Source organism: Emys orbicularis, chromosome 6 (genome assembly GCF_028017835.1).
Source record: "Emys orbicularis isolate rEmyOrb1 chromosome 6, rEmyOrb1.hap1, whole genome shotgun sequence".
Classification (NCBI taxonomy): domain Eukaryota; kingdom Metazoa; phylum Chordata; order Testudines; family Emydidae; genus Emys; species Emys orbicularis.
The window spans coordinates 134,517,609-134,588,998 of record NC_088688.1 but is presented as its reverse complement, the minus strand read 5'-3'; the positions used below and the strand labels follow the sequence as shown (position 1 = coordinate 134,588,998).

The 71,390-nt window shown below is 49.5% G+C and overlaps 1 protein-coding gene across 1 annotated transcript; it reads left to right on the top strand.

The window, feature by feature from the left end:
* Positions 1 to 13,191: 13,191 nt before the first annotated feature.
* CORO2A (coronin 2A) lies at positions 13,192 to 65,411 on the top strand. Its single transcript, XM_065406187.1, has 11 exons — positions 13,192 to 13,392; positions 16,863 to 16,979; positions 40,306 to 40,455; positions 43,725 to 43,904; positions 53,554 to 53,670; positions 54,228 to 54,332; positions 56,139 to 56,235; positions 59,342 to 59,454; positions 62,784 to 62,874; positions 63,168 to 63,421; positions 65,280 to 65,411. The coding sequence occupies exons 1-11, from the start codon at positions 13,192 to 13,194 to the stop codon at positions 65,409 to 65,411; spliced, it is 1,557 nt and encodes a 518-aa protein (XP_065262259.1).
* Positions 65,412 to 71,390: the final 5,979 nt, after the last annotated feature.

The following is a 71,390-nucleotide window of genomic DNA, read 5'->3' as shown; positions in this document are numbered from 1 at the left end:
AGGCATTTATCTAGCTTCCATTGAAATATAGGCACTCCTATTCGCTAGCTGATGCTTTGGCCAAGTCCTGGTTGAATAACCAGATGTTGAATAACCAGGTGCTAAGATGGTGGGCCGCAAAGGTGCCTGAAGCCCTTGAGATAGGCAGGGCCGGCTCTAGGATTTTTGCCGCCCCAAGCAAAAATATTTTTGGCCGCCCCCCCTTTTTTTCGTGCACCCCTTCCGAACCCCTTCCCCAAATCCCCAGCCCCACCTCCTCTCCTGGGCGTGCCGCCTCCCCCCCCCCCCATTGCTTCCTGTGGGCCCCCTGCAACCTCCCACCCTAGCTCACCTCCGCTCCGCCTGCTCCCCCGGGCGCGCCGCCGCTCTGCTTCTTCCCCCTCCCTCTCAGGCGAGGGAGGGGGGAGAAGCAGAGCAGCAGTGCATTCAGGGGAGCAGGCGGAGCGGAGATGAGCTAGGGTGGGGGGCGCAGGAAGTAACGGGGGGTAGAGGAACCGCTCCCCGCTGCAGCTCATCTCCTCTCCACCACCGCCGCCTCCCCCAAGTGCCCGCCTCTCGGCTTCTCCTCCCTCCCTCCTTCCCAGCCTTGCTGTGTGAAACAGCTGTTTCCCGCACGGCAAGCCTGGGAGGGAGGGGGGGAGAAGTGGAGCGGCAGCGGCGCGCTCAGGGGAGCAGGCGGAGGCAAGCTGGGGCAGTGAGCTGGGGCGGCGGGGGCACTTTTTCTCCATGCCCCGGAGCCGGCACCGATGATGGCCGGCACCAGAATGCCGCCCCTAGAAATGTGCCGCCCCAAGCACCTGCTTGTTTTGCTGGTGCCTGCAGCCGGCCCTGGAGACAGGACAGCAGGGTGCAGCTTGTGCAGCAGCAACACTTCACAGGCTTGTGTATGATGACTCCTTTCACCATAATCTGCCATGTGTTCCCCCTCCAACAGAGAGATGGGGGGAAACTTTTCCATGCCCGCATGCAAATGAAAGGAGTGTGGGGGGGAAATATCCTCTCTTGAAGCTTCCGTTGCATTACTCGTGTGCCATGCACTGCAAAGGAAACAGGCTTATTCTGCTCTAGGGAACCACCAGTGTAAATCTTTAGCAGCAGTCTGTGGGAGTAGCAACCCCTGACACTATACGTGATCAACTGCTGTGAGGCTGGTTAGCCGATCCCTGAGGCCAGAGGGAAACAGGCCAGGGCTGACAGCACAGCCTGGTTACCTGACTGGCAGGGAGGGAAGGCGCTAGGCCACGCCCTCCCAGCCAGCATGTCAGGTTCCCCTTTCGCTCTTGGCTTGCACACAGACACACACACACATGCAGGCTGGTACACACCACAGACACACAAGCAGTGCGCTGTCAGGATGGCTCACTAAGCTCCTTGCTTTTAGATTGTGTTTTTTTATTTTAGCCCATTATATTATTGCCTTCCAGAGGTGGACAGAAGGTAAAAGCCAGTAAGATCCATAAACACTTCCTCCTTGTCCTTCCAGCCGGTCACACCTCAAAGGAGATGGTAAGTGGTTGCATGCTAAACAGGCTGTGTTGTAACATGTGCAGTACAGCCCTTGGTTGATGGGTTTTTGCCAGAAGCGTGTGAGAGCAGCCTGTAGGGAATGGTTTCCATTCCCAAGCAGAAACGAACCGGTAGGGAAAGACTGCTCCACGCACCCACCCGGGGAGACGTGTGCCTGGGCTGTGTGCGACAAGCCCTGGCAGCCCACTCTGGAAGGCAGTAGTGTGTTTGAAGTGTCTGGGACTGCACTGGACTGAGGTACTGGTCCGGATTGTGCCTGGCCTGGAGCAATTGACTCTCTTATCTCAGTGCTTATTGCAGGAAGGGGAGCAGGTGTGTAGCTCTTAAATTGGCAGAACTGGAGGCATTTCTGGTGTGGTTTCATTCTCTCTCTTTCTGGGACGCTGAGTTTCAGTTGGCATCACAACTAAGAGGGATTGTTTTCTTGGTTGCCTCACTATCTTGGAAAGGACTTGCTGCCAGAATCTGATTACACCCATTTCAGAAATCCCCTCCACAGCGGATCCTCACTGATTCACACCCTAGTTTATCTACAGGTGTGTTTTTACACAGATTTTGTTAAGCTGGTGTGAACCCCCATATGGATTCTCTCAAATGGGTTTAACCCTGGCTAATTACAGGGTCACTGTTACAGATTCATTCCCAGTCACATTGGTGTAAGATACGAAATACATGAAGCTAAACCCAGTAAGCAGACTGTAATGTATTTGCATGTCCGCACAGCAGTCTGCACCATTTTAATGAATTGCTTTAAAACCTGGTTTAAGTTATACCAGTGCCACTTCTGCATGGAGCCTAGCGCTAGGCATGGTCATTGCTGCTGGTTTCATCTCCTTGCTCTGCCTGACAGCCGCTCTCAATGAACTCCGCCCACTTGCAGAGCTCACTCTCCCATGGCTTGCTGTGTGCATGTAACAAACAGGAGACCAAAATAGGGTTGTCAACTTTCTAATTGCACAAAACCAACACTCTAGCCCTGCCCCTTCCCCGAGGCCCCGCCCCCGCTCACTATCTTCCCCCTGCCTCCATGGCTCGCTCTTCCCCACCCTCACTCACTTTCCCTGGGCTGGGGCAGGGAGTTGGGATGCAGGAGGGGGTGAGGGCTCTGGGGTGGGGCTGGGGATGAGGGGTTTGGAGTGCAGGAGGGAGCTCCAGGCTGGGGAGTGGGGCTGAGGGATTTGGAAGGTAGGAGGGGGCTGCAGGTTGAGGCAGGAGGTTGGGGTGTGGGAGGGGGTATAGGCTCTGGGCTGGGGGTGCAGGCTCTGGGGTGGGGCCGGGGATGAGGGCTTTGGGGTACAAGAGGGGCCTACAGGTTGGGGGGGGCTCAGGGCTGGGGCAGGGGGTTGGGGCTCAGGGTTGGGGTGCAGGCTTACCTCGGGTGGCTCCCGGTCAGCAGCGCAGCGGGGCTAAGGCAGGCTCCCTGCCTGTCCTGACACTGCGTTGCATGCGCCCTGGAAGCAGCCAGCAGGTCCAGTGCTAGTAGGCAGGGGGTGGGGGCAGGAGTGCAGTGCGGAGCCAGTGCTTTGGGCGGGGGCAGCGCACGGAGACCTGTAGCCCCCTCCCCTCCCCTCCCCTCCACCCCCCTGCTGGCTGCTTCCGGGGCTCAGTGCAGTGCCAGGACAGGTAGGGAATAGCCTGCCTTAGCGCCGCCGCACCGCCGACCGGACCTTTAATGGCCCAGTTGGCGGTGCTGACCGGAACCGCCAGGGCATAGGCGTCGACTTCCCCTCTGCCCGGTGGGTGCTCGACCCCCCCCCCCCCGGCCCTGCCCCTGCACTGCCCCCATTCCATCCCTTCCCCCAAGTCCTCACCCCTGCCCCACCTCTTCTCCTCCTCCTCCCTCCCGGAAAGTCCTAAGCACTGCCAAACAGCTGTTAAGGGGTGGCGCGGGGGAGGGAGGGGGAGGAGCAGGGACACGGCACGCTCGACTGGGGAGAAGGAGGTGAGGAGGGGGGAGCTTGGCTTCCGGTGGGTGTGGAGCACCCGTTAATTTTTCCTCGTAGGTGCTCCAGCCCCGGAGCACACACGGAGTCGGCGCCTATGTGCCAGGGTCCCTTTTCGACCGGGTGTTCTGGTCGAAAACCAGACACCTGGTCATTCTAGACTAAAACCAGGTAATCTCTGGCCGGAGGGCAGTTGCATTGCCAGGGGAGCAGAAGGGCAGCCAGTCTCATGCACTGACCCTTTGGGAGCTGGATTCGGCTTTATTGAGCTGAAGACCCCCCAGTGTATTATTGGCGACGCTCTGGCAGTATATGTAGCACTGAACAAGGTGCAGGAAAAGTCAGGCCTGACTATGTTTTTAATCCGCAAAACTCCCAGTGAGCTAGCGTTTGCCTGAATAAGGACTCGGCAAAAAACTGACCAGTATTCTCAGGATGTAGCCCATAGTCCCTCTTCTGAGAGATTTGAAATGCAAGGGGCAGATGCTCAGCTGATGTAAATTGTCATAACTCCATGGAAGTCAACATTGTATAATTACATTAATATCACATTACACCCAACATTGCTTGTCCAGCTTTTCCTTGTTTGCTTATGCCTTCCAATAACGTAACAAGCTCAGTTTGTTGTCAGGAAAACCTTGACAAGCATCGAAAAGAGAATGTTCCAAGAAACGTGAAAACAAGCCAAGACTTCTGGGAAAGCAGAGGAAGTAAAAGCATTGCACAAAGCAGTGAAGAAATCCCAAAGATGGGGCAAGCCAAAGCTCTGAAAAGAAGAGGCTCAACAACTCCAGGAGGTGTCAAGAAAACAAGATCTGAAAACAATATACAAAAACATTAAGTTGTATGGAAACACAATCAGGCCACCGATGCAAGCAGCAAGAAAGGTACCAGTGAACTGACTACAAATGTCGAGGAGGTGCTGGAAGTATGGAAGGAGCATTTTGACAAAGTGCTGACTCCTGTAGTTCATCCAGATGCAAGCATTCGAGACATGCTAGATGAACAGGGCAGCTTGCAAGACAGAATGGATATCAGCACTGAAGCATCCTCAGAAGAAGAAATAGAAAGAGCAGTGAAACAGATAAAAATGGGAAAGCTGCAGGAACAGACAATATAACAGCTGAGCTGCTAAAAGCTGGTGGGACCAGTGCTCTCAAAGCATTAGGAAAAATAAATAAGATGGTATGGGTGCAAGCGAAGGTACTGGATGACTGGCTAAAGACAATAGTTGTATCAAGTCTGAAGAAAGGAGTTCCTGTCGATCTGAATAACTGTAGAGGTATAGGCTGCTGCTGCTTCTTCACATGCTTGCACACGTCCATTCCAATGCAGGTGTGTGCACGCCCCAACCACAGTTACTGGAATTTTTTCCCTTAGTGGTATCCATAGGGTTGGCTCCAGCGCCCTCTAGTGCCACATGCCCATAGCACCAGTATAAGGGGCCCTGCTGACCCCACACCCCTTTAGTTCCTTCGTACCGCCCATGATGGTTGCTGGAACTCCTCTCATTGCTCAGGCAGTTCTTCCCAGTGGTTTCCTTCTCTTCCCTAGTTAACATAGTTATTGTAGTGTCATTAGCTTGATAGTTAGTAGTTAGTGTGTTTGGACACCTTCGCACTTGGTTGGAGAGGCTTGTCTGCTCCCCAGTGCTGGGGCATGCCTCGGTCACTGGGCTTCAAGCCCTGCGCTTCCTGCAGCAGGTCGATGCATCCGACGAAGTGGGCATTCACCCACGAAAGCTTATGCTCCAATACATCTATTAGTCTTAAAGGTGCCACAGGACTCTCTGTTGCTTTTTACAGATCCAGACTAACACAGCTACCCCTTTGATACTTAACTGACAATGGACTTTCAGAGACACCAATTTTGGTAAGCTCAGAGAGCTGATAGGTAAGGTCCCATGGAAATCAAGACTGAGGGGAAAAACAACTGAGGAGAGTTGGCAGTTTTTCAAAGGGACACTATTAAGGGCCCAAAAGCAAGCTATTCCACTGGTTAGGAAAGATAGAAAATGTGGCAAAAGACCACCTTGGCTTAACCACGAGATCTTGCATGATCTAAAAAATAAAAAGGAGTCATATAAAAAATGGAAACTAGGACAGATTACAAAGGATGAATATAGGCAAACAACACAGGAATGCAGGGGCAAGATTAGAAAGGCAAAGGCACAAAATAAGCTCAAACTAGCTACAGGAATAAAGGGAAACAAGAAGACTTTTTATCAATACATTAGAAGCAAGAGGAAGACCAAAGACAGGGTAGGCCCACTGCTCAGTGAAGAGGGAGAAACAGTAACAGGAAACTTGGAAATGGCAGAGATGCTTAATAACTTCTTTGTTTCGGTCTTCACCGAGAAGTCTGAAGGAATGCCTAACATAGTGAATGCTAATGGGAAGGGGGTAGGTTTAGCAGATAAAATAAAAAAAGAACAAGTTAAAAATCACTTAGAAAAGTTAGATGCCTGCAAGTCAGCAGGGCCTGATGAAATGCATCCTAGAATACTCAAGGAGCTAATAAAGGAGGTATCTGAGCCTCTAGCTATTATCTCTGGAAAATCATGGGAGACGGGAGAGATTCCAGAAGACTGGAAAAGGGCAAATATAGTGCCCATCTATAAAAAGGGAAATAAAAACAACCCAGGAAACTACAAACCAGTTAGTTTAACTTCTGTGCCAGGGAAGATAATGGAGCAAGTAATTAAGGAAATCATCTGCAAACACTTGGAAGGTGGTAAGGTGATAAGGAATAGCCAGCATGGATTTGTAAAGAACAAATCGTGTCAAACCAATGTGATAGCTTTCTTTGATAGGATAACGCGTCTTGTGGATAAGGGAGAAGCGGTGGATGTGGTATACCTAGACTTTAGTAAGGCATTTGATACAGTCTCGCATGATATTCTTATCGATAAACTAGGCAAATACAATTTAGATGGGGATACTATAAGGTGGGTGCATAACTGGCTGGATAACCGTACTCAGAGTTGTTATTAATGGTTCCCAGTCCTGCTGGAAAGGCATAACAAGTGGGGTTCCACAGGGGTCTGTTTTGGGACTGGCTCTGTTCAATATCTTCATTAACGACTTAGATATTGGCATAGAAAGTACGCTTATTAAGTTTGCAGATGATACCAAACTGGGAGGGATTGCAACTGCTTTGGAGGATAGAGTCATAATTCAAAATGATCTGGACAAATTGGAGAAATGGTCTGAGGTAAACAGGATGAAGTTTAACAAAGACAAATGCAAAGTGCTCCACTTAGGAAGGAAAAATCAGTTTCACACTACAGAATGGGAAGAGACTGTCTAGGAAGGAGTACGGCAGAAAGGAATCTAGGGGTTATTAGTGGACCACAAGCTAAATATGAGTCAACAGTGTGATGCTGTTGCAAAAAAAGCAAACATGATTCTGGGATGTATTAACAGGTGTGTTGTGAGCAAGACACGAGAAGTCATTTTTCCGCTCTACTCTGCGCTGGTTAGACCTCAACTGGAGTATTGTGTTCACTTCTGGGCACCACATTTCAAGAAAGATGTGGAGAAATTGGAGAGGGTCCAGAGAAGAGCAACAAGAATGATTAAAGGTCTTGAGAACATGACCTATGAAGGAAGGCTGAAAGAATTGGGTTTGTTTAGTTTGAAAAAGAGAAGACTGAGAGGGGACATGATAGTAGTTTTCAGGTATCTAAAAGGGTGTCATAAGGAGGAGGGAGAAAACTTGTTCACCTTAGCCTCTAAGGATAGAACAAGAAGCAATGGGCTTAAACTGCAGCAAGGGAGGTTTAGGTTGGACATTAGGAAAAAGTTCCTAACTATCAGGGTGGTTAAACACTGGAATAAATTGCCTAGAGAGGTTGTGGAATCTCCATCTCTGGAGATATTTAAGAGTAGGTTAGATAAATGTCTATCAGGGATGGTCTAGACAGTATTTGGTCCTGCCATGAGGGCAGGGGACTGGACTTGATGACCTCTCGAGGTCCCTTCCAGTCCTAGAATCTATGAATCTATGAATCAATCCACATCTGAGCTTTCCTGGGAACGTGATTTTGCACAGAACCACCAAAGGGGTTTCTGCCCACGAGAGAGAGTATAAAAGGCCCCGGAAGCCTCTCCATTTTGTCTTCAGCTGGCTCAAGAGATGGCCTCTCCACCCTGAAGAGATGCCTAAAAGAAACTGGAACAAAGAACTGTAACTATGGGGGTGTGAGTGATTGCTGGACCCAGGCCATAAACCACAACGTTGGTCTGAAAAGGATTGGGCCCAGACTAGGAAGGAGTCTAGTCTGTGAAAGAAGCTAATTGGAACATCTCTGAGGCTGAGGTTTCATCTGTAATCAGTTTCTTACTGTATTAGGCTTAGACTTGCATGTTTTTGTTTTATTTTGCTTGGTAACTTACTTTGTTCTGTCTGTTATTCCTTTGGGATTTAGGCTTCCGGAAAGACTGAATACTGGGTGCTGGGAAAGTCTCTGTTAACTCAGAAGCTCCTGGGCTGAGTGAATCTTAGTTTCTGTGAACTGCAGGGGGCATGGCCCAACCTCTTGGTCTGTGCTGTAGCCAACTGGTGTGTCTAGCTCAGCAAGAGGGGAGTGGAGGGAAGCCTTCTCTGGCAGGGGGGTTTGTTCTCAGTGGTATCCCAGCACATCTAGTGACAGTCTTGAGGGAGTTTCTGTGACCCAACCCGTCACAGATGTCTCTCTTATTATTGTCCATCACATCTGCTGTGGGCACATGAGCATGTGTGATTGTTGGAGTGCTTGGCCTGCTGTTTGACATGTCAGTAGTGAGCGTCACGAAGCTTAGAGGCTGAGGAGGGCTCCCCAGGTGGCACTGGGCGCACACATGAGGTTTCAGAAGATTTGTAGACACCTCCCTTCAAACATTGGCTGCGAACTTCTGTGCTGTTACACCTTCCTCTCTCAACATTCATCTCCCACTATCATGTGGCACTGCAGGTGAAAGGGGTCGACAGCTCTGGAGACACTGGAGAGCCTGGCCATTGGGTACCTTCCTGAAAGGCCTGTTGTAGTCGACTGTAGCTTTAGAAGCACTTTCCTGCTGTTTGCTGTGTGGCAGGAGTAAAAGCGCTAGTGCTGATGCAGCAGGTTTCCTGTGATGGGGGCTTCTGAGAAGGGCTACTAGGAATGTCTGTGAAGGAGCCAGGGCTGGGATGGTCAATTCCAAGACCAGAAGAACCACTGTGATCATCTAGTCTGACCTCCTGTAGCACACAGGCCAAAGACCTGCCCCCAAATAATTCCTAGAGCAGAGCTCTTAGAAAAATAGCCAGACTTGATTTAAAAATTGCCAGTGATAGAGAATCTCCCATGACCCTTGGTAGATTGTTCCAGTGGTTCATTACCTTCACTGTCAGAAATTTATTCCTTATTTCCAGTCTGAATTGGTCTAGCTTCAATTTCCAACCATTGGTTCATGATATATGGTGGGAGAGAGGCCGAGGGACTCACTGCCTAGCCTGGCACACGGGTTTGCTTAGCCAGGTATTTATGTGGAATATTGTCTAGTGAGGGATTATTCCTGGTGAAAGTCCTGGGGGCTGGTGTCAAACTGGAGCAAGGAGATAGTGGCTTGAGTCCTGGGTTACTAATAACATTCTGGCGGTTTAAAACTGAATGCACCTTAAAAACCAGCCCTATTGAAGCCAATGGCAGAACTCCACTGGACTTCCGGGGGCCAGGCTTCACCCTGAATTTACTTGTACACTTATGCTGATTGCATTCCACTCACCTTGTGCAGGAAAGCTAGAGTGCCACTTTCACTTGGTGTTTGTTTTGTGCCACTTTCACCCTCTGGCCCTCGTGCATGAGAAAACGCTTTTGTGCAGCAGGAGAATCTTTACACTGGATGTAGTTTGTACTATTATCCCACTTCCATGGGAAGAATAGCTTTGATGGGGGTGTCTAGTGCCTTTGAGCAGGGTTGGGTGTTACCATTCTTGGGTTGTATTCGCTACCTGAGATTACTTGACTGCCTATTTTCAATTGAACAGGCCAGTCCCATGGTGTCTCACTATCCATGCACAGAACTGGGCCAATATCAATGAGCTATGGACTCTTATGCATCTTACTTGGTCACTGTTTGAAGTACTGTGCAATCCTCTAACAAACCGGTGCAGAATAGCTGCTGGCCTTACAAAGGAATGAATGTCTCTGTTCCTATTGGGTTTATTAATCTCTCTTTTCCCTTTTAGTGGTAAAACCCAACTTTCAGGCCTCCGTGAATGGAGGGTTCCCCAGCCTCTGATCTAGGTGCTTGGGATCAGAGGGAGGAACATTCCCTTTGGCAATATAGTGAAATCTAATGAGAGAGGGAGACATTGCTGTGACGTTGCACTCCATATGATTTTATGAAAATATGCCAATGAGTGTGAATATAATGTAACTGGAATATGCTTCATGCAAAAGGTCTCTTGTAAGGTATCATTACAAAGCTTATAATCTACTGAGTGTATTCATCCTATTTGTATAAATGTACCACTCTTGTATCTGAAACTAGAAATATTAAATATAACTCTGAGGTTCTATTGTAATTATGCAAAGTGTGGGCCATTAATGGTGGTTTGGAATCTTGATGGCTCCCATTAGGCAGGACAATTGACTGTAGATGGCTGTGTTTACTTGCAAGCCTTCCTGTGAGTCAGGCCAGGAAGAGTGAAGGCTTGGGGTCTCACAGGACATGTGACCATGTCACCTGGTACTGGAATCCATCTTAAACCTGGTGTTTTTCCATTTAGAAGGAGGGATGGGGACCCAGAGAGACAAAAGATTCCCGCCTTGTGCCAAAGCTATAAAAGGGGGTGGAACAGAACAAAGGGGGCAGCAGTCATGAGAAATCCCCTAGTTACCACCTGAGCTGGAACAAGGACTGTATCAGGGGAAAGTATTGGTCCCAGACTAGAAAGGAGTCTAGTCTGTGAAAGAAGCTTACTGGAACATCTCTGAGGGTGAGATTTACCTGCATTTAGTTTTCTACTGTATTAGGCTTAGACTTGCATGTGTTGTTTTATTTTGCTTGGTAACTTACTTTGTTCTGTCTGTTATTACTTGGAACCACTTAAATCCTACCTTTTATATTTAATAAAATCACTTTTTGCTTATTACAGAACCCAGAGTTAGTGACTAATACCTGGGGGATCAAACAGCTGTGCATATCTGTCTATCCGTGTTATAGAGGGCAGACAATTTATGAGTTTACCCTGCATAAGCTTTATATAGAGTAAAACGGGTTTATTTGGGGTTTGAACCCATTGGGAACTGGGTATCTGGATGCTAGAGACAGGAGCACTTTCTAAGCTGTTTTCTGTTAAGTCTGCAGCTTTTGGGGGATGTGGTTCAGACCTGGGTCTGGCTCAACAAGACAGGGTACTGAAGTCCTAAGCTGGCAGGGAAAACGGGCTCAGAGGTAATCTCAGCACATCAGGTGGCAGTCCCAAGGGGGGGTCTCTGTGACCCACCCCGTCACAATTGCTTTCCCAGCATTACAGCAGGGAGATGTGCTGTGTAGTTCCAGGTGGTGCTGAGGTCAACCTGAGAACATCCTGTGGCCTGGATGGGTGCCATTTGGATCCACCCATTGCAGGCCTCATGTATGGCTGGCAGCAGGGAGAGAGGCGGTAGGCAAGTCACTCCTAATCATAGAATCTCAGGGTTGGAAGGGACCTCAGGAGGTATCTAGTCCAACCACCTGCTCAAAGCAGGACCAATTCCCAACTAAATCATCCCAGCCAGGGCTTTGTCAAGCCTGACCTTAAAAACCTCTAAGGAAGGAGATTCCACCACCTCCCTAGGTAACCCATTCCAGTGCTTCACCACCCTCCTAGTGAAAAAGTTTTTCCTAATATCCAACCTAAACCTCCCGCACTGCAACTTGAGACCATTGCTTCTTGTTCTGTCATCTGGTACCACTGAGAACAGTCTAGATCCATCCTCTTTGGAACCCCCTTTCAGGTAGTTGAAAGCAACTATCAAATCCCCCTCATTCTTCTCTTCTGGAGACTAAACAATCCCAGTTCCCTCAGCCTCTCCTCATAAGTCATGTGCTCCAGACCCCTAATCATTTTTGTTGCCCTCCGCTGGACTCTTTCCAATTTTTCCACATCCTTCTTGTAGTGTGGAGCCCAAAACTGGACACAGTACTCCAGATGAGGCCTCACCAATGTCGAATAAAGGGGAACGATCATGTTCCTCGATCTGCTGGCAATCCCCCTACTTATACAGCCCAAAATGCCGTTAGCCTTCTTGGCAACAAGAGCACACTGTTGACTCATATCCAGCTTCTCGTCCACTGTGACCCCTAGGTCCTTTTCTGCAGAACTGCATTTGGTCCCTAGTCTGTAGCAGTGCCTGGGATTCTTCCATCCTAAGTGCAGGACTTTGCACTTGTCCTTGTTGAACCTCATCAGATTTCTTTTGGCCCAATCCTCTAATTTGTCTAGGTCCCTCTGTATCCGATCCCTACCCTCCAGCGTATCTACCAGTCCTCCCAGTTTAGTGTCATCTGCAAACTTGCTGAGGGTGCAGTCCACGCCATCCTCCAGATCATTAATGAAGATATTGAATAAAACCGGCCCCAGGACCGACCCTTGGGGCACTCCGCTTGATACCGGCTGCCAACTAGACATGGAGCCATTGATCACTACCCGTTGAGCCCGACGATCTAGCCAGCTTTCTATCCACCTTACAGTCCATTCATCCAGCCCATACTTCTTTAACTTGCTGGTAAGAATACTGTGGGAGATCGTATCAAAAGCTTTGCTAAAGTCAAGGAATAACACGTCCACTGCTTTTCCCTCATCCACAGAGCCAATTATCTCATCATAACTAAGAAAGGAGTTGGCAGCACGTGGGTCCAGGATGGCCAGTTCATGCACTTTCTCAAGCCTGGGCTATACTTACAACTTAAACTGGCATTGCTCTGTCAGTCAGGAGTGTGAAAACCCCACACTTCCTGGTGATAGCCATGCCGACAGCCCCCGCAGTGTAGAGAAAGCTATTCCAACAGAAGAGGGCTTCTGTTGACAGAGCTACTGTTGTTTGGGGAAGTGGTGTTCCTACACTGGCAGAACTCCTTCTGCAGGTGTACGCTACCTGGCTAACCCGGCAGAGGCAGTTTAGAGAGAGTGTGTGTGTGTGTGTGTGTGTGTGTTAGGAGGAACACAACACCTGGCATCTCTTGCCACTGCAAGGGCTCTCAGGTGGCCAGTCCCATCACAGGTGAGTATTGGAGTGATCTGGCTTCTTTCCAGAAGGAGAGCACAATGCTGTGTCTGCTGAGCTGCTGGCTGTTTGATTTAGGGTGTGGCTGCACGGCTGGGCTTGGCTGACTGCGCTGGTGGCCTTGGGAAGGGCTTGGGGGTGGGGCGAGATAAGATAAAGGGAGAAGGGCCCATGAGTGGTCTGAAAGGGGAAGTGTGTGTGTGTGTGTGTGTGTGTGTGTGTGTGTGTGTGTGTATGTATGTGGAGGGGGGGGGTGAAGTCACAAAATAGAGGAGAGGGAAATAGCTCCAGGGGCGTGTGTGCATTGCCCCCAGGGCAGGACCCGGCGTTCTGGAGACAGATGTGTACTGGGGCTGATTGCGCTGCAGGTGTAAGCAGGCATGAGTCAATGGGAGGCGCAGGGCTGAATTTCAAACCCACGCCAATGTCTGATAGCAAGGGGATGGTCCCTGCCTCACCCTCTGTCTTGTGTTTTGACTGCTGCAGATGTCATGGCACCCTCAGTACCGGAGTTCCAAGTTCCGCCATGTGTACGGCAAGCCTGCTAGCAAGGAGAAGTGCTACGACTGCGTCCCCATCACTTGCAGTGTGCACGACAACCACTTCTGCGCTGTCAACCCCCACTTCATTGCTGTCGTGACAGAGTGTGCAGGTGGCGGGGCTTTCCTCGTGATACCCATCCATCAGGTGAGCATGGCCAGCAGGTCCAGGGGGCATGGGCTGCCCCTTTTCCGGATCGCCCCTGCTGGAGTGCGAAGGTGGAGCAGCAGGGATCCCAGATGGTCGTGATGGCAATGGGAAGTCTTGGTTATTGCAGCTGCCTGTTTTTCAAAATGCATGGTAGGGCCAGAGGCTCTTTGGGACAAGGACCATCTATTACATGTTTGTACAGCACCTAGCACAGTAAGGGTCTGCATTTTTATCCTGATGCTCATCACCATGGTGTCTGGGTGCCTTCCATGCCTCTGGGAGCAACTGCAAAACAATAATAAATAATAACCATCATTCGTAGAATGGGAGAGAGCAAATAACTCTGTAATTACATGGTTCTAGCTTTTGTTCACAGACAAGGAGCCTTTTCGGCCTCTGAACTAATCCCTGATTAAAGAATAGAGGAGATTCCATGGTCATGCAGAGCACTATAGGCCCCTGATCCTCCAAAGCACTGAAGCACATGCTTAGCTTTAAGCACATGATTTTAGTGGGACTATTCATGTTCTTAAAGCTAAACTCCTGCTTCCGAGTTTGCTGAATCAGGGTCTAGAGCATGAAAACAGAAAGGAGAGGATTATTTGACATTTATTTATTTAGATCCCACTTCAGGAGAGTTAAGCACATGCTTAAGAGCTGTCCTGCATTCCTGTATTCAACTTGCTTTAGACTTTAGCATGAGAAGAGAGGGCTCTTGGTGCCTGGACAGCACATCACAGCGCCTGTGCAGGGGTGCCGGAACAGAGGGAGCCAAGGGGCCACGGCCCTCCCACTTTTGAAAGTGGATGGGCCTAGACTGTCCACTTTTCGCCACAGGCACAGCCCCCTGCTCCTCCTCTTCCCCTCAAGGCCCCACCCACCAGCCAGGCTGGAAGCTGGAGCCCAGTCCAGGTAAGAGCAGCCCAAGAAGCCAGGGCAGCTCTGGGGAGCCGTTCACCCTCCCCATGGCTGCCTGCTGATCTTTTACCCTGACCTAGCTCCGGCTTCCAGCCTGGCCAGGGGGTGGGGTCTTGGGGGCCGAAGAGCCGCAGCCGGGCCATGGTAAGAGCTGGTCGGGCAGCTGTGGGAAGCTGTAGACCCTCCACCTGCCCAGGGTGGGGAGCCTAAGGGGCGGGGACACGGGCCGGGGGCTGCTCTCGGGGGCCTCCCCCATCCTGGACAGCAGTTTTAAAATAAATATAAGGAAGCACTTCGTCACACAGTCAAGCTGTGGAACTCATTGCCAGGGGATGTTGTGAAGGCCAAAAGTATAACTTGGTTCAAACAAGAACTAGATCAGTTCCTGGAGGATAGGTCCATCAATGGCTATTAGCCAAGATGGTCTGGGATGCAAAACCATGCTCTGGGTGTCCCTAAACTTCTGACTGCCAGAAGCTGGAACTGGACAACTGGGGATGAATGACTTGATAAGTGCCCTGTTCTGTTCATTCCCTCTGCCATATTCCAGGGTGCAATCCAGACCAGCGAGGGGTTGTCACCACTTGCCCTGCAACCTTGGATGCCTCACAGTGCTTTGCTGCTGTAGTTCCCAACCTGGGAAATGCACAAACTGCCAAACAGCATGCAGGTCACCCCCTGAGTCTCAGTGTATAGCTGCAGAACCTGGTCCAGCAATTCTGACCTGAGCAGCTGGTCAGCAACACCCCAGCCATACTCTGGCTTCCAGCAGCCTTGGTTACCCACTTGCAGGGTGACTCCACCACACTCCTAGTCCCAGATTTTCCCCAAAACGTGTGTTCTGCAGTGTCCAGCCCTTTGCTGGACAGTTCAGATATTAGAGGGCCATAGCTCCTGTAAGGGGTCAATATCCAACAGTTTGCGACTTTAACTGGAGTTACCCAAACAGCTCTGTTTAAACACAGCACTGGATTAGTTTAGATTTAAAAAAATAAAACAAGTTTATTTAACTACAAAGAACTAGATCTTAATTGAATACAAGTATAAGGCATTGAAGTCAGGTTACAAGAGAAATAAAGATAAAATGCTTCCTAGTTACTAAAACTTAACAAACTAGACTTGGTTCAAGGTAAAATCCTTACCACAGGTTCCCAGTAGCATTGCTGACCAAATTTTCAGGTCAGGCTCACTCCCGAAGTCCAAGGGCTGGTTCCTTTGTCGTGTTAGGTGAAAAAGAGAGAGGGGTAGAGAGGGATAAGTTGGGGTGTTCTTGCCCCTCACTTTTACAGTCCAGTCCTCCTTTGAAGTGGATTCTCCTGAGGATTACCCTCAAAGCAAAGTTTATTCAAGAAGTAAGGAAGGCAATGTGGAGTCTGGGAGTGAAGGTGGCTCCCTGTGTATGGTGAAAAGCAGATTTGCCTTGGATCCTGCCACTTTCCCCTCTTGCTGTCTCAAGGACTCTGCTTACTACTTATATGTAAATTGAGGTAAATACACACTCCTTTGTTTAGGAGAGACCTGTGCTTTTACCTAGTCAGGGCTGTGTGGGTTTGAACATGTGCTAACATCATCATACAGAGGGAATTCATAACTTTACATATAATGTTGCTACATAAATGTACCATCCAATAATTGACGCACATTGTTTTCAAATGATACCTCATGAGGCATATTTTATACAAAGATTTTTACAGTGGTGTGTATGGTGTGCGTACAGGAGTGCATTCGGTCATGCTCTCTGAAGATTCTGGCACTGGCCACTGTTGGAAGACAAGCCACTGGGCTAGATGGACCAGTGGTGTGACCCAGTATGGCCGTTCTTCTGTTCACTACTGACTCACTTTCCTGTTTTCCATTAGCAAGGGTTGGCACTGAGCTGTAGAGTCTTCCTGATGCCCTTTGTCTGCAGTCAAATCCATTCCAGTCAATTACAGCCCCCTTGTGATGAGAGCTAGGAATCGGGCTGCTCCTTACTCATTATTACCATCTGGGGCGTGGTCAGTGGCTTCAGGATGCTGCCCTATTCCTTGGCAGGACTCAGTCATCACAAGGCTTTTCTCCTGTAGGCGCTCAGGGGGAGTGTGGCAAGGCAAAGACGAACAGCAGGTCTGTACTGATGCAGCTGTGCCGCTGTAGTACTTCTGGTGAAGCTGCTCTAAGTTCTCCCATCGGCTTAATAACTCCACCTCCGTGAGAGGCAGTAGCTATGTCAGCAGGAAAAGCTCTCCCGTCAACAGAGCGCTGCCTACATGGGGGGGTTAAGGTTGGTATAACTACGTCACTCAGGAGTGTGGATTTTTCACATCCCTGAGCGAAGTAGTTATACTGCAGTAAGTATGTCGTGTAGGCCTGGCCTGAGCTAAGGAGGACATGGCTTTAAGGGCGAGCATGGACCCATTTCCAGTAAACTGAGCACTGTGGATCTTGCTATGTGGGGTGCCAAAGAGCTTAGCTCAGGTCTTGTGGGGCCAGCCTGCATGGAGACCTCCTGCTGTTCTGTGGCCAAATGTAGCCTTTCTGCGCTAACAGAGGCTTGCTGTTCTTTTCAGACAGGCAAGCTTGATCCTCACTACCCCAGGGTGTGCGGGCACAGAGGAAATGTCCTGGACATCAAGTGGAGCCCTTTTGATGACTTTGTAATCGCTTCCTGTTCTGAAGATGCCACTGTAAGTTTCCCGGCTCGCTCTGTCACTAATTCGCTAATGCTCTTAGTTGGGAAAGAAATACGAAGTACCGTGCAAGAGCCTCCGTGAGAGGGTCTCCTCTAACTGAACAGGGCTAACAAGTGTTGTTCTTCCACAAAGTCGCTCCTCATTACACTCCAGCCCCTCGGTTTCAGTGGGGTTCCGCCTGAGCAAGCGCTAATGATCCAATTGTGAGACATTGAACATATTTACATCTGAAAACAAGCGAGGGGGGGAATCAGCTCCATGTCTGGGCAGAGCTCAGAACCTTGTGTTCCCACACAGATGTGGCCACACACATTCTGTGGCAGGAGGATGCTCTGCTGTAGATGCATTTGTGGTGTGGTCAACTCTTGAGGATTATTCCTTCTCTCAGCTACTCTGTGGAATCACTCTGGATTAATACAAGTAGAAGGGAGGTCAGAATCTGGCCCAAGCAAACACACAGGACTAGAGTCTGCCCCCCGCTTATTCCCGTTGATTTGCACAGTATTCCACAAGGAGCCCTTTTTCTTTTTCACACAACACGCAATTAGCCTGTGGAACTCACTGTCCCAGGAAGATGTTGAGGCCAAGAATTTAGCAAGATTCAAAAGGGACTGGATGCTTATATGGAGAACAAGAATAGTCAAAGTTACAAGAGTTAATGCTAACCCATATTTTGGAAGAGATATTAAACCTGCAGCTTCGGGGTTTAAACCATACTCTAACCATTAGGGATTAGGACTCCTCCTTCATGGTGGGGGTGCAGGTGGTGATGTGGGGCGGTGGCACTTGTCTCTGAAATATCTGGGACTGACCACTGTCTGAGACAGGATACTAGGTGAGGTGGGCCTTGGGCTGGATTTACCCAGGCAATTCCTGTGCTTCTTAAACTAAACCCCTTTCAGAAATTGTATTTGGTCCAATTTGAAAACATGATGTGTTGAGTTTTCTTTGAGCAATTAACATAACACACTCATTAAGGTTTTCCATATCCAGTGAACAATCCTGCACTTTCAATACAAATGACTTTTATTTTAGGAGGAAAACAAAACAAGAAGGAACAAAAGTAAAGCTTCCACAAGATGGCGCATGTGGGTGTAACAGGCAGCAGATGCCTTGACACACTACTGCCCCGGCCTCTGCACATGGGCAGAGTTCTCAGATATGTAGAAGTAATTGTCCTGCTCTAGTCAGCACTGGTGCGTCCCCAGCAAGAGGAGAGCAACAAAAATGATAAAATGTTTAAAAAAACCTGGCATACGAGGAAAGGTTGAAAAATGTATATGTAGTCTTGAGAAAAGACGACTGAGGGGGGACCTGATAATATTCTTCCAATACGTTAAGGGCTGTTATAAAGAAGACTGATCAATTGTTCTCCATGTCCACTGAAGATAGGACAAGAAGTAACAGGCTTAATTTGCAGCAAATGGAGATTTAGGTTAGCTATTAGGAAAAACTTTGTAATTCTAAGGGTAGTTAAGCTTTGGAACAGACTTCCAATGGAGGTTATGGAGTCCCCATCATTGGAAGAGTTTAAAAACAATTTGGACAGGGATGGTCTAGCTTTACTAGGTCCTGCCACAGCACAGGGGGTGGGACTAGATGATGTCTCGAGGTCCCATCAGCCCTACATTTCTATGATTGTGTGTGTTTTACACACACAACCAAGACATAACAGCTGTATTGCTGCATGCACTACAGGTCTGTGGAAACTAAAATAATTTCTCAGTCTGGCTGAAATTGACTGAAGGACGGGGGAGAAGAGAGGCGTGAGAGAGAGAGACCTATGAACCTCATTTGTCCTGCCAAATACCACCCCCAAGACACAGAGCCAATGTTGCAGGTTGTGACGTTCCCCTCTGGTGTTATCTGGACTGGTGATCTGCTAGGTCACTCCAATCCTTGACTCTGGAAGCCAGCCTTACCCTGCTCTGCTGTGAGAACCCCACTCCTGGGCTGGTCACGCACAGCCTCTGGCATGTAACTGCTCCTTGGATTGGGCAACCGAATGACATCAGCCAATATCTCCAGTCCCAGACACAACCCTAGGAACCTCTGTCTTGCAGTGTCCAGTTATCCCTGCTGGACACTGCAAGCTTATATGAATTCGTCAATTTAACAAAGAAATTGATATGTACCAGGCTTGTTATCCCAAGGGGAGTCTTGGGACTCTGACACGCTTCAAACCAAACGCACTGCTTCAGGTAGAATAAACAAACAGATTTATTAACTATAAAGAGATTTTAAGTGATTATAACTCAAAGCCTAACACGTTGGATTTGGTCAAATGAAATAAAAGCAAAACACTTTCTAAGCTGTTCTTAACACTTTCAATGCCCTTACAAACTTAGATGCTTCTCACCACAGGCTGCCTGGCTGCTCTTCAGCCAGGCTCTCCCCTTTGATCAGCTCTTCAGTCGCTTGGTGGTGACGTCTGTAGATGGAGGTGGAAGAGCATGGCAAACGTCTCTCCCTTTTATCATGTTCTTTCTTCCCTCTTGGCTTTGCCCCCCCCCCACCCCCCCTTCAGAGTCAGGTGAGCATTACCTCATTGCAGTCCCAAACTGACCAAAGGAAAGAGGGTGACTCTCTCAAGAGTCCAACAGATCCTTTTGTTGCTGCCTAGGCCAGCATCCTTTGTTCCTATGAGGCTCAGCTAGATTTGTCCCATACCTGCCCTGATGAGGTGTGAACTGCCTCTCTGCTCTTGGAGAGTTTTTGCTTGAGCTTATTTTAAGCCATGAGGATACATTTTCAGCCTCATAACTATATACATGAAATTATAACCTATAACCTTACTCAGGGCATCATGAGCCTTCCGAAGACACCCAACATGACCAACTTTGCATTGGATACCACACCATCATTTTATAAAGATGAACATGAGTGTAGGGTGTTCCCCGAGGTACAGAATGTCACACTTCCCCCCCTTAGTTTACTGCAAGAGGGTTAGTCACTGACTAGCTCGAAGGCAGTGCGCCTGGGGTCCTCTTTCCTGGACAGGGCGTCTGCTACCAGATTTTCCCTTCTCTTTATGTGTATAATTTCCATGTCAAGGTCCTGCAGGATCAGGCTCCAGCACAGAAGTTTGGAGTTTGTGCCTTTGGTTCTGTTTAGCCATACCAAGGGCGAATGGTCTGTCAGGATCCTAAATTTTCTATTGAAGAGTTAGGGCCTCAATTGGTTAACTGCCCACACCATAGCATAACATTCCTTTTCAATGACAGTATTTTTGTTCCATTGGTGACAGCTTTTTACTCAAGAAGGCAATTGGGTGTGTTGTTACCTTCCCCTGTCTGCATCAGCACAGCACCCACCCCGCTGTCAGAGACATCTGTACGTAGCTCAAACATTTCTTCAACGTCAGGACTGGCTAGTATGGGTTTTCCAGACAAGATTGTCTTTATCTCATCAAAACCCTTTTGGCATGCTTCTGACCAAACCACCTTATTGGGTTGGTGCTTTTTACACAAGTTTGTGATTGGGGATACAATGTCGTTGAACCCCCACACAAACCTTCTGTACTAGTTTGCCAGACCGATGAATGATTGGACCTGTCTTTTAGTTTGGGGCACAGGCCAATTTACAATGGCTTCCACTTTAAGGGGATCATGGGATATCTGTCCCTCTCCAACCCAATGTCCCAAATAAGCGACTCTGGCTGCTCCTATTTTGCACTTAGGGGGTTTTACGGTTAGACCAGCCTCCCTGAGTTTCGACAGCACAATTCCCAGGTGTTCTTTATGATCGTCCCATGAGTCACTGAACACCGCTAGGTCATCTATATATGTCCTTGCAAAATTTTATAAACCATTTAACACTTTGCTGACCAGCCTCTGGAAGGTCACAGCAGCACTGACTAAACCAAAAGGTAACATTGTGAATTCATAGAGGCCTATGTCAGTGATAAAAGCAGATTTTTCCTGTGCATCCTCATCCAGAGGGATTTGCCAGTAACCCCGAGTTAGATCAAAGGTGGTGAGGTATTTGGCTTTGCTCAGTATATTCAGCATGCCATCAGTCCTAGGCATAGGGTATGCATCTGGTACTGTAACAGCATTAAGCTTTCTGTAGTCAACACAAAATCTTACAGTGTTGTCCTTTTTAGAGACCAAGATCACAGGGGATGCCCAAGAGCTGTCAGACTCCTTAATCACTCCCAGGTCCAACATATAGTGTATCTCTGTATGAATTTGTTCTTGTACCTTGCCAGTGGCCCTGTAAGGCCTGGAAGGGGGTGGTTGTGTCCCTACTGTAAGGATTTTGTGGGTTAGCATGTGTGTTTTTCCTGGCTTGTTGGAAAAACACACATGTATCCTTGCAGCACTGATAACACCTCCCTCCTTTCAGCTGGTGTCAACTCATTGCAGATCTCAACGCTTTCCATAGTTAAACCATCTTGGTGTTCAGTCATCAAATCAATGAGTGGATGTGCCTCAGTTTCCCCTTCCATACAAGTAATCATGTTTACTGTGGCCTCTCTGTTGTGATAGGCTTTCAGCCTGTTCACATGCACAAGCTGTGGGACAGCATCATCAAGGGCCTTTTTAACTTGATATGTGTCCTCATTTGCCACTTCTATTACCTCGAAGGGTCCCTCCCAAGAGTTTTGCATTTTATACTTTTTTGCAGGGCTTAATACCATTACCAAATCCCCTATTTCAAAAGTCCGCTTACAAAGTATTTTTATTGTACCACGCCTTTTGCCTGGATTGACTGTCTTGGAGATTGGTTTGAACGATTTCCATCATGTCTTTTAACTCTTTTCTAAACCTCTGAACATATTTAGTTACCGGTTCTTCTTTTACCTCAGTATTTCCCTCCCAGGAATCTTTAATGAGATCGAGGGGTCCCCTCACTTTTCTTCCATACAAAGATCAAATGGGGAAAAAGCTGTGGATTCTTGGGGTACCTCCCTGTACACATACAAGAGAAATGGTAATAACTCATCCCAATTTTTGCCCCTCTTCTTAGTGTACATCCCTAGCATGGATTTTAGAGTCCCATTGAATCTTTCCATTAAACCATTGGCCTGTAGGTGAAATGGGGCAGTTTTAAGTTGTTTTGTCCCACACAACTTCCACAGTTTGTTGAAAATTTGTTACATGAAATTTGACTCTCGATCAGATAAAATTTCTTTAGGGAAACCCACTCTGCTGAATATAGTGAGAAGGGCCCTCGCCACAGTTTCGGCTTGAATATTAGAGCAACTGCCTCAGGATACCTGGTGGCAAAATGCACTACCACTAAGATATACTTGTTCCCTCTCTGGGTGGGACGCTGCATAGGGCCCACAATGTCCATCGCTACCCTTAGGAATGCCTCCTGTATCACAGGCAAGGGACGTAGAGGAACTTTCTGGGGTCCTACAGGCCTTTTTCTTGCCTGTCACAATACACAACACCTGCAATAATCTTTTACCTCATTTTGTATACCTGGCCAGTAGAAATTCTTCTTCAGCCTGTCATAGGTTCTTTGTACCCCCAAGTGACCAGCAAAGGGACTATCATACACTAGCTGCATTAAGTCCCCACGGCATTGGCTGGGTACAACAAACTGTTTAAAGGGCTGCCCAGGGCTTTTGTTTTTTCCCCCCACAGGAGCCTCTCTATATAACTTCCCACCCTCTTCAAAAAACTTCACATTCTCCCTCCCTGGGATTCCCTCTAGAACATACTTTCTAGAGTGGAGTCAGTCATAGAATATCAGGGTTGGAAGAGACCTCAGGAGGTATCTAGTCCAACCCCCTGCTCAAAGCAGGGCAAATCCCCAAGTAAATCATCCCAGCCAGGGCTTTGTCAAGTCTGACCTTAAAAACCTCCAAGGAAGGAGATTTGTTCAGTCTTTTGTTCAGCTGCAAAATCCTGGCAGCTAGCAACTGGGACAGCATCCTCAGTCACAGACATTTCCCCCACCCTTGGCCCTGAGGGCATGCTGTCCTCCTTGGGCATGGGGGAGTACGTCCCAGCCCCTCCCCTATCTGAAAGCAGGATGCTGCTTTCTGCTGCAAGGGAATCAAGGAGACTTTCCCCATTCCCCTCAGCAGTTTCTGCGTCTTCAACCCTTCCTTCCGGGGACCCAATACAATATTCCTTCTTGCTACGGGTCACCACACTAATGGTCTTAGCCTTGTGGAAGAAATCATTACTCATTAACATGTCAGCCGGAATGCCTTTCATTACCCCCACAACCAGATTGCTTTCCAAACCTTCTCATGGCACATGCATATTAGCTAGCGGTACGGGGAACCTGGTTTCACCCACCCCCACAATTTCTGCCATTTGGCCAGGTAATATACTAGCCTTTGGGACCACACTCTGCTTAATCAGAGAGATCTGGGCCCCTGTATTCTTCTACCACAACTATTCCCTGCCATTAATTTTGACCGCTTTAATGTGCTCCATATCTGGTTCACTGGGGCCAGTCCCCACAAAACTTGCTAGGTAAGTTGTGTGAGTTCCTGCCTGGTTCCCCTCTGGTGCCTCTGTACCAAGGACAACCGCACTAATATGAGCTATTGGTTGCCTGCTTCCTTCTAGCACAGGGCATTTATTCCTCAGGTGATCAGTGGAATTACACTGATAGCACCTTTTGGGCTCTTCTGCTTTTACAGGAGATTTGGGATGAGGGTTAGAGGAATGTTTTGGGAAGAGAATGTTTAGGCTCCCAGCCCCTCTCTCTCTTCCCAGGGGCAAAATGGGATCCTCCCTATCAGTTTTAAACCCCTCTTTCTGTGGCCTGCCCTCAATAGATGCCTGATTCTGTTCGAAGGCATCTACTTAAAAAAAAAAAAAAAAAAAAAAAAAAGCCATCTCCTCCACAGACTTTACATCATTGTCCCATAGACACTGCTTTACATAGGCTTAGGAAATGCTCTTGAGCAACAAGAGCCAACATTCCCTCAAAACTTGCCACCTGTTTATCCCGCACCCATTTTCCCAACAAATCTTTCATTTTGTTTACATATCCCCCATTACTCGTACCAGTATCCCTCTTAAGATTCCTAAATTAAACTCTCTATGTTTCAGGGGTAATCTGAAAACTTTGCAAAACAGTATCTTTAAATGTACAGTCGTCTAAAGCATCGTCAATGGGCATTCCATTGAATACATTTCAAGCTTTACCAGTTCATTTCACAATCAGGGTAGGAACTCTCTTATCAGGGATTTCATGTATCACACACAGCCTTCGAAGGTAGTCAGATATTCAGCAATATCTTCTTCACTGTATGCAGGACATAAGTGTTCCCATTGGTGGATTTTTGGAGTGATGGGAGTCATTGGGGCTGGGGGGTTCTGGTTCTGCTTCTCTAGCAGGCCCAGTTGGTCTTTTCGCTCTGTTTCTTCCTGCTCTCTCTCCCCCCCCACACACACTCTTTTTCTTCCATGGCCCTTCTGTGTGCAGCCTCCTCTTCTTTGAGCCTCATTTCTGCCTGTCACATTTGAAACTCAGTCCTTTTCCTTCGCTGCAGCTTCCAGTCTGGCCAGCTCTAGTTATGTGGCTGCCTCACTGGTAGCCATTTTTCTGCTTTCTTGTGCTTATTTCCCTCACCCAAAATAAACAAACAGAAAATAACAAAACTGTGACCTCCTCCTGACTGTTTTTAGCCACTGCACTTAAGCCTCACTTAAAAAAATCACAAATATCAGTGCTTAAAGTGTGAACTTCACTTGGAGTAACAAGCTGCACCTACACCCTGCCTGCTGCGCCACTGACGTTCCCCTCTGGTGTTATCTGGACCGGTGATCTGCTAGGTGACTCCAATCCTTGACTCTAGGAGCCAGCCTGACCCTGCTCTGCTGTGAGAACCCCACTCCTGGGCTGGTCACGCACAGCCTCTGGCATGTAAGCTGCTCCTTGGATTGTGCAACCGAATGACATCAGCCAATATCTCCAGTCCCAGACACAACCCTAGGAACCTCTGTCCTGCAGTGTCTAGTTATGCCCACTGGATGCTGCAAGCTTATATGAGTTCATCAATTTACCAAATAAATTGATATGTACCAGGCTTGTTATCCCAAGGGGAGTCTGACACGCTTCAAACCAACTGCACTGCTTCAGGTAGAACAAACAAACAGATTTAGTAACTATAAAGAGAGATGTTAAGTGATTACAAGTCAAAACATAAGTCACATTTGGTCAAATTAAATAAAAGCAAATCGCATTATAAACTGATCTTAACACTTTCAGTGCCCTTACAAACTTAGATGCTTCTCACCACAGGCTGGCTGGTTGCCCTTCAGCCAGGCTCTCCCCTTTGATCAGCGCTTCAGTCGCTTGGTGGTGGTGTCTGTAGATGGAGGTGGGAGAGAGAGAGAGAGCATGGCAAACGTCTCTCCTTTTTATCATGTTCTTTCCTCCCTCTTGGCTTTGCCGCTGTCCCCCCCCCCCCCGAGCCAGGTGAGCATTACCCAAAGGAAGAGGTGCGATTCACTCAAGAGTTCAACAGATCCTTTTGTTGCTGCCTAGGCCAGCATCCTTTGTTCCTGTGAGGCTGGGCTGGGTTTGTCCCATACATGCCCTGATGAGGTGTGAACTGCCTCTCTGCTCTTGGAGAGTTTTTGCCTGGGTTTATTTTAAGCCATGAGGACACATTTTCAGCCTCATAACTATATACCTGAAATTATAACCTATAACAGTACTGTAACAACAATTACTATAACATCACTATAACAACAATGCTCCGTGCATCATGAGTCTTCCGAAGACACCCAACATGACAAACTTTGCATTGGATACCGCACCATCATTTTATAAAGATAAACATGGGGGTGTAAGGTGTTCCCTCGAGATACAGAACGTCACACAGTGCTTGGGGGCAATGCCCTTGGTTGTGGTGTGTTTGTGCCAGGTTGTTTTTTACTGAGAGTTTCAGCAGTGACAATGTTCAGATATCCAGCTCTCCCACCTAACAAAGAGGTGTGAAGTAATTAGAAATGCATTCAAATGGTCTCTCTCTCACATTGGAGTTCAGTGTTTTCCTTCCTATCCCGCACTACCCAGTCCACGTTGCGATGGGTCTCTCCCTTCCAGCATTCCAAGTGCTCAGCTTCCACTGCCACGGATGGCAGCTTTGCACAAAACCCCAAAGCTGGATCTGAGCCTGAATGGAGAACCCGGGAATGTTCAATCCCTCCTCAGACATTTCAGCTTATGTCAAATCTTCTATTTCATGGGTTTTCTAAAAGCTGTCTGGGAGGCCAATTCGAATGCATACAGCTCCAATTCATACTCCTGGGGGAATTCTGTGCCAAAATATTAAAAATTCTGCACACAACATTTTAAAATTCTGCATATTTTATTTGCCAAAATAACACTATATAATCACACCAGTTTCAATTATTTTGTATTTATTTCAAAATACTGATCAGCAACTATGTCTGTAACAATACAGACACAAAAAAATCCGCCAGGAGTAGTGTGTTAAGGAAACCCCTATGACAACCCAGTTCCTATTTCTCCGCCCCCTCCCCACCAGAGCCCAGCAGGGGGGCCAGACACCCCCTTCCCCCAGAGCCCAGCAGCAGGATGTCCCCCAGCCCAGACACTCGCACCCCCTGCCCCCAGAGCTCAGCTGTGCCCCCCCAGCCCAGACACCCAAACCCCCTGCCCCCCAGAGCCCAGCTGTGGGGCACCCCCCAGCCCAGACACCTGCATCCCTACCCCCCCCCCCCGAGCCCAGCTGCGGGGCACCCCCCAGCCCAGACACTCACACCTGCTCCCCACCAGAGCCCAGGATCCAGGAGAAACAGTCGGATGTTGGGTCCCAGGCTTGTACAGAGTCTCCTGCACACCCCCTCCCTCCTTCAGGGCATGCTGGGCACTGCAGCTGCCAGGAACCCTCCAGCTCCCTCCCCCACTCTCCCCCAGCAGTGTCATCTATTTGGAAGTTGGGATCTGTGGGTCCTGCAGCCCCCTAGTGGCAGCCAGCAGCTCTGCAGCCCATTTCTGTGGGAGGAAATGGAAATTTGTGCACATAATAATTAATTTCTGCACAAATTCTGCATTGTGCAATGGCACAGAATTCCCCCCAGGAATAAATTCAGTGCCCACTGAAATAAATGGAATTAATTGGTTATTGGATCATCTCTGCAATGAATAGGCAATTTCTGTCAGTGTGGCCTGCCTCTGTACTGCTGGTGAAGAGCAGAACCATAAGAGTTCGTGGTCATTGAAAGGGGGTCAATTTTACAAATTTGCTGAGGTGCCAGTTCGATTTTAAAGCTGAAATCTAATAAGCTAGATTTGCCAATTGGATAAACATTATAGCCAATATTAGAATGGAACCGAATATGATAACGCCTTTTTATTGAGTCCAGGGATCATTAGCTTACCAATTTAATGCTAGGTTCTTTTCAGGTCAACTTTTAACTTGAACAATTTTTAAAATCGGGACACTTGCTTATTCTTAACCAATCAACAATTTAGAATTCAACCAGAACCACATCAATATACAATCAACAGTTCACCAATCAAGTGTAGACAAAACCAATATTCTAGTTATGTACTGCATGCAGCAATACAGTCTAACACAGTGGTTTTCAAACTTCTTTTCTGGCGACCCAGTTGAAGAAAATTATTGATGCCCTGCGACCCAATGGAGCTGGGGATGAGGAGTTTTGGGTGTGGGAGGGACTCAGGGCTGGGGCAGAGGGTTTTGGTGCGAGGGCTGCGGGGTGGGGACAGGGATGAGGGGTTGGGGGGCTCAGGGGTGGGGCAGGGGGTTGGGGTGTGGGAGGGGGGTCAGGACTCTGGGCTGGAGGTGCAGGCTCTGGGGATGAGGGGTTTGGGGCACAGGAAGGGGCTCCAGGTTTGGGGGGGCTCAGGGCTGGGGATGGGGTGCAGGGTTGGGGCATAGGCTTACCTCGGGCGGCTCCCGGTCAGCAGTGCAGCGGGGGTGCTAAGGCAGACTAGTCCCTATCAGTTCTGACACTGCGCTGCGCCCTGGAAGCGGCCAGCAGCAGGTCCGGATTCTAGGTGGTGCACGAGCGGCTTTCTGCGGCTCTCGCCCGCAGGCACAGCCCCCTCCCCAGTGCAGAGGGGGTGCTCGGGGAGGGGGCAGCACATGGAGCCCTGTGGCCCCCCCCGCCTAGGAGCCGGACCTGCTGCTGGCTGCTTCCAGGGCACAGCGCGATGTCAGAACAAGTAGGGACTAGCCTGCCTTAGCCGGGCAGCACCGTCAACGAGACTTTTAACGGCCCAGTCGGCGGTGCTGACCAGAGTCCCCGTGACCCAGTACTAGGTCGCGACCCGCAGTTTGAAAACCACTGGTCTAACAAGCAGCTGTCAAAGACTGAAGTTGAGGCTCAGTGGTTACACTAAGGAACAATGGAAATCACCAGGCTCTCTTATTATGTTTACTTATGATAATCAGTTCTTTAGTACCCAACACATTTATCACCTTTCCAGTGTTTCTCCAAGCAATAAGGATATACTTGTCTTAAAGACACTTTTAAGAATGTGGTTACCTGCTATTGGAATGGATTGGTCCATAAGGGAATCTCTGATTATGCATCCAAAGATCGCATTAGCACTTTTGGCCACAGCATCTCATGTTCAGCTGATCATCCACCACCCCCCTCACATATTTTGTCAGAGTCATTGCCTTAAACAAGCTGGCTGAGGAGCTTGCTGGACCATTAATGTTGATTATCAATAATTCTTGGAGCATTGGGGAAATTCCAGAAGACTGGAAGAAAATTAATATTTGCCAGTGTGATGGGGTTGGGACTCACCACTGCAGCACCTCCTGCTGGCATGCCTGGGAATTAGCTCTGTCCTCTGCGGGGCGCACTGTGCCGGTGGTGTCCCGTCCATCGTCTGCTCCCTTGTTGGTGTCCGGACCCACGTTGCTCCCCGCTCGACAGTGTCTTCTTCAGGACACTGCCCTCCAGAAGTGCCCACCGCTCTGGTCGCACCCACTTCCAGGTGTTATCAGCAGTCCTCCGTCTGCACCTGTTCTAGTGGCTGGCTGCAGCCTCACAGTCTAGCCCCTTTGTCACAAGGGCCAGCCACAGTCTGTATCAGGCCATGCTCCTCCTCAGCCAGGTGTAGTACAAGGGGTAGGGGGGGGGGGACCCAGGCCCACCTGCTACTCTGGGTCCCGACCCAGGGACCCTCTAGCGGCAGCCTCCCTGCCCTCCTCCTCTCTCTTGTCAGACTTTGTCCCTGGGCCGCTTCGCCTTCGGCCCTGTGCCCTCGCTCGGCCCTTTGTAGGGAGGCCTGCGGTTTTCCTTGGCTGGAGCTCCCCAGCTCCTTCTGCCCTTCCCCAGCACTGCTCTGTCCAAGGTGCTACCTTTCAGCCCAGGAGCCAGTCCTCCTCCCTTGGCAGTCAGGGAGCGACTCCCTTTCCTCCTGCTAGGCAGCCTTTATATAGGGTCTAACCCGGCCCTGATTGGCTGCCTCTGCCCTGCCCTGATTGGCTCCTAACAGGCCTCTCTTGATTGGCTGCTGGCCTGCGCCGCCTCAAAGGCCTGTTCCAGCTTTTTTCTCGGGGGGTGGGGCACCGCCCCACCACAGCCTGTTTTTTAAAATGGTAAATGGGGTGACCTGGATGTGACACTTTGTACCTCAAAGTAGCACCCTGGAACCCCAATATTTACCACTGTGGAATAATTATGATATGCTTGGTATAACGTATACCTTGTGAGGTATCATTTTAAAAGTCTTGATCTGTTGAATATTATTAACATTCTGTTGGATTGTATGTACTATCATTGTTATGAAGTTTTGCTATATGTGTTACTGAAATATGCTGTGTGGTTGGGAATGCCCACAGCGAGTCAATCAGTTGCCACAAAGGAGAGCCAGACAGTGGTGATGGCCCATCAAGAAAAGAATACACTATCCAAGAGGCTCTGTGGGGAAGGCACATACACAATGGAGACTGCTTGACCAATGTGGATTTCCTGACCCCCACATACCAGCAGGATCTTTCTAGCATCTGGAAGCTGTTTGTAGCATTTTCAGGAAGGCTCCCCGGGTGGGAGATAAGCTTCTCCTAAGGCCTGTCATTTTATCCTAATGTCCCATTGCCCTGAATAGCCCTTCCCCACCCAGCTAGCTAGACTAAAAGCATCTTGTCTAGTGGGCGTTCCCCAGGTGTAACTACATTTGAAATACAGATACCTAGTCAATATTCATAACTTCAGATACAAAAATGATACATGCATACAAATAGGATAATAATATTCAGCAAATCATATCTTTTCCAATGACACCTCACATGACTTAGCATGCATAGGTTTCAGAGTACCAGCCGTGTTAGTCTGTATCCGCATAAAATGCATCATAATTATGCTATTACCATATCATAATAATATCACTATGAAGAATATGAGATGCAGTGTCACATGAGTAATGGAGAATATGTAAACAGGATGAAAAATCTGATGGGAAGATGGGTGAGGGGGGAAAAAGGGCTGCAAGCTTTGAAGAAATGTTTGACTTTGTTGCTCTGTAGCATTTCCTAAGCATATATAAAGATGATGTGAAACAGTGTCTATTGGACAAAAGTGTGAAAACTATGGATGAGATGCCATCTCTAGCTGATGCCTTTGAGCAGACCTACGCATCTACTGAGAGCAAACCACAGAAAGAGAAGCTTAAATCTGGTGGGAAGCCAAAACTATTCCTCTAATCCCCATCCCAAATCTCTTGTGAAAACAGAAGAACCCAGAAGGTGCTACCACTGTAATTCCATTGATCACCTGTGCTCAGAGGAAGCTGATAATACTCGTTAAAAAAATAATGTGTTCATTAAATTTGTGATTGAACTCCTTGGGGGAGAATTGTACGTCTCCTGCTCCATGGTTTTACCCGCATTCTGCCATATATTTCGTGTTATAGCAGTCTCGGATGACAACCCAGCACATGTTGTTCAATTTAAGAACACTTTTTCACTGCAGATTTGACAAAATGCAAAGAAGTACGAATATGGCATTCCTAAAGATAGCTACAGCTGTCGACCTAAGATTTAACAGTCTGAAGTGCCTTTCAAAATCTGAGAGGGATGAGGGTGGAACATGCTGTCAGAAGTCTTAACAGAGCAACGCTCTGATGTGGAAACTACAGAACCCAAACCACCAAAAAAGAAAATCAGTTCTGTTGGTGGCATCTGACTTAGAAGATGAAAATGTACGTGTGTCGGTCCACACTGCTTTGGACTATTATTGAGCAGAACTCGTCATCAGCATGTACGCATGTCCTCTGGAACGGTGGTTGAAGCATGAAGGTGCATATGAATGTTTAGCATATCTGACACATAAATACTTTGCAACGTTGACTACAACAGTGCCATGCAAACTCCGGGTTTCACTTTCAGGTGACATTGTAAATAAGAAGCAGGCAGCATTATTGTCCATAAATGTAAACAAACTTCTTTGTCTTAGTGATTGGCTGAACAAGAAGTAGGACTGAGTGGACTTGTAGGCACTAAAGTTTTACATTGTTTTATTTTTGAGTGCAGTTATGTAAAAAAAATTCTACATTTGTAAGTTGCACTTTCATGATAGATTGCACTACAGTGCTTGTATGAGGTGAATTGCAAAATATGTTTTTTTCTTTTTTTACAGTGCAAATATTTGTAGTAAAAATAATATAAAGTGAGCACTGTACACTTTGTATTCTGTTGTATTTGAAAATGTAGAAAACAGCCAAAAATATTTTAAAAAATGGTATTCTATTATTGTTTAACCATGCAATTAAAACTGCTATTAATTACGACTATTTTTTAATCTTGTGATTAATTGTGATTAATTTTTTTAATTGTTTGATAGCCCTATTTAAAATCTGTATTTCTCCAGTTAATAAATCTTTTTTATATTTTACCTATAAGAGTATGTTTTGGCTGACGTGGGGCTGGTGCATGCCCACTTTCCTATGAAGAAGTGGCAAACTAGGTAATTTAAGCTTACACTGGCCAGGCTTCTGGATAATTACAGGCCTGTCAGCCTGACATCGGTTCCTATCAAGATAATGGAGCAACTGATACGGGACTTGATTAATAAAGAATTAAAGGAGGGTAATGTAATTAATGAAAATCAACATGGGTTTATAGAAAATAGATTCCGTCAAACTAACTTGATATCTTGTTTTGATGAATGTACAGGTTTGATTGATAACGGTAATAGTTTTGACCTAGTATACTTAGACTTCTGTAAGGCATTTGACTTGCATGCTTTTTGCCACACAACATTTTGATGAAAAAACTAGAATGATGTACAACTAACAAGGCCACACATTAAATGAATTACAAATTGGCTAACTGGTAGATCACAAAATGTAACTGGGGAATTGTCATTGAGTGGGCATGTTTCCAGTGGGGTCCCATGGGGATCAGTTCTTGGCCCTATGTTATTTAAGATTTTTGTCAATGACCAGGAGGAAAAAATAAAATCATCACTGATAAAGTTTGCAGGTGACACAGAAATTGGGGGTGTGGTGAATAATGAAGAAGACAGGTCACTGATACAAAGCAATCTGGCTCACTTGGTAACGGGGCGTAAGCAGATAATATGAATTTTAATAAGGCTAAATGTAAATGTATGCATCTAGGAACAAAGAATGCAGGCCATATGTGACGTTATTGACATAAACTGGGACCATATAGATCATTGTTGCAACCAAGGTCCTGTAGTGGCACCCAAATCTTGTATAAAGGGGGTCGAATGGGGTGTCTAAGACAAGGTTATGGTTTACTGGTTATTATTATGCTGTCTATATGTGTGTATCAGTTTTGTAGTTGAAGTTATGAATATTGGCTCTATAATGTCTGTATGGCAAACTTATGCTATGCTTCTGGGTGACATCCCAGACAAGCTGGGATTAGCTCTGCCTAGCCTGCTTGATGGCCCATTAAGGACCATCAGCTATACAATGGACCCATTGAGAGAAGGCCAATATGCCTTCAGACTCAGCAAAGTATGCAGGGACTGGCCCATGTGACTCCAGGCTCCATTTTGCTGTAATTTTCCACAGTAAGAACAAAGAGGTGTTCTTACACCTGGAAAAGACTATATAAGGCTGATGCCTCATCTCCATTTGGTCTTCAATCCTGCTTCATACCTCTGGAGGAACTTTGCTACAAGCTGAAGCTTTGAACAAAGGACTGAGGACCCATCCCAGCGGGGGATGTATTCCAGAGACTTGATTTGAACCTGCAGTTTATTCTCTCACTGCTGCAAGCCTGAACCAAGAACTTTGCCATTACTGTATGTAATTGATTCCATTTAACCAATTCTAACTCTCATCTCTATCTTTTTCCTTTTATGAATAAACCTTTAGATTTTAGATTCTAAAGGATTGGCACCAGTGTGATTTGTGGGTAAGATCTGATTTGTATATTGACCTGGGTCTGGGGCTTGGTCCTTTGGGATCAGGAGAACCTTTTTCTTTTACTTGGGTATTGGTTTTCATAACCATTTGTCCCCATAACGAGTGGCACTGGTGGTAATACTGGGAAACTGGAGTGTCTAAGGAGATTGCTTGTGAGACTTGCGGTTAGCCAGTGGAGTGAGACCGAAGTCCTCTTAGTCTGGCTGGTTTGGTTTGCCTTAGAGGTGGAAAACCCCCCAGCCTTGGGCTGTAACTGCCCTGTTTGAGCAATTTGTCCTGAGTTGGCACTCTCAGTTGGGTTCCGCCAGAACCGCATTGTCACAGTGGCGTAGTCGTGCTTGGATCCACAGAACCAGGTCAATTAAGCTTTGGGTCAGAACCCCACGCTATCCAAATTTGAATTTTGGGATTGAGAGTTTTGTTGGTTAAAGAGTTGCTGCAATGGCTGAGCAAAGAGCATATGAGGGACTTGGCAAAAAAGCCCTGGAAAATTTGTGTTCAGAAAAGAGGATAAGCTTTAGAAAGAAAGCTACAAATCAAGAACTGAGAAATCTGTTAATAGCCAGTGATCAGGGGGCAAGAGCACAGCCCTTACCTGAGGCTACAGAAGATGCAGAAAAAATTAGGATGCAAAAGGCGACAAGTAAACTGCAATTTGAGCATGAACAGAAGCTAGCAGAGCTTCGATTGCTGGAGAAGCAAAAAATAGCAGAATTAGAAGAGAGAGCTCGTAAGGGGCGTCTAGAGCTGCTCGCTGCTGAACAGGAGACTTGCAAGATGGAACAGGAGACGGCCAAACTTCAGCTCCAAGTAATGGAAGAGCGGAGAAAGTCATCCCCACCTGGTACTCCACTTCCCCCCCGCCATGAAAAAAACTGGGAAAGGATGTGTCCCATTTACAACGATACTGAGGATATAGAGGAGTTTTTGTCTACCTTTGAACGCCTCTGCAATCTGTACCAGATCCCCGAGGGTCAGCGAATGCCTGTCCTGCTGACCAGACTGACTGGAAAAGCCAGGGAGGTATTTAATGACTTGGGGGAACAAGAAGCCTTGGATTATGAGCGGTTTAAGGATTCTGTGTTAAGGCGGTTCAAGGTTACTCCTGAATCTTACAGAGTTAAGTTTAGAGAGTTTAAAATGTCTAAGGATTGTACTTTTGTAGAATGTGCTCATAAGCTGATGGGTTTTGTTAAAAAGTGGGTTGTGGGAGCCAAGGCGCATGGGAGTTTTGAAAAACTGCTGGATTTAATAACTTTGGAACAGTTCTTAGACATTGTGCCTGACAATGTGAGAGCAGCTGTGTGTGATAGGGACCCTGAGTCAGTCCTACGGGCAGCAGAGATTGCGGATGCCCATACCCAAAACAGGGCTCGAGAAGGGTGTAAAACCCCGGGGAAAACTAATCACCATTCTCCCCAGTTCAAGAGGAGGGAAGGATTTAAAAGTAAACCTGACTCTTCTAAAGGAGTTCAAGGGGGCCCGGAGGGTAGGAACTCACATCCCAGGACGGAACAGGTTACATGCTATCACTGTGGTATGATGGGCCACATGAGACCAGACTGCCCGACACTGAAGGGCAGCCCAAAACCAGCAACCCCAAATGCCACGGCAAATGCTAACCCTGTTGTTATAAACTCACAGGCAAGCCACACAGAGCCCAGCATTGGTGCCCTGTGTGCAAATGCTGTTTCTGTGGTCTCTGAAGAATTTGACCTTAAAACTCACATTAAAGCTAAATATGGGGGAAATAATGCAGAGTTTATTAGCAGTGCAGAAGTGAATGGAGTAAGGTGTATGGCATGGAGGGACACCGCAGCAGATATCACTTTGGTTAAAGCAAGTCTTGTCAGGAAGGAAGATTATTTGCCAGGTGAAGATGTGACTGTTGTAGCCTTTTCTGAGTATTTTGTCAGGGTGCCTTTGGCTAAAATCCACCTGAAATGGTAGGGATTTGAGGGCACCATGGTTGTGGGAGTAAAAGACACAATCCCTAAGGATATTATGATTGGAAATGATATTAAAGCTATGGTCAGTCAAGTTAACACAAACCAGGCACAGGAGAGGATTGATCCTGAGGTTGTGCCTATGGAGGGTTTCTCCAAAAGTTTGTCTTTGGAAAGTAGCTGTTTGGCTGTGAATGAAGTTTCTGAATGTCTATCTAATGTCTCAGAAGTAAATCTGGAATTAGATCAAGCGAAGGGAGAGGAGAACAAGGAGATTTTGGATGAGCCTAGGCAGTCTTGTGAGCTGATGGCTTTATCTAGTCAGCAGTTTGGGAAGGCAAGGAGAGTGGAAGATGAGTGTCCCTATACCTTACCTGTTTCCTGTGTGAAGAATAGTGACAGTGAAGGAAATGTGCCTGTGTCTGTCAGGGGTATTGACTTGCCTATGGAGGAAGCTACCCCAGTCTCCAAGCAGTTGTCTGGGAACAGCCCGGTGTGCTGGGACAAGGGAAATGAAATCCCAAACTGTATGTCTAGTAAAGGAAAGTGTGTCTCCAACTCTTTTTTGTCTGTGGAGCAGACAGAAGGTGCCTTTCAGCCTGTGATGGTTGAGAATAGTGCAGTTGTCTCAGAGTTGGTTCTGGATTCAACTAAAGCTCAGGAAGGGAATGGTCCTAAGTTTGTGTCTGCTGGGGAGAATGGCACTGTAACTAGGTTGCATCCAGTTAGTGTCTTAGCAAAATCCCAGAGACCAGACAATTCGGGTGCTTGTATTTTGCCTGTTGCTCATGTGTGGTTGGAGAAGGGTGTAACAACTCTGTCTAATCAGGGTGATACCCTAGCCAGGGCACAAGGAGAGCAGAAAGGTAATTTGGTTGTGGTACCTACGGACAGTTTAACAACTTGTAGCAAAAAGGAAAAAATTCCTAAGCTTGTGTGTGGCAAAGGAAAGGAGAATGCTTCTGACCTTTCATATAGTGAGTCTATGGGTTTGCCTGAAAGGGGATTGTGTAGAAATCTGCCTGATGGGCCAAAGGTGATCCGGAATGTAAGACAGACCCAGACAGAGCCGGTTGTTGCTCAGGAAAGTGTTCCTTTAGAGCAAGCCCTAGGTGAAGAGGGTAAGGGCAGAATTTCTGTGAGGGGTGAACTGCTGCTTAGAAAAGCTCCTGGGGAAAGGAATCCTCATGGTAATCTGTGCAAGCAGTTCCCTGCAACTGAAGGGTGTGAGAGTGATTTAATCAAGGAAGTTTCAGTTCCTAGCAGCCAAAAATTGTCTGTTGTGAATGGATCCACTGCCTTTCCTTGTAAACGATCCAGTGTGGGTAGCTTTGAGAAGGTCTCAGAGGAAGTAAAAGTTGTTAAGGAATTGAGGCAGCCCTATGACCAAGTGGCAGTGTGGGGCCAACTTGTTGGGGAGACAATGGTGTTGAAACAGGAATGTCTCCTTTCTGATTCTTTAAATGAGCAGTTTGTGCTTTAGGGTTTGAGGACAGATTTGGTTACTGATGTGTCAGAGCAGAGCAGTTTTATGGCTGAATGCTTGAGGATGCAGGGGAGAGCAAGCAAACTCTCACCCTCAGACTCTTTAGATTTGTGTGGTATCTCTTTAAGACAGAGTCCAGCCTTGGAAATGATAGCAGTTACGAATATGAAAACTGGTGGACTGGCCCTGGTCTGGGGTAGTGCAAATTACTTGCCTGGCTGGGAGAGGAAGGACTTGCTAATAGCTGTTAGCACAGAGAGTCCACCCCATCAGCCAGTGAATTCTGTTAAGCAAGAGAAATCAGGGTTTGATCCTGCAGGACAAGGAGAAAAGAGAAAACTGAATTTTGCAAAGGGAAACCACAGGTTAACCCTAAAATGCCCAAACTCCAATGGTATTGAGCCAAAGGTGTGGCATGACAAACATGATTGTAGATGGACACTTGCAATAAACTTCTTGTTATTGATAATGGTAAATTTTGTAATGAATGTGTTGCTATTGCCACAAACTGTAAAAATGTACAATGTGCCTAATCTTTTGGAGAATCCCTTGAACATGTTAAAAGGAATGCATGAGAACACACGTTATGTTAAAAGGCCTTGTTACACTGATGTTTCACAGTTAATGCCTGTAAACAATATTGGAACTTTTCACAGGGGAAAAGACATTCCAGACCTAATGTGCTGTATGAAAAGGAAGACTGAGGCACACTACCATATTGCTTTCATGGCTAAATGCCAAGATTCCTGTACTATGAAGAATATTAATATCTGCGTTTATTTGATGTTAATTGGGTTCCAAACATTTGCCCGAGCTTGTATGGATAAAGTAGCTGTTTGCTTTAGCTCTTGGCAAGATCACATGAGACATACAGGAACCATGCTGCAAGAGCAGATCCAATCCACTATTGTTCTAACTAAGTTTTACCTTGAGTTTGTAAAGAGGTTCAATCATGTTGTTGAACATGACTTTGATAAACCATTTCTGTTATACACTGATATGGCTTCTAACCCAATACTAGCTGTAGTGAGACAGACCCAAGGATGGGGAGCTCTTGGGATGCAGTCAGTGATGTTTGTGTCATCCCTTCCTGCATCAATTTTGCGTTGGGGGTGTGACGTTATTGACATAAACTGGGACCATATAGATCATTGTTGCAACCAAGGTCCTGTAGTGGCACCCAAATCTTGTATAAAGGGGGTCGAATGGGGTGTCTAAGACAAGGTTACGGTTTACTGGTTATTATTATGCTGTCTATATGTGTGTATCAGTTTTGTAGTTGAAGTTATGAATATTGGCTCTATAATGTCTGTATGGCAAACTTATGCTATGCTTCTGGGTGACATCCCAGACAAGCTGGGATTAGCTCTGCCTAGCCTGCTTGATGGCCCATTAAGGACCATCAGCTATACAATGGACCCATTGAGAGAAGGCCAATATGCCTTCAGACTCAGCAAAGTATGCAGGGACTGGCCCATGTGACTCCAGGCTCCATTCTGCTGTAATTTTCCACAGTAAGAACAAAGAGGTGTTCTTACACCTGGAAAAGACTATATAAGGCTGATGCCTCATCTCCATTTGGTCTTCAATCCTGCTTCATACCTCTGGAGGAACTTTGCTACAAGCTGAAGCTTTGAACAAAGGACTGAGGACCCATCCCAGCGGGGGATGTATTCCAGAGACTTGATTTGAACCTGCAGTTTATTCTCTCACTGCTGCAAGCCTGAACCAAGAACTTTGCCATTACTGTATGTAATTGATTCCATTTAACCAATTCTAACTCTCATCTCTATCTTTTTCCTTTTATGAATAAACCTTTAGATTTTAGATTCTAAAGGATTGGCACCAGCGTGATTTGTGGGTAAGATCTGATTTGTATATTGACCTGGGTCTGGGGCTTGGTCCTTTGGGATCAGGAGAACCTTTTTCTTTTACTTGGGTATTGGTTTTCATAACCATTTGTCCCCATAACGAGTGGCACTGGTGGTAATACTGGGAAACTGGAGTGTCTAAGGAGATTGCTTGTGAGACTTGCGGTTAGCCAGTGGAGTGAGACCGAAGTCCTCTTAGTCTGGCTGGTTTGGTTTGCCTTAGAGGTGGCAAAAACCCCAGCCTTGGGCTGTAACTGCCCTGTTTGAGCAATTTGTCCTGAGTTGGCACTCTCAGTTGGGTTCCGCCAGAACCGCATTGTCACACCATACTTACAGGATGGGGGACTCTATCCTGGGAAGCAGTGACTCTGAAAAAGATTTGGGGGTTATAGCTGATAATCAGCCAAACATGAGCTCCCAGCGTGATGCTGTGGCAAAAAGAGCTAATGAAATCTTGGGAGGAAAAAAAGGGCAAACTTGAGTAGGAGTAGATTCAAGAAGGATGTTGATAAATTGAAGAGGGTTCAGAGAGGAGTGATAAGAATGATTAAAAGATTAGAAAGAGACAAGGTGGGTGAGGTAATATTTTTTTATTGAACCATCTTCTGTTGGTGAGAGAGAGAACTTTCGAGCTACACAGAGCCCTTCTTCAGGTCTGTTTAAGCTTGAAAGCTTGTCCCTGTCAACAACAGAAGACAGTCCAATAAAAGGTATTACCTGACTCACCTTATCTCGCTAATATCCTGGAACCAGCACAGCTACCATAACACTGCCTTATAACGAGAGAGTCAAGAAGCTCAAGCTATTTAGCTTAACAAAGAGAAGGTTAAAGGATGACTTGTTTACCATCTGTAAGTACCTACGTGGAGAACATCTATTTAATAACAGGTTCTTCAAACTAGCAGAGAAAGGTCTAACACAATCCAATGGCTAGAACTTGAAACTAGACAAATTCAGACCAGAAAGAAGCATGCATTTTTAACAGTGAGCATAATTGACCACTGGAACAATGGTCAGTGGTGGATTCTCCATCAATGACAATTTTTAAAATCAAGATTGGATGTTTTTCTTTCTGCTTTAGGAATTATTCTGGGGAAGTTCCCTGGCCTGTATTGTAGTCAGACTAGATGATCACAATGGTCCCTTCTGGCCTTGGAATCGATGACTAAGAGAGATGGAAGGCTCATCCATGAGTAAATTATAGGAGTCTTTGGTTTGAGAAACTAACAATAGTTGGAAAATTCTTTATCAAGCAGCAGAGAGCTTTCCTTTCCTGGGAATTGTGTGTCTTAAGCTTTAGTTTAATTATGCTCCCCAGACAAATGTCTCACCTTTGGAATCAAGCTATGGACTCTCATTGCTTTTAGCTCTGAGAGGAAGCAAAGGTTTGGAATATGCATAAAGGTCATAGAAGAGTCATATAATTTAGTTTATGTTCTCCCCAGATAGATAAAAGGGCAGAAAGAGAGAGAAGCTGTTAAGAACATATTTTCAAGGCATATTTTAATGTCTGCACATCTTACAGTGGCAATATCATTATGTGCCTGCAAGTCAATAGGCTGCTCCTCGTTTCTATCCTTTGAGACTAATCCACAGCTGGCTGCACTGACAGTGTACTTGGCCTGGATCTTAGTGATAGGATGTCTCACTGCAGAATAAAGACTCTGCTGCTATTTGCTGTTTAGGTGAAAATCTGGGACATCCCCAAACATTTACTAACCAGGAACATCACCAGTGCAAGGAAGGAGCTTCTGGGTCATGCTCGAAGGGTGGGACTCATTGAATGGCATCCTACGGCCAGCAACATTCTCTTCAGTACTGGTTATGATTATAAGGTGAGTCAGCTTTGCCCTTCTCTCCAACCTGCTGCAGATGCTGTGGGGCGGAATGTGCGGCCCAGGCCCAGGGGAGGGACTCAGAGGGTGCATCTGCAGGGAGAGGTTGCCCATACTTGCTTTGTTTCTTCACAATCAGTTTTGTTTGTACTCCTACATGTAGTTGCTTTCTGTAACAACAGAAACTCCACCATTTAAGTTGTATGAGGAGAACCCTCCTGGAGCCAGCACTGTGTGGGTCACCCCCACCTGGTGCAGAGGACGTAGAGACTGGGTTTGTACAGACACCTATGCTGCTGGTCCTGGTTGCAGGGGCAAAAGCTGGGGTTCCCCAAGCAGAGTGGGCTCACCCCAGCCCTCTCGGGGTGAGGGAGTAGTCTGGCTCTTGGGCATTCCAGCCAGTCTCTCTAGAGAGAGCAGGGCAGGCAGGGAAATATTTTCCTCTGGACAGCCATGTTATAGTTGTAAGCTGGGGCAAAGCATGCTGGGAAATAAGGGGTGTATGTAAACACTAGCTTTTCAAGCTATGGAGAGACCGGGAGGCAGGCAGACTGCACAGAAGGTCTGGTGTAGGGCAGAGAATGGAAATTCCAAGTCATGGCAGATTTCAAGTTTTTGAAATTTGTTTTCATTTCAATTAAGAACAAAACCTGGAAGATTTTAAATTTTTCACAAAAGAAAATTCAGAAAAAAATGTTTTCAGATTTATCAAAACATTTTGTGTCAATTTTAACTTTTTTATTTATATTCTAATATAACACAATATAATTATCACATCGTTATATGTCAGCGTGGTAGCCGTGTTAGTCTGTATCAGCAAAAACAACGAGGAGTCCTTGTGGCACCTTAGAGACTAACAAATTTATTTGGGCATAAGCTTTCGTGGGCTAGAACCCACTTCATCGGATGCATGGAGTGGAAAATACAGTAGGAAGATGAAGTAGGTTTTAGCCCACAAAAGCTTATGCCCAAATAAATTTGTTAGTCTGTAAGGTGCCACAAGGACTCCTCGTTGTTTTCACCATTATATTGTTGAGAAAGGAAAATGGAAGTGTTTCATTCTGAAGATGTCAAAACAGGACATTGCAATATCATCTGAACTTTTTTCCTATTTTTTTTCTCCAAACCAAAACTTTTGGCTAAATCAACCCAGTTTTGCAAAGTGTTTTGATATCGATAGAACACAGTCCTGTCCGAGTTCCTCTGGCAGCCCTAAAGTGAACCCACTTTTTGTGTTCTGGCTGCTGCTCTGTGTGCCTTTGAGTAGAGGTGGCTTTGATGTGGTTTGTGTAACATGTGGGACTGCAGGCCCTGGCTGGGGTTTTAATTAGCTACCCTGGGCAAAGGGACATGGGTACAAACGCCAAAAAGGAGCCTTTTGAACATTCCCGACTTTCAGTGACCCTCTCTTTCCTCTAAGGTCTGTCCACACTGCAGTCAGAGAGTTGACATATCCCCATGGGCGACAGGCACGTGGCTTCCGCATTTGGGGAGGCTGGCCTGAGCGCCGGAAGCTCACCGGTGCCTGGACCGTGGCCCCCCCCCTTGCTCCACTTGAGGCCCCTCCCCCACTCGGCCTCCTCCCCTGAGGCCCCGCTCCACCCCAGGCCCTGCTCCCACTCAGTCCCCTCCCCCAAGGCCCTCCTGCCTGCCACTCGCCTAGTCCCTCTTCTTCACCCCGTTCCCTGAGGCCCCTGCCAAGTCCATCCCCCCTCCCGAGATTCCACCCCCCATCAAGTCCATCCCCCTGAGACCCCACTGCTTGCTGAGTCCCTTCTCTCCCCCACTCACTCCACCCCACCACCTGCCGAGTCCCTCCACCCACCCCCCATGGCCTCCTCGTCTGCCGCTCGCCTAGTTCCTTCTCTTCTCCACCCCCTGTCACCTGAGGCCTCCACCGCCCGCCAATTCCATCCACACCCCCTCCGAGACCCCACTGCCCGCTCAGTACCCCTTCTTCCCCCAGAGACCCCACCACCATCCACTGCCCATTGAGTCCCTCCAACCCCCTCCTCCAAGACCCCACCACCTGCCAAGTCCCTCCACCCCCTCCGCCGTGGCCCCACTGCTCGCCTAGTCCCTCCACCCCCCGCCCCCCGAGACTCCACCGCAAGCTGCTCGGGGGAGGAGAGGAGGGACTCAGCAAGCAGTGGGTGGGGGAGGGAGGGTGGAGGAGAGGAGGGAGTTGGGACTTGACAAGTGGGGGGGCCATATGGGGGGTGGAGGAGGGGAGAGAGCAAGTGGCAGGGTCTCTTGGGGGAGGAGAGGAGGGACTCAGCGAGAAGCTGCAAGCGACGGGGGCCTTGGGGTAGGGACGGAGCAGGGACAGGAAGAGGTGGAGCATGGGTGGGGCCACAGGGGGAAACTGGGGAGGCCACCACAGCCCAGGCATCCGTGCACTCAAAGGCGGCAGGTTGGCAGCTGTGCTGCAGGGGAGGCTTACCCTCCCCTGGCCTACTATACCTGCCGCTAGGCATACCCAAGCTAGTGTTGATCTAGGGAATGTGAGCACCAGTAGGTGTGAAGCCACAGCAGTGTGGACTTCAGCATGGGCTAGCTGCTCAAGTACAAGTCCTGGGCGGGCTTGTTCAGCCTGCATTGCTATGGCATTGCAGCCGTAGGTACTTGCACTAGCTCCATCAAAACTAGTGGGGGGCATGTCTACAGGAGCTGCAGTCACCCCTCTGATTGCAGTGCAGAAGACCCTAACTGAGTCACAACCCGCATAACATTCACTTCCCCATCGTCTAGTTGTAGGTTTAGTTTAGTTAATGTTAATGTAAATGGCTGCTGTTCATTCTACCTGTTTTCCCCTGAAACAATTTCCCCATGCAATAAAAAGTCCCCTGGGAATGAGAATGTCAGCTCTTTGAGGCAGACTGCTGTAAGGCACTAAGCAGGCCATAGACAAACAATTTGTGATCATAATAATTATATGGGTAAAGAAGGGTGTGAGTTCACTGGGGCACATTGTTCCAGAATTGCACTCCTATCTCTCCAGGGGAGCAGCCATTTCATAGAATATCAGGATTGGAAGGGACCTCAGGAGGTCATTTAATCCAACCCCCTGCTCAAAGCAGGACCAATCCCCAGACAGATTTTTGCCCCAGATCCCTAAATGGCTTGAACTCATAACCCTGGGTTTAGCAGGCCAATGCTCAAACCACTGAGCTATCGCTCCCCCCATTTGGTGTGCAGTGTTGTACTTGCTGACTGTCAAATAGGCTGGCTTGAGGGAAAGGTGCTGAAAATTTGTTTCTTTGCCTCAGATAATGATCTGGAACCTCGACACAAAGGAGCCTGTAATTCAAAATCCGGTGAAGACAATCAGCTGTCACAGGGACGTGATCCTCTCCATGTCATTCAACACAGATGGCAGCCTGCTAGCCACTGCCTGCCGGGACAGGAAAATACGACTCGTTGACCCACGGTCAGGAGCAGTCCTACAGGTATACAGGGTTAAATAGCTTGATCCACAGTGCGTCTGACTGTAAGAGCTCTTTCTTCTTCGAGTGTTTGTTCATGTCGATTCCAATCAGGTGTGTGCGCGCGCACGCACACGATGGCCGGAAGATTTTTCCCATAGTACCATTGGTCAGGTCAGTCCGGGTGCCCCCTGGAGTCGCGCCTTCATGGCGCTCAATTTAGAGCCCAGCCGACCCGCCACCCCTTCAGTTCCTTCTTACCACCAGTGACGGTACGCTGGAACTTCCTGTAGCCCTGGCTTTAGCAAGCGTGTTCAACTCCAGTTGTTTGTATATAGTTAGTTTATCTTAGTAGTTAGTGATTAGAGTTATTGTGGGGTCCCCATCCCCCTTCTGACTCCCCGGAGCTGTGGTATGCTGCGGTCCCTGGGGTTTAAAAACAGTGTGGTCTGCGTGAAGCTCATGCCAAAGAGCGATCCACACTCCTCGTGTTTACGGTGCCTAGGGGAGGGTCACCAAAAGGATCGCTGTAAGATCTGCCGCGAGTTCCACCCTAGAACTCTTAAAGAAAGGGAGCAGCGGCTAAAAGTGATCCTCATGGAGGCAGCTCTACACCCCCATTCGGACCTGGGCTCCTAACACTTCCTTGTCGATATGGAGCGCTCCGGCGCCATCGAGTTCGGTGCCGAGAGAGGACTGGTCCCGGGACGCTCGGCACCAGCACGGCACTTCCCGAGGCCCAGCAGAGAGCAGGCACCGGTCTCACTCGCCGGTGTCTCAGAAGAAAAAGAAGCCAGACAGTCGGTCACCCCCTGCTAAATCTAAGGAAGTGAGACCCCAGGCGGGCCACAGCTCGAGATCCCCCGTTAGGGCCATGTCATCTCCTGCCCAGCTGAGGCAGTTGAGTCCAGGCCCCCCACGTTCACCGGTCCCTATGGGCCAGCAGCTGCCACTTCCTTCAATGCTGGAAGCTTTCGAAGCTGCTTGGGAACTGCTGCACCTTACGGCGCCGTTTTCACCCCCTAGGAGGGAGGAACCTACGGTGCTGGCGGTCCCACCCCGCCCCCAGGTGCAGTCAAGAGGGAAGCCGGCAATGATGTCCAGGCATTCCCCATCTCCATGTCCTTCAACATCGGCCCACTTGGACAGAAAGCCTAGTCGCACCCAAAGCTCTCAACGCTCGATGCACTGAAGCTCGGCTCCTCTGTGGTCTTCAGTCTTGGAGACCTCAGAGTCAGAGTCTGACTCCTACCGCTCTCAGAGGAGCAGGAGCCGACGATTGAGGTCAAGGCAAGAGAGGCGAGAGCTCCAGGCATGGCCACCTCAGTGGCAGAATCCACTGGGCCATTCTGGACCCCCTGGGCCTTTCACCAGAGCCAGGGAGGGATCCAAGGGCACTGCTCTGCAGCGTCTTCGGTGGCCTCAGCCACATTCGTCCCGCCATCAACCGCGCAGCTCGCCTCGGCGCCTACCCACATGTTGACGCCTTCGGCTGCGACATCATCACCGGCCTCGGCACTGGCAACTCTTTGGACCTCAGCGACGACTGCTGCTCCGGTGACGACAGCATTTTTGGCATCGATGATGACCTCGGCACGAACAGCAGCACAGACAACGGCCCCGCCACCTTCATTGGCTCAGGCAGCTGGTTCAGCACCGGTTTCACCGGTGGCACCATCAGTGTGTCCGGTTCCCGTACCAATGCTGAGTTCGGTGTTGACTGCCCCAGCGCTGACAAGTGCTCCATTGCACTGACGTTCCCCTGAGAGTCGCGGGACCCCTTGGGAGCTGATGGCAGGGAGCATCTGCTGCTTATAGGGGTTTCCTCTTCATCGTCTCCGGACGAGGCATTGGCAGGCACAGCCATAGCCCCGGCGCTTGAGGACAACAGGGTGCTACAACAGTTGCTGCGAAGGCTGCCCAGGGTCTGGGCATTAAGGCTGAAGAAGTGGTCGAGGAGGCTGATCCCATGGTGGATACCCTTGCCCCCTCAGGTCTTCTCCTATTGCCCTACCACTTATTAAAACTATTGTGGACACCACCAAGACCCTGTGGCAGACTCCAGCTTCCTTGCCGCCTACTGCCAAGTGCAACGAGAGGCGTTATTTCGTGCCCTCCAAGGGGTACGAACATTTGTACTCCCACCCACCTCCCGGCTCTGTTGTCGTGGCTGCTGCTAATTAGCATGAGCGGCAGGGTTTCCAGGGGCCCTCCCCTAAAAACAGGGAGGCTAAGCAACTCGACCTTTTCGGGAAAAAGTTCTACTCTCCAGGGGGTCTGAAGCTCTGTATCTTGAACCAACAGGCGATCGTCAGCAGGTACTCTTTTATAACAGCTGTGCAGCGATGACCAAATTTGAGGAGCTCCTCCCTTCAGACTCCTGAGTCGAGTTCTCGGCCGTGGTGGAGGAGGGAAAGCCAGTCTCCTGGGTTCCCTCCAGGTGTGATGCCGCCACTAGGGTCATGGCTACTGGGGTGGCCATAAGAAGGGGCTCCTGGCTCCAAGTCTCGGGGCTCCCTTATGAAGTCCAACAGACCATTCAGGACTTCCCATTTGAGGGTGTGACTCTTTTCTCTGAAAAGACAGACAAGAGGCTGCACAGCCTGAAAGACTCACGAGCCACCCTCAGGGCCTGCACACTCCCGCCACACTTTAGGTCGCAACCTCCTCCGAGGTTCTATCAGCAGAACCGCCAGGATGGTTCTCGGAGGAGGAACAGGAGTGGCAGGAAAAGACAACACCCATCCTTAGGCCAGGGCTCTGGCCAATCCAAACCACCTTCTGGCCCGAAACCAGCCTTTTGAAGGTGCGGTCAAGGACGGCGCACCAGATCCCCAACTGGATCCACCTCGCCTTACCTTGTCCTGACTGTCCCCTTTCTACTGTGCATGGTCCTGTATCACCTCGGACTGTTGGGTGCTCTGCACAGTAGAGGGGATACGCCATCCAATTCTGTGCCCTTCCACCCTCCTTCCCTGACCCTCTTCAGGGACCCTTCTCACAAGCAGCTCCTATCCAGGAGGTGCAGTCACTCCTATCTCTAGGGGCAGTGAAGGAGGTTCCTCAGGAGCACAGGGGCGAGGGCTTTTATTCCAGGTATTTCCTAATACCGAAAGCCAAAGGCAGCCTCAAGCCTACCTTGGACCTGCGAGAACTCAACAAGTTTGTGAAGAAACTCAAGTTCCACATGGTCTCTTTGGCCTCCATCATCCCCTCACTGGTATGCCACCCTCGACTTGAAGGACGCGTATTTTGATATCGCAATCACTCAGCCCCACAGGAAGTACCTCAGGTTTGCGGTCAACAGTACCCACTACCAATTTACTGTCCGTCCATTCGGCCTGTCAGCAGCACCTCGAGTCTTCACATGCATGGCAGTCGTCGCCACGTTCTTGCGCAGGCACCAGGTACAGGTGTTTCCATACCTCAACGACTGGCTGATCAGGGGCCCTCCGGGACCCAAGTGGAAGCTCAGGTCAGATTCATCAGAGCCACCTTCAACATCCTGGGTCTCCTTCTAAACGAAGCAAAATTGACTCTGTCCCCTGTCCAGAGGATAGAGTTTATAGGGGACTTGACCCAAGCCAGGGCATACCTGCCAGAATCAAGGTTTCAGGCCCTGACCGATATCATTCCAGGCTTCAGACAGTTTCCCACCACCACAGCGATAAACTGCCTGAAGCTTCTCGGACACATGGCTGCCTATACCTATGTGGTGCAGCATGCCAGGCTCAGGCTTCGACCTCTTCAGTTGAGGCTTGCGTCAGTGTATCACCCAGCCCAGGACAGCTTGGACACGATTTTGACCCTGCGTTGCCCAGTCCTCTCCTTCCTCCTGTGGTGGCTCGACCCTCAGGGGGTATGCTCGGGGGGGGGGGTATGCTCCCCTTCGCCACTCCGCAGCCGTCTCTGTCGCTAGTGAAGGACGCATCAGACTTGGGCTGGGGAGCACATCTGGGAGATCGCAGGACTCAAAGCCTCTGGTCTCAGGAGGAACTAGGTCTCCACATCAATGTCAGAGAGCTGAAAGCGGTGCGCTTGGCATGCCAGACCTTCCAGGCATACTTAACGGGACAATGTGTATCAGTCATGATGGACAATACAACAGCAATGTTCTACAGCAATAAACAGGGGGGTGCACACTCCTCTCCCCTGTGCCAGGAAGTCCTGATGCTGTGGGACTTCTGTGTAGAGCATTCAATACACCTGCAAGCGTCGTACCTCCCCAGGGACCACCTCAGCAGGTTGTTTCATGGCCATGAGTGGTCCCTTCGCCCAGACGTCGCGATTTCAATCTGCCAGAGGTGGGGATTTCCCTAGATAGACCTATTCGCCATGTGACACAACAGGAAGTGCCAGCAGTTCTGCTCCTTCCAGAATCACAGCCCAGGCTCCAATGCGGATGCGTTCTTCCTCCCATGGGAAGGTTGTCTCCTATACGCCTTTCCACCCATACCGCCCGTTCACAAGGTGCTCCTCAAGAACCGGAGGGAACCAGCTCAGGTTATATTGATAGCACCAGCCTGGCCCCGCCCGCACTGACACACATCTCTCCTAGACATGTTCGTGGGAGCCCCGATCACCCTGCTGCTCTTCGCGGACCTTCTGACACAAGATCACGGTCGTCTTCAACATCTGAACCTCGAGTCACTTCACCTCACGGCATGGAAGCTCCATGGTTGAATCCAATGGAGCTTTCCTGTTCAGACCAGGTTAGACAGGTCCTCCTTGGCAGCAGAAAACCCTCTATGAGAGCCACATTCCTTGCCAAGTGGAAGAGATTTTCAATCTGGTCGGCGCAGTGCCATTCGTCCCCGACGCTAGCCTCAGTGCCACTCATTCTGGACTACCTCCTACATCTGAAGCAGGAGGGTCTCTTGTTGTCATCAATAAGGGTGCACTTAGCTGCCATCTCAGCCTTCCAACCAGGCGAGGAGGGCCGCTCTGTGTTTGCTAATCCTATGGTCAGCCGGTTCTTAAAAGGACTCGACAGGCTATACCCTAACGTGTGTCAGCATGTCCCTGCCTGGGGCCTCAACCTGGTCTTTTCCAGGCTCATGGGACCCCCCTTTGAACCATTAGCGACATGCTCCCTGCTCTACCTCTCTTACAAGGTGAGGTTCCTGGGAGCGATAACCTTGGCCAGGAGGGGGTCTGAGCTCAGGGCCTTGACATCAGACCCTCCCTACACTGTGTTCTATAAGGACAAGGTGCAGCTCAGACCTCACCCTGCTTTCTTCCCGAAGGTTGTGTCACAGTTTCACATCAACCAGGACATCTTTCTCATGGTGTTCTACCCTAAGCCACACTCCAGCGGCAGGGAGCAGAGACTCCACTCTCTGGATGTCTACAGGGCGCTGGCCTTTTACATCGAGAGAACGAAGCTGTTCAGAAAATCGGTCCAGTTATTCATGTCAGTGGTGGACAGAATGAAAGGTCAGCCTGTGTCGTCACAACGCATTTCGTCATGGATAGCATCCTGTATTCATGAGTGCTACAACCTGGCAGGTGTTCCTGCACCTCCAATCACTGCGCACTCCACCAGGGCGCAGGCTTCATCAACAGCGTTCCTGGCTCAAGTTCCCACTCAGGAAATCTGCAGAGCGGCGACGTGGTCCTCCATCCAAACCTTCGCCATGCACTGTGTGATTACCCAGCAGGCCAGAGGCGACGCAGCCTTCGGACGAGCAGTGCTTCAATCAGTGGAAGACGCCGACCCCACCACCTAAACTTGGGCTTGTGAGTCACCTGATTGGAATCGACATGAACAAGCACTCGAAGAAGAAAAAACGGTTACTCACCTTCTCATAACTGTTGTTCTTCGAGATGTGTTCATGTCCATTCCAATACCCACCCTCCTACACCTCTGTCGGAGTAGCCAGCAAGAAGGAACTGAAGGGGTGGTGCGTCGCCAGGGCTCTATATTGGGCGCCATGAGGGCGCAACTCCAGGGCGCCCAGACCGACCCGACGGATGCTGCTATGGGAAAAATCTTCCGGCTACCGCGCCCGTGCATGCGCACACACTGATTGGAATAGACATGAACACCACATCTCGAAGAAAAACAGTTACGAGAAGGTGAGGAACCGTTTTTTCTCTTCCGCACTGATGTATTCCAGGTAGGGATGGCTGCTTCTGTGGGCAGCACTGCACAAGGGGCGAGTGGAGGCAGGATCTGTGACTCAGGGCTGATGTGGTGCAGCAGATTCTGGAGCAGATTATTCAGTGTGCTCTGGCAGAGCCCCAGTGTTACAGAGTGGCCTGGCTAAACCCTCCAGTTAAACTGGAGTTCATCTGTGGAGCAGTGCACGCCATCTGGAGCGTAGCCCTGTGCATCTGTGAGGAAGAGGGGCAAATTGTTTCAAAAGAGCTTAAATTGGAAATGTTTCCATGATGTTTCCCAACGTGGTGCCGCAAGTTCCTCCAGCAGAAGCCTGAATGAAACCGAGCCTGCTCACAAGAGGAAATCAATTGGATGCTGTGGCTCTAATCTCTAGCAGCCATTTCTCAGCCTCTCTCAACACAGCTTGGTGTGACTTGCTCTTCTTGGCAGCCTGGCCGCTGCTTTTGGACAGTCATTAGCAAGTTAAGAAACATTGTGCTGCCTTACAGCTACACTCCTTCCCCGCCTGCAGAATAAACCTGGAAACTGCAACATAACCAGAGTGACTGGGGAGGAATACTGCACTCTTCTGTGAGCTAACACTTCTTCTTTGAGTGATTGCTCAGGTGTATTCCACAGTAGGTGTGCGTGCTCGCCACGTGCACCGGTGCTGGAAGTTTTTCCCTTAGCAGTACCCGTAGTGGGGGAGCCCCGCTGCGACCCCTGGAGTGGCGCCTGTATATTGCGCCATAAAGGGGGCTGCGTGCTCCCCCCACCCTCAGTTCCTTCTTGCCACCAGTGAAGGTAGTGGGAACTTTGTGCTCCAGTCTTGGCTGCAGCGATTCTAGCCTTAGTGGTACTTGTTCGTCAGTGGAACATGGTCTTCCATAGGGATACGGTCCAGCTCCGCCCACATCCAGCTTTCCTGCCGAAGGTAGTTTCGGCTTTTCACATAGACCAGGATATTTTCCTTCCGGTCCTCTGTCCTAAGCCCCATTCCTCCAACGAGGAACGGCGCCTGCATATGTTAGATGTGCGAAGAACGCTGGCTTTTTACCTAGACAGAACCAGGTCATTTAGGAAGTCCCCCCAGCTGTTTATTGCATCGGCTGAGCACATGAGTGGGCAACCGGTTTCCACCCAGCGGATTTCCCGCTGGATCACCTCATGCATATGCCCGTGTTACGACCTGGCAGGGGTTCCCTGCCTTCTATAGTGAAGGCTCATTCGACGAGAGCTCAGGCCTCCTCGGCTGCCTATGTGGCTCATGTCCCTATTCAGGACATATGCAGGGCTGCTACGTGGTCCTCTGTCCACACCTTCTCATCGCACTATGCGATCGTCTCCCAAACGAGGGATGACGCTGGGTTTGGCAGGGCGGTACTCCGCCCAGGTAACCCTTAAAACTCCTACCCACCTCCATCAGGTATAGCTTGGAGTCACCTACTGTGGAATACACATGAGCAATCACTCGAAGAAGAAAGGACAGTTACCTGTTCCATAACTGGAGTTCTTTGAGATGTGTTGCTCCTGTCTATTCCACACCCCGCCCTCCTTCCCCTCTGTCGGAGTTGTCCGGCAAGAAGGAACCGAGGGTGGGGGGAGCCCGTAGCTCCCTTTATAGCGCGATATACAGGCACCACTCCAGGGGTCGCAGCGGGGCTCCCCCACTACGGGTACTGCTAAGGGAAAAACTTCCGGCACCGGTGCACGTGGTGAGCACGCACACCTACTGTGGAATACACCTGAGCAACACATCTTGAAGAACACCAGTTACGGACCAGGTAACTGTCCTATCCCACATCTCGGAAAGGAAAACAGAAAGATTTCCGTTGCTCCTATGCACCCCTGCCTCGTCCCCTCACCTAACTAGTCCCAGTAACACCTCATGCCACTCTTGCCTGTCTGCCTTTCTTATGCTCACCCCAACCTCCTGCTTCTTGCCCACCTCATTCTCTAACTCCCCCCTGAAATTCACCAGGTTTGTGTTAGTTTCCCACCTAGACACTATGGTGTGTGATGTCCTGGGAATAGATGGCAAGGGATCCAGGTCTGTGTTGTCCCCTTGCCAGTGCCTGTCTGAATAGTCCTCTCTGACTGTGTGGGAGAGATTGCGGGGCCACACTGTGCAAGTACACAAAAGCTTCTACATTAAAACACATAACTAGTCGCAGCCTAAGTAACATTTCTGCTGGCAGGGTAGCAGTATTCTGGCATGTGGCTCCTGCAAGCTGCAGCCGCTAGAGGGCCCCATGGTCTCTCCCTTATGTACTCCAACGCGGTGTAGAGCTGATGGCTGGGCCCCAGGGGAGCTGGGCCTCTTGCTGCCCTCAGCCCCTTTGAAATCTGTGCCACACTGCTGCCATTGTTGCAGCAGGACAAGCAGCCCAGCCCCGTATGACTAGGGTTGCCAACTTTCTAACTGCAGAAAACCGAACACCCTTGCCCTGCCCCACCCCTTCCCCCGAGGCCCTGCCCCTTCCCTGCCCCTTCTCCAAGGGCCCGCCCCCGCTCACTCCATCCCCCCCTCCCTCTGTCGCTCGCTCTCCCCCATCCTTGCTCACTCGCTCATTTTCACCAGGCTGGGGTAGGGGGTTGGGGGCAGGAGGGGTTTGGAGGGTGGGGCCGAGGGGTTCGGAGTGTAGGAGGGGGCTCTGGGCTGGGGAAGGGGATTGGGGTGTGGGAGGGGGTGAAGGCTCTGGCTGGGGGTGCAGGCTTTGGGGTGGGGCTGGGGATGAAGGGCCTGGGGTGCAGCAGGGGGCTCCCGGGTAGAGCCGAGGGGTTCAGAGTGTGGGAGGGGACTCAGGGATGGGGCAGGATGTTGGGACGCAGGAGGGTGTTCGGGGTGCAGGCTCCAGGCGGTGCTGACCTCAGACAGCTCCTGGGAAGTGGCGACATGTCCCTCCAGCTCCTGGATGGCCAGGGGGCTCCATGTGCCACCCCCCCCCCCCAGGCACTGCCCCCACGGCTCCCATTGGCTGCAGATCTTGGCCAATGGGAGCTCTGGAGCCGGCACTCAGGGTGGCGCCTGCGGGCGGGGGCAGGACACGGAGCCCCCCTGGCTGCACCTCTGCCTAGGAGCCGGAGGGACATGCCGGCTGCATCCTGGGAGCTGGGCACAGAGCCTGCCTGCCCTGTTGGCACTGCAGCCAACCGGACTTTTAGCGTCCCGATCAGCTGTGCTGACCGGAGCTGCCAGGATCCCTTTTCAACTGGGACTTCCGGTCGAAAACCAGACGCCTGGCAACCCTACGTGCGACCTACACTGCTGTTGCTGTAGCAGGGCGAGCGGCCCAGCCCCATCAGGACCAGTGCTGTCACTGCCGCAGCAGGGCAAGCAAGCCAGCCCCATGGGACCTGCGCTGCCATTTGCTGCAGAGGGCCATGTGAGGAGAGGCAGATGTGCAGTGAGATCCTCATTGGGTGGGGCTTCAGGAGAAGGGTGCAGTTAGTGCCTTTTCTGCTCAGCAAACTCAAATAAGCTTCGGACAGCAATGAGAAAAAAATGTCTCCCCATGCCTGGATTTCCCATGTGACCATGATAGTAATGTTCTGTGTGTCTCCTTACAGGAAGCCAGCTACAAGAATCACAGAGTGAATAAAGTTTTGTTTCTAGGAAACATGAAAAAGCTGCTCTCTACTGGAACATCCCGCTGGAATAACAGGCAAATTGCACTATGGGAGCAGGTGAGTCAGAGCCAGCAATCCAGCCATAGAAGCTTCAGTTTTCCTCACCAATTGGGATTCCTCATTACTTTCACTTTAACCCTTGTGCCTGCCAAATACCCAAGAATTAATTTGCAGCTAAGTTCCAAGGTGGTCTGTCAAGCTAAAAACTCTTAGGTGGGTCCTGGCTTTTGGGTATAAAATGTTATGAAATAGAAATGAATTGGTGAAGAAGCAAGGCAGGCTGACAGCACGGCATTAATGCAAACAGAAATGGAAGCAATTTTCTAGCATCGGAAGGGGTGCTGGGTATGGGAGGGAGCAGTTTCAAAGGAGCTAAAGGCTGGCAGCAGGCAGACGGGAGCAGCATGTCCATACTGCAGACCTGCAATAAGAAGTGTGAAGAGACTTCTGTGTATCCCTCCCTCCATGGCCCTGGGCCCTCTCAGAACTGCCCCCCCCCCCCCACAAATCAGTGGGAGCAACAGTGGGACTCAGGATCAGATGCTCTAGGGCATTTTCAAGCAAGACACTAAGGTTCTGAGAGCAGCTGTTTCTCTCTCCTTTGACATGCCCAGGGTGATCTTTCTGTGCCTTTAGTTGAGGAGGATCTGGATGGCTCCTCGGGGCTGCTGTTCCCGTTCTATGACTCTGACACTCACATGCTGTATGTGGTGAGCAAGGTAAGTGCTTTTTCTATGAATTAACATCAACGCCACCGATTCGGTTCCCAACTACACTGCTTTGCCATCGGCTTCAGTGGGGTTACTCCTGATTTACACTTGCTTGAGTGAGGGGACAATCCTGCCATTCTGCTTTAACTGAAGGTCCCTGATGAAGCAATAAGACACTTATTGGCTAATAGACCGATACTAACTGTGAATCAGGTCTTCAGTATTAACTGCAAAATCACGTGTTCCCAGGACATCCCACAGGCGTAGCCAAAGAGGAGCAAAAAAGTAGCAGGAAAAGACTTCACTTGCACTCACTAGAAGTGAGGCTGAAAAGATGGGATTAAAAGCCTTTGGGGCTCACTTGTCCAAGTATGGCTCACAAATTGCTGTGCATTGTCTAGTGTGGTGCGCATTTGGGGATCCACATGTCCTCCTGTTTGCTCGTTATATGACAGGCAGAAAAAAGTGCTTTCGTGTGTTGATCTGAAAGTTCCCGAAGTCCTGATGTGTCTAGCTCTTTAATCCTTACCCCGTGGCCCCGATCCTGCGCAAACAAGCCTAACACTAACACTAGGCACATGAGCTACAGCCACTGCCTTTGTGGGAGTGAAGTTCGGCAGGGTCAGGGCCCAGGTGAGCAAAGGTCTGTCAGCTTCTGTCCCCTCCTCTTTGCAGGGACTGAGAATCCAATAATAGAGAGATGTCTAGCCCCAAACTGAGCTGCACTCCCATGCAGTGGGCAGCCCAGGGCGGAGGCACCGCTGAACACTTAGAATCACAGAATCATAGACATGTAGGGCTGGAAGGGACCTCAAGAAGTCATCGAGTCCAGCCCCTGCGCTGAGGCAGGACCAGATATACCTAGGCCATCCCTGACAGGTGTTTGTCGAACGTGTTCTTAAAAACCTCCAATGATGGGGATTCCACAACCTCCCTTGGAAGCCTGTTCCAGAGCTTAACTACCCTGAGAGTTAGAAAGTTTTTCCTAATATCTAACCAAAATCTCCCTTGCTGCAGATTAAGCCCATTACTTCTTGTCCTACCTTCAGTGGACATGGAGAACAATTGATCAGTCTTCTTTATAACAGCCCTTAACATGTTTGAAGACTGTTATCGGATCCTGCCTCAGTCTTTTGCAAGACTAAACATGTCCAGTTTCTTTAACCTTTCCTTATAGGTCAGGTTTTCTAAATCTTTGAGCAGTTTTGTTTCTCTCCTCTGGATTCTGGCAACTCACATATTACTCCAGCTGAGGCCTCACCAGTGCCACATAGAGGGGGACCGTTACCTCCTGGTGTCTTACATATGACACTCCTGCTAAAATACCCTGGATTAGCCTTTTTCACAACTGCATCATATTGTTGACTCATATTCAATTTGTGATCCACTAAACCCCCTGATCCTTTTCAGCAATAGCCATCATTCACCATCTAGCCAGTTATTCCCCATTTTGCAGTTGTGCTTTTGATTTCCCTTCCTAAGTGTAGTTCTATAAATCAGTGATACACCTTCACCTGGAATACTGGGTTCCATTCTGATAACTCTCTGACGAAAAGGACATGACATAGAAATAAAAGGGGTTCAGATACCAGTGGAGGAAAAATATTAGAGGCCAGGAAAATACTTTTATATGGAAGGAGACTGGAAAGATAGGGACGGTTTAGTTTAGAGAGGAAACAAATACAAGGTGATATGATAGAGCTTTAAAAGAACAATGGACGTTCTAGAGAAGGCAAACCAGGTGACCACCTTGGGCTCCCCCTCTCCTGCAGCAGGGGCTAAGCAATGCCTTTTGTTCTCTCTTGTCGTCTGTAGGGTGATGGGAACATACGATACTATGAGATAAGCGCTGATAAGCCATACCTGAACTACCTGATGGAATTCCGCTCCCATCAACCACAGAAAGGAATCGGTGAGTTTTTATCGTGTATTTCTCATCTCACTAGGGGCCCAGTGCCACACCCTGAGGGAATCCAGTGGGAGTACAAGACTGGCCCACGATTCCATGGGTTTTGGTGAGAAGACAGGGGGCCCAGTTCTGCTCTCACTCAGTGTTACAGTGTTGTAAATCACAGATCCATAGACTCCTAAACCAGAGGGATTGTAATGACCATCTAATCTGACCATCTCCAGAACCCAGCCAGAAAACCTTGCCCAGTGAGCCCTGCAGTCGTCCCTATCCCTCCCCTCCCACCCCCAGAGCTCCCAGCTGAGCTAGAGCGGATCTTTTAGAAAGAGACACCCAGTCTTGATATGGGTGTCTGCAAGACTGCAAATGCTGGAAAATCCCCCACATCGTTTGGAAACTGCTTCAGTAGCTATTTACCCCGCTGTTAAAATGTGCGTCTTATTCCTAGTTTGAACTCTGCTGACTTTGCTTCCAATCTGGGATCTCCTTGTGCCTTTGCCTGCTACACTAAAGAGCTCTCCAGTATCAGCCATCTTCTCCTCAAGCAGGGACTTACAGACCGCCCACCCACAAATCCAGGTTCCAAGCCAGGGACCCTACAGCACTCAGCCAAGACCTGCTCAGTCCCCAGCCTTGCTGCTTTCTCCCTGGGCTGCTTCCTGCTTGCCTCCCACAGGCTTTATTCTCCACCCACCTCTCTTCTGGGAATGCCCTTCCCGCAGGGTCAGGCTCCCGGGGTCTTACTCTTTCCCTGTTGTAACGGGGTCACCCACCTCTCGCCTGCACCCCTCAGTCAATGGTTTGTTCAGAGGGTCTTCAGTGACTCAGCCCTCCAGCCAAGTCACACACACTGTCTGTTGGTGGAACAGAACAAACCCTTTCCGGGGTATGCAGTCTTTACCTTCTCCCGGCCCTGGTATGGGGCCATACCCCCAGCAGCTAGCCAGGAGCTCCTTCTTAGCTCCTTGGTCCCTGCATGCACTGAGCTGGCTGTGGTCCTGCTGCTCTTCCAGCCAGGCAGGAACCCAGTACTCTCTCTTCCAGGTCCAGACAGCAACTGACTGACCCTGTCTCTGCTGCCCCTCTGTTGGCTGCTTCCCCTGCAACCACTCTAGGCTGCTTGGAAGACTTTTCTTCTGCTCCTCTCTGGGATGGGGTGTAGCAGGTCCCTCAGGCCTCCAACAGGGGGTCTCTGGGCCTAGTCCACCTTTTCATACCTGGATTCCCTCCTTCCCTCTCTAATGCACAGAGGGTGGCTGTAGCCTTCCTCACTGCAGCCATCTCTGTTGGCAGCTTCCTGGCTTTATACTAGCCCAGCACACACCTGCTCAGCTGAGCTTCATGCTGCAGTCAGGGGTTGCTTCTCCAGGCTAATCCCCTCATGTGGGGTCTATCACAATTGGTCTTTCTCAGCTTCCGTAAGCCTTTCAGGGCTGTTGTGGGGTGAACACCCCATCAGAGTTCCACAGGCTAGTAACAAGTTGTGTGAAGAAGTGAATCCTTTTTATTGGTTTGAATTTCCCACTTTTCAATGCCACTGAATGTCCCCTTGTCCTTGTGTTCTGAGACAGAGAAAACAGGAGCTCCCAATCGCATGTCTCTGGGCCAGTCACTATTCTATAGACTTCTGTCATGTCCCTCTCCAAGATAACAAACCCAGTCTGTTCAGTCGCTCCTCATAGGGAGTGTTTCCAGGCCCTTGATGATTCACCCTCATTTCTGTGGAGAGAAAGGAAATTCTGCACGCACAACATTAATTTCTGCGCAAATTCTGCACGCACAGTAGCACAGAAATCCCCCAGGAGTATATAATGGTGCTAACACTTTCCTATCTCTACTGGAAATACTTTGCCTGATGCAACTTAGGAGTGCATCGGCCTTTTTCACAGCTACATCACATTGGCAGCTCATAGTCATCCTGTGATCAACCAATACATGCAGGTCTTCCTCCTCCTCTGTCACTTCCAACTGATATGTCCCCAGCTTATAGCAAAAATTCTTGTTGTTAGTCCCTAAGTGCATGACCTTGCAATATGCACTATTAAATTTCATCCTTTTTCTATTACTCCAGTTTTCAGGGTCCTCCAGATCTTCTTTAATGATATTCTGATCCTTCTCCATACTGGGAGTACCTCCCAACTTTGTGTCATTGTGATGGGGTGTACAAACCCCCCACTGAGCAACAAGGGCTTAAGGGCTCATTTTGGGCTCAGCCAGCCCCACCTGTCACACCTGCAGCAAATGCTGCATCTGCTGGAGGAATTAAAAGGCCGCGAATTAGCTCAGTTGAGGAGCAGCGCTGAAAGCAGCCCACAGCTCCAGCAGAGCAGAGCAAAAGCTAAAGGCTCTGACCCAGCTGCCCAGAGGGGCCCTCCGTGAGGAAAGGGCGGACGCTCTGCAGAGACAAGCAGAGAGGGAAGTATCCTGTGGCCCTGGACAGTGGCAACCTCCTCCTGCTTTCTTGTGATTTGGATTTTCCCACCAGGCGAAGGCCTTGGACTGAGGTGACCCCAGGTGGGGAGATGAGAGGAAGAGGCCCAGGGAGAACAGCCTTAAGTAGTCTTGGTTGCCAGGTAGCCCAAGGGGCCCTGGGTCGGAGCCCAGTGGAGTGGGAGGGCCTGGGCTCCCCTCCCCACACTCCCCTTGGCAGTCCAGGGTTGTGGCTGTGACCACTAGGTCACGCTTCCCAACCAGACCCTGAGTGGAGTCCATTACAGTTTTTATTATCTCACACTCACTTTATGCCAAGGTCATTAATGAAAATGATAAATAAGTTTGGTCCCTGACGTGGGTTCACTGGCAGTCAGGGTAGCAGAACCCGCTGCCCCTCTCCATGTCTGTGCAGTGGGGTCACTGGCAGCCAAGGCAGCCCATCATCAGGTGCTTGAAGCCTGTCTGCTTCAGAAGGAATCCAGCTCCTGCTGTATCACTTAGGGAGATGGGAATTCCCCCAGGGTCCCACAGCCGTTTGTCCAGTATAAGCCACCTGGCTCTTGGAAAGAGAAGGGGCTGTACCTGCCCTCTGGTGGGAGGTGCCCGCATGGGGTGTTTGCTGGTGGAAGGGCGCTGTTACAAACCCCACCTGCCATTTCTTCTGCTCTCCCCTCAGGAATCATGCCAAAGAGGGGCCTTGATGTGTCGGCCTGCGAGATCTTCCGGTTCTACAAACTGATCCCAGGCAAAAGCCTGATTGAGCCCGTCTCTATGATTGTTCCTCGCCGGGTAGGTGTGGGTCAGCAGCCCTCTCACTCAGAGCCACTGTGCCTGAGAAGGGAGGGGGAGGCAGGGGCTGAGCGGGTTTCCTTTGTAAGCTCTGTGGCCTAGAACCGACCAGAGAAAGGAGCTGACAGGGCGAGGCAGTACCTCATTTATATAGGAACTGTGCATCATTTGGGGACATTGAGGTATAATTGGGGTACAGTTTGTACCCGGGGCTCCTGCTGGGAACCCTTTGGGAAAGGCCTGGACAATGACTGGGCTCGGGGTCTCCCTGATGGAGAGTGATGGTTGCCAAGGTTGGGTAAGATAAAAGCCAGGCGTAGGGAAGGAGAGTGCATGCTTCTGGGCTGCTGTACTTCTCTGGGGGGTAGGGAGTCTGGGGAGGGTCATTGCTACCACTGATGCTTTTCTAAAAGAGCTGAGCTGAAAGAAGCAGCTGTATTCTGTAGAGGGAGCAGAGCAGCTGTGGGGAACTGGTCTCCAGCAGAGCGCTAGTGTTTACAGGCGGAGTGGAGTAGCTGTTCCAGCATACTAGCAACACCTTGCTGAGAGCTAAGGCTCACACCCAAAGGATGGAGCAATGCAGCAGTTTGACCAGCTAACAGCACTGTGTGAGGAGCAGCATTACGAAGAGCTGAGCTGATGGAGAGCAGCTATTAGGAGGGGATGGCTCATTCTGAGGATGGGTTTAGTTTGGGACTGAGACTCCTGCACGTTAGGGTCGTAGTGATAGAAATTGGTAAGTGATAAGTTTATACAAGTTCACCCTGTCATTTCCCTTCCCTTTCTTCAGGAAAGTTTTCCTGTTTAAAACCCTCTGCAAGTGGGGAATAAATTGCCTATCAAAGGCACCGGAGTGCTCTAGATCTACATATAGGCACCCAGGTTACTGGTTTGGGGCTCGAAGTGGAGTTATTTCAGTTTTAGAAAAAAAGACTTTAAAAGTGCATCCCCAGCCCTTAATTGCTGCCAAGGCCACTGGCAGAAGGGTTGCTCCTTTCTGAGACTGCCTTGGGGCCAGATGCTTGGCTGAGGTAAAGGGGGAATCTGCAGTGAAGTAACAGCCCTGAGCTGATTCTCACCAGCCCAGGGTCTGGCACAGGTTGTTCCCTCCTGACACATCCTTATGGACCCGTGCTTCAGAATGCAGGAACTGTTCTTCTCCTGCCTGGTGGTCACCTGTGTCACCTTATGTGGGGATGGATTCACTGAAATGAGTGTGAATGGCTTGAGAACTGCCTGGCTGTGAACTTCCTCAAATGCAGCCTCCCCAAGGAGAGCCATTGATAAGAAGGGTGACTTAGAGGGGTGTGATGGCATGACCTGATCAAGCGCCACTCACAGGTACCAGGCTGTCTACACTGCATGTGCAACACAGTCATGCTCTGGTGTAGAAGAAGCTTATAAATGTGTCCAGCCTCAGCCCTGGTGCAATGACAGGGCAGGTGAGACTGGAACCAGGACCTCCTGTCACTTGCTCTCTGATCTGCTCATGTCATGGCTCCTTGAGCTACTGAGTCTGACAGTGGAAGCTGCAGCACAGTTTATAAACCTATGGCAGCATTGCGCAGGGTGCTGCCATGGGTGAATGCAGAAACTCCATTGTGGTGCTGTGGTAGTGCCAGTGAGTCTCTGTCCACCCAAAAGTGCATGTTCCTCAGATGCTGCTCTGTCTAACAGCTACATGTGCCAGGATCCACGGGGTGCAGCCAGGAAACAGTTGTACTGCTGTGCTCCCTTAACTCTCCAGCCTGGACTATCTCTCACAATGCTTTGCCAGTGACAAGCAGCAAATCCCTCCAGGTGCTGTTATCACTCAGCACAACCGTATGTGGAGCCCCACACCCAGCTAGATTGCATGAATGCTCCCAGAGCCACTCGTGAATCACACAGAGAAAGGCACCAGCCAATTCCCCCCACCTCCTTAGCCTTGCACCCCAGAGCTGTACCGTCTTGCCCTGACTGGTTAGAAGCCTGACCAGTGGAGAGGACGTGCACCAGGCTTTGTAAACTGAGCTGAGGTTTCCCAAGCATTTCACACAAAATACACTGTTTTAGGTAAAGTATAAAACAGATTTATTAACTACAGAAATATAAATGTTAAGTGATTACAAGTGGGAGGCATAAAAGATCAGAGAAAGTTACCAAAGAAAATAAAAGATAAACACACAATCTAAATCTTAAACCTTATTACATTAAGCAGCATTTAGATCAGCAATTTTCTCACCCCAGTGGATGTTACAGTTCTTAATGCACAGGCTTCTCTGGTCCAGGCTTAAGTCTCCTCAGATGACCATCGGCTTCTCGGCATTCCTGTTGCTTCCAGCGTAGGTGGGGGAGGAGAAAGGCAAAGGCAGACTGCAACTGTTTCCTATTTTATATCCTCAGTCCCTGTGCCGAGAAGACGCTTGCCCAGACATGTCTTGGTGGGCTTTGCTGAGTCACTGGGTTGAGCAATCTCCTGGTGTGGTCTTGTGCAACTGAGTCATAGAGTTGAGCAGACCCCATTGTGTGGTGCTTGGGCAGCTGTCATTGAGTTGTAAACCCCTTGATTACACCTCCCCTGATGATTAATAGTCATTGAGCACCCTCCTGGACGTGGTTTGCCTTCTTTGTATGTCACTAGCAAACTTACAACATATTTCAGTAACGACCATACAGCAAAATCTCATAACTTTATACACACTAATGATATACATATTTGGACAAAAGAACAGGTTTCAGGAGATCATGACCTTTCATATGATACCTTACATGGCATGTGTTGTACAAAATATCACAACAATATATGAATAATGAATATGGGGGTTACAGGGTGCCATTTTGAGGGACAATGTATCAGACTACACCAGCACTTTCAAACCATCCAGCTCCTTCCTGCTTGTGCTTTGTCCTTAATATTCATTTTGGCTGAAATCCTGACCCTACTGAAGTTAATGGGAGCTTTGTCACTAACGCCAATGGTGGCTGGATTTCCCCTTCATATGGTGCTTGCATGAATAACAGTCTTACTGAAATGAACTAAAAAGTGTCTTGCAAAATTTCCCTCTTCCAATGCAAGTAAGTGTTGAGCAAAGGAGAGGAATGTCTCTGGCTATTTTGTTGTCATCCTCCTTCTAGTAGAAGGGAGCCAAGTGGATTTGGTGTCAGGCCTAGTACATTTTCATGGCAAATTTGAAAGTCCTAACCAAACCAGGGCTGTTAGGGATCAGTCACTGTGAAATGCTCCCATGGCTCGTCTCTCATGCTGAAAATTCTTCTTCTCAGTAACGTGTTGAAGCTGTCAGTAGCTGGCAGCGGCAGCTGTGACTGTGCTGTCTGTGTATTTGCAGTCGGAGTCGTACCAGGAAGACATCTACCCAATGACAGCTGGAGCCCAGCCAGCACTCACGGCGCAGGAATGGCTGAACGGAATGAATAAAGGTCAGGCTCGCAGAAAGAGGACAGAGTCAAACATTGATTGGATTGTCTGGCGTATACACAAAATGTCATTAGCTATTTTACCCTTTAGCTACTGGAAAATCTTGGCAGAGTAAAAATTATATCAATAAAAAATCTGTACTGAGTGGCTCAGAGGTGTCTCTGTTGTGTATTGCCTTTGGAAATAACTCCAGCCTTGAGCCTGATTATTTGAACCTACAGATCTCCTGTGTTTTGTTCAGTGCTGATGTGTATGCTCTATATGTGTGCTAACCATTCACCTACTTACATTGTAGGTCCTGTCCTGGTATCTTTGAGACCAGGCTTTGAAATCCTGAGTTCTCTGCCACAATTTCCTGAGAGAGAACCATCACTGCGGTATCAGGACAGGACAGAAAGAATGGCAATGAAGGAAATTCAGAAGCAAAGTGGGATCCAAGAAAAGAGAGGCCAGAAAAAAGTGGAGGAAAGATTGCAGGAAAACAGACAAATGCGGCTTTCAAATGGCTTCGACTTATTCGAGTGTCCTCTACCCAAAACCGAGAATGAGGTCTGGCTGTGGGAAAGCATGTGGGCATGGGGGGAGAATTACATACAGCTGGCAAAGCGTGCAAACTGCAGAATGTTTTGTATGGGCATAGATTGAACTGAAAAACAATGCCAAGGGTCTGCAGTGTGGGACTTGGGTGTATAAGCAGAGCTAAAGAAACCCCCCACTTCAGTGCCAGCATGCTGGTCACACAACTAGTGCTGGCCAAGACCTGTCCATGTCCCTGCCCCCCGGGAGTTCACAATGTAAACACACAAAAGAATGGTTACCATCGCCATTGGACAGATGGGAACTGAGCCCCAGAGAGGCTGAACCCTGGTCTACACTGCAGAGTTAGGTCAACATAAGGCAGCTTACATCGACCTAACTCGCTAAGCGTCCACACTAAAATGTAGCTCCCACCGATGTAAGTCGCCCACTACACTGACTTAATAACTCCACCTCTGTGAAAGGCATAGCACTTAGGTTGATGTAATTGGCAGTATCAATGTATCAGGGGGTAGCCGTGTTAGTCTGTATCTACAAAAACAACAAGGAGTCTGGTGGCACCTTAAAGACTAACAGATTTATTTGGGCATAAGCTTTCGTGGGTAAAAACCTCACTTCTTCAGGTTTTTACCCACGAAAGCTTATGCCCAAATAAATCTGTTAGTCTTTAAGGTGCCACCAGACTCCTTGTTGTTTTTGTAGTATCAATGTAGACACTGTGTTATTTCCATTGCCTGTTGGCTGTCAGCCCTGCGCAGGGCCCACCGCTGGAACCCGCCCTCCTCTGCTGGGCCAACAGCAGAAGCTGTCAGCCCGCCCGGGCTCAGTTTCACAGCAGGGAGCCTACCAGAAGTGAAATTGACATTCTTGTCAGTTTCATGGCTCCTATGATTTCAGGTTTGGTCTCTGTCTGTCAGCCCCTGGGGCGAGAGGACTGTGGCAGGTGAGCTCTGCACAAATGTCAGTGCCCCACGCTCCGGCTGTCAGTGCCCCACGTCAGTCAGTGCAAGCTCTTCTGGTGAGGACATACACTGCCGGAGGAAGGAGGGTAGTGTGGACACCAGTAGTCACTTGCGTTACTGCAGTGGCTGTAGGTGGACCTAACGTAAGACATGCCCTCAGTGTCTTACATCGTGGGAGATACATTTTAGTGTACTCACCCACGATACTGATTTAATACTCCACCTCCGCGAGAGGTGTCGTGCTTAGGTCGATGTAGTTAGGTCAATGCAGCATCAGTGTAGACACTGTGTTGCTTACATCGTGTGTGGCTGCCTTTCAGAAGCCGTCCCACAATGCCCCACACTGACAGTTAAATCGGTGCAAGCGTTCCTGGTGCGGATGCGCACTGCTGACACAAGGAGGGTAGTGTGCATGTGAAAAGCGATGTAATTACTTTGGTGGTTGTACATTGATGTAACTTAGGTCGACTTCATATTGTAGTGTAGACTTGCCCTGAGTGACTTGCCTAAGGGAGCACAGGGAATCAGTGGCACAGCCAGGAATTGGACCCAGGTGTCCTGAGTGCCAGGTCAGTGTTTTAGCAACCAGCCCATTGGTGGATTGGAGTCACCTGGCCTGAGGGTGGGGCTGGGATGGAAAGAAATGCATATTCTTCTGTCTGTTTCCTTTCCTGTGTGTTAAGGATGTAGAGCTTTGCTGGGACAACAGTTGGTGCCTGGCATGGGCAAGGTGCTAGTCTAAGCTGTCAGGTAGGGGCTGCAGTGCCTAGGTGCTTTGGGAGGCTCTGGGCACCCTGGTTTATGCTGTGATGCTGTAGAGCTGCAGTGGAGCACAGACATTCATGTGCATTATGCCTAGACCCGGCTGGGGCACAACAGAAATAAACAGAATGCTGTTTGTTTTACAGCTGTTGCAGATGTTTTACCGACAGCAGGAAGAAATCCGGAGACTGCGAGAGCTGGTTAACCAGAGGGACGTTCAAATCAAACAGCTAGAACTGGAGATTAAAAACATCCACATGGACTCGGGCAGGTACTGAGGTGACAAGCCCACTCTGCAGCCATGGCATGCACTGTGCCTGCAGCAGACACCCAGGTGCCTCATGAGAATGACTCTTTCTATGTTTTGCATTGGGAAAAAGGAGGTGAATGCAGCGCAAACTTCCCTTGGCTCCGATAGCCACCTGCCTGCTGTCCTGGGTGCTGCATATGGATCTGCTTGGCTGCTCTACAATGTGCTGCCAGCCAGTTCTCTGCAGGTGATCCCAGGTTAAAGGTACTTCTAGAGCTGCACCAAGTCTGGGGAGACTGAGGCTGGAACAGCGCAGGAAAGGCTCTGGTCTGCAGCCTCCATGTGACTCCCCTGCGCACCACAAGGGCGCTGGAGCAGGGCTGGCCAGGCTCTGGTCTGCGGCCTCCATGCGACTCCCCTGTGCACCACGAGGGCGCTGGAGCAGGGCTGGCTGGGCTCCGGGCCTGCATCCTCCTTGTGACTCCCCTGTGTGCGTTAAGCATGGGGCCTGCTGCCAGCCTGTGCTTGGACTGCAGCGGCAGTGGCCCTGCCCTCCATGGCAGGTGGGGAAGGCTGCCAGTGCCAGACAAGTGCTGTATGGAGTGGAGCCCTCAGAGGTAGCCCCTATCTCAGAGGAACCATCACGACACCCAAAGGGGAACTGGTCCCTGCTGCTGCTCTTCCCCTGGCCCCCACAAAAAGGGCGTTTAATGGGGAGGGTCATGAGAGCAGTGAACTCCTGCTGCAGGCTGGACACTGCCTCCCCTTGTTCTCGTACAGCAGAAAGCCCCCAGGGCAGGCTGGATAGCAGCCCCTGTCCCTACAGGCACTAATCCAGCCCAGGGGCACTGGAACAGGGGGAGACAGAGGCCATGGCCCCCATCACTTTTAAAAGTGGGAGGACATAGCCACTTGTTTCCTGTCTTAAGGGCGGTGGAGAAGAGCAAGCGTCAGGCAGGGCCTTGGGGGGGAAGAGGTGGAGTGAGGGTGGGGCCCCGGGGGAAGAGGCGGGGCCTGGGGAGAGGGAGCGGGGGTGGGGCCGCAGTTCAGGCACCAGTGGCCCCTCCACTTCTAGCGAGCTTCTGGTGCTCCTGATCCTGCCCCAGGGAGATCAGGCTGCATGGGCACAAGGGTGATGTCAAAGGACAGCACACTGCACTAACAAGGGACGGGATTATGTCACACAATGCTCTTGGTGCTCCCTGGAGGAGGGCAATGCAGGGGAGCTCTGCCCAGGACATGCCTCCCAGGGCACATAGGCAATGAGACTGCCAGCCGCACTATTTTAGGCCTTAGTTTCCCAGAAGAGTGAGAGAGTCACTGAAGGCAAGTGGGTGCTGAAAATCCATGTGGCTACAGTGAGAACATCTCTGCCCCTGCACAAGGGCTGGGTCAGGGAGTGTCCCTGTCATAAGGCCAGTACCAAAGACCTGGACAGGCTCTGCCTAACGCTGCAATGTTCTCCTTGGTGTCACTCAAGCTCCACGTCTCTAAAGCTGAGGTGAATATCTCCCCTGATGTTTCCCCTCCTCTGGCTTACTATTAACACCTAACTGCTCTGCATAGAGCTCTGTAGGCCTGCACTGCACTACACTGGATGCCACAAGCCTTCAGTGAACTGCACATGGTGTTCCAGGGTTGCCCTGCAGCACAAGGCACTGTAGGCCTGCACTGCACGACACTGGATGCCATAGGTCCACACTGCACTGCACATGGTGCTCTAAGGCTGCACTACAGCACAGGGCACTATAGGGGCTACACGGCACTATACTGGATGCCATAGGCCCACACTACACTGCACAGGGCACTGTAGGACTGCACTGCACTAAGCATCATTGGCTTGCACTGCACATAGGGAGTGACATCCTGGAGTCATGTTAACTCTGGTATAAATCTCTTGGGCCCATTGCTTGCCCCAAACAGCTTAACACTCTCCAACCTTCCCACTGAACAGGCTTGAAGCCTTTGTCTGTCTGTGAGGCTTCCTTCTCCTTGTACATGCAGCCCATTGCCACCATCTCAGCTTTGTCCCATGTCATCTCCTGCCTTAACACCTGCAACTTCCCCTTCCCTGGCCTCTCCCAGTCCCATCCTGTCCCTCCATCCCATCTCCCCCCTCCCCCCTCACCACATGGGCACCCACATCATTTCCCTGACCTGACTTCCCTACCTGCCTGGGTGCCCCATTGCTTCCAGCCTCTGCCTACTGCTGGGCTCTGCCGCCTCATCTGCTCCTCTCTGCACCATCCAAAGCGCACGTCCACCCACTCCTCTGCCTCCTTCAGTCATGCCCCATTGCAGCTCCTTCCCCACTGTCCCACTCCCCGTGTCTGCAACAGCTTCCCAGCCAGCCACCGCCACTGCCCTGTACCCCTACACTGTGCACTGCAGTGTCAGGCTTCTGGCCCTGCAGAGAAGGTGTGGGTCAGTTACAGGCCTGGCCCTGACCACTCCCACCTCTGATGCTATGTGAACAGAACACAAGGGTGTAGGCGGGAGCCAGCTTTCATCTGCACTCCGATAAGGGGAGTCTGTCTGTTGGGGATGGGTGGGAACAGGGCTGCATGCCAGGCCCAGTCTCTAAACTCAACCATTTTCCAAGGGACAGAAAGAAGAATTGCTGTAACTAAAAGTCACTGCAACAACGAGGATTCATCTGCAAGAGAGAATTGAGGGCTCTGTCCTGCAAACACTCCCATGGGCCCAGAACTTGCTAGCTCTGACTCCAAGGAGAATGCCCGGAAGAGACGTGTTTGCAGGGATGGGCCCAAACATGCTTAAACTCTGGTATGTAAGAGTCAAGGAAGAACTGCAACATGCCTCTCCTTTAGCTGTGCTGCAGGGAGAGTTCACACAGCCCCATGCAGCTCTAAATAAGAACCAATAAACTTAGGTGCTAAAACCAGTCACACACTTCCTTGCTTCACTATAAACTGGTCCCCTCTATTGGCCAGGGGGAAATTATGTTCTTCTTTTAGTAGTGTCCCTGTGTGTGCTCCACTGCACATGCATACGCGCCGCTCGAGCCCTTGATCGGAGATTTTCCATTAGCAGTGTCTGTCCAACCACGCATGTGCTCTACACAACCTTGCGGCGCCCTCCAAGGGTGTATAGGGCTGTGCAGGTGAACGGTCCTCAGTTCCTTCTCTGCCGCGTTGCTGAGACCGAGCTCCAGCGTCTCTGCCTGGTGCACACCGCAGCGTGTTTACAGTCATTGTTACTGAGGGCATGTCTGCACTACAGATTTAGGCCAAATGAAGTCAGGCTGGCCTACAGCCACCGCAGTAATTAAATTGGCTGTTGGAGTCCACGCTACTTTCCTGCCGGCGATGTGCATGCTCACCAGGAGAGCTTGTACCGACTGAAGTGGGGCATTGTGGGGCACTGACATCTGCGCGGGGCTGACAGCCGGAGCCCCCCCATCCCAGGGCTGACAGCTGAAGCTGTCAACTGGAGCTCCCCCACCTCCGCCACCCCAGGGCTGATAGCCGGAGGAGCCGGAGACGAAATGTGAAATCATAGCAGCCGTGAAACTGATAAGAATGTCAATTTCACTGCTGGTAGGTTTCCTGCTGTGAAATTGAGCCCTGGGCAGGACTCACAGTTTGGGCTGTCAGCCCTGGGGCGGGGTGGAGGCTCCAGCTGTGAGCTCCATGCAGGACTGACAGCCAACAGGCGATGTAAGTAACACAACAGACCAGGCCTTAATTAGTTTTTATTGCTTTAGGATTAGTTTGATAGCTGTGAGAGGTTCAGCTTTTCCTTGCCCCATTTTTCCTGTGTAATTTCTCTGGCCTGGCTGGGCAAGCCTGTCTTGGCAGGTTTCAAATGCTGCCATCCTTGTCAGGAGCTAGCCTGATCAGCAACGGCCACTCTAAGTGGACCTGTTGCTTGGGAGAGTCTCTTATCTCCCAAAAGTGTAATTTTTTTTTTGGCTCTCAAATCTAGAGAACAGAAGAATCGAGAGACCAAACTGAAGCTGATGCTGATTGAGCACTCCCTTCGACCACCTCTGAGTCAGGTCAGGAGATGCCCCAGCCCATACATCTGTCTCTGGGCAGATCTAGTGCTCCCTCAGTCTTGGCGAAGGTATCTCTTAGGAAGGGGAAGACCTCAGAGGACTCAGGGAAGGCTCCAAGAAGAGGAGCTCAGTCTGCCACCTCAAGCCCCCAAGAAGTTCTGAGCTCCCACTAGGTCTACAGCGTCAGTGGCCTCGACTTCTTGACTCAGAACTGTGGAGGCAAAAGACCCTTCCTCTAGTACTGGCGGAGCTGAGAGATCCTGGAGCACTTCAGAGAAACACAGCTCCAGCAGGGCCCCAGTACCATCTGTGAAGGACGGGGAGGTACGGGACATACAGTGCTCCAGAACAGCACCATCTACATCATACTTATCAGCGGTAACTTCCCACTTGGCTCCGTTGGTACTGACAAAAATCAAAGTCTTCAGCACCGGTGCCTACGCGCTCCAAACCAACAGTACTGTCCACGTCAAGTGCTGCATCAGTACTGACCCACTCAGTACCTAGGAATTCCACTACTCCAGGGACTTGTCAGTGTTAGACAAGCCAGAGTCCCCACTGCTTATGGGTGCTGAATGACTCTCAGTACAGAAACCCCAGTCTCCGGCTTACCATCACTTCCCAGTACCACAGGATTCTCCACCCTTTTCTATTGGAGACAAACCCACCCCCCATTGCAGGACACTGAGGAGGATGAAAGAGACATTCAATCGGTCTCGTCCTTATCAGTGCGAAGTTCCTTTCCAAATCATTACAGAAACCCATACTTTGATAAGATTCCTTGTCCATGTCAGGGATGATGGGTATTACCCCTCTCACATATGGTCCTACCCACTGGGCATACTGGGATCCTTGGGAGACATATTGGCAGCAATTTGCCAGACCTCCAGCTCTATTCCACTGGGAGATTAGGGTTACACAGTCCCCTACACCAAACCCCCAATACGAAGAGACCTTCGAGAAACAGGAGGATGGGGGGGAAGGAGGATACTCTTCAACCCTATTTTGTCTTTGTCTCCAGATGAGACAATCATGCTCTCAACACCATCGATAGCTGATGATTTTTGTCAATTCCAGGTCCTTGTGAAGAAGGTGGCTAACATCCTCCAGATACCCCCTGAGGAGGTTAAAGACTCTCAATGCAAGCTCCTGGATATTCTGCAGTCAGGAACACCCACCCAGGTTGCACTACCCATTAATGAAGCATTCCTGGATCCAGCAAAGACACTGTGTCAAACTTCTGCCACCATCCTGCCAACGTGTAAACAGGCAGATGAGAAATATGTTTATCCCAGGGACTCAGAATATTTGTTTTCCTACTGCCCCCCACCCCAATTCCCTTGTGATGGATGCCATAAAAGAGAGGGGTAAACAGCATTTCTCCAGGTCTCCTCCTTATGATAAGAACCAGGAAAGGTTAGACCCTTTTGGACGAAAGGCATACTCATCTGCAACCCTCCAATTTTGGACTGCAAACTATCAGGCAATTGTGGCCGAATATGATTACACAAATTACAACATGTTTGCATTCTTTATTGAACATCTTCCACAGAAGCACAGTGAACACTTCCAGGCCATCATTAAATAGGGTCAGTTATTAGCCAGAACCTCTCTTCAAGTGTCTTTAGATGCTGTTGGATGTTGCTGCTAGATTAATTTGCAGTGTGTTTGTCATGTACAGGGTGTCATGACTCCAGTCGTCGGCGTTTCTGAGAGAGGTTCAGAATATGTTGAGGACCTCCCATCTGACAGTCAAAGGACTCCAGGGCCACGTCTCTGGGTATATATACCCCTACAAACGAGATTTAGCAGGTCTCAAGCTGCCCAGAGATCACACCCAGCTCGGTTCTCTAGTTTTCACAGAACCACCAAACCTACTAGAAAAAAACAAGGAAACGAGCTTCTCATCCTCCTTTAGTGACACTTGCTGGAGGATTCTCTGCACCGTGAGGTCTTTAAACCACGATTTGAGGACTTCAATAACTC

Excerpts from the sequence above, each read along its gene's own strand:
- CORO2A (XM_065406187.1), top strand. The coding sequence starts at position 13,192 with ATGTCATGGCACCCTCAGTACCGGAGTTCCAAGTTCCGCCATGTGTAC. Across the intron at positions 13,393-16,862 it reads TCGTGATACCCATCCATCAG|ACAGGCAAGCTTGATCCTCA; the intron begins GTGAGCATGGCC and ends TGTTCTTTTCAG. Across the intron at positions 16,980-40,305 it reads CCTGTTCTGAAGATGCCACT|GTGAAAATCTGGGACATCCC; the intron begins GTAAGTTTCCCG and ends TTTGCTGTTTAG.